Source organism: Rana temporaria, chromosome 2, assembly GCF_905171775.1.
Source record: "Rana temporaria chromosome 2, aRanTem1.1, whole genome shotgun sequence".
NCBI lineage: Eukaryota > Metazoa > Chordata > Amphibia > Anura > Ranidae > Rana > Rana temporaria.
In genome coordinates, this window is record NC_053490.1 from 56,344,940 (window position 1) to 56,417,028 (window position 72,089).

Genomic DNA, 72,089 nt, shown 5'->3' on the forward strand with positions numbered 1-72,089 from the left:
AACAGCGGAAGAGGGGAGAAGATGGAAGAAGCCCCCCGGAGTCCGGAGAAGCCCCCCCCGGAAAGCGGAGAAGACCCCCCCGGAAAGCGGAGAAGACCCCCGGAGAGCGGAAGAAGAAGCCCCCCCTGGTAATTGAGCTAATAACGAAGACAGGGGGGGCATCCGGAGCAGAATAATAAAATATTTTAAAAAGCCTTGTGTTGTGTGTTTACTACATTTTACTTTTTGCCTCCAGGTGAATGGATAGGGGTACGATGTACCCCATATCCATTCACTTAGGGTGGGGGGCCGGTATCTGGGGGCCCCCTTATTAAAGGGGACTCCCAGATTCCGATAAGCCTCCGCCCGCATACCCCGACAACCAATGGCAAGGGTTGTCGGGAAGAGGTCCTGTCCTCATCAACATGGGGACAGGGTGCTCTGGGGTGGGGGGGCCCGCAGTGCGCCCCCCTGCCCCAGAGCACCCAACCCCCCCATGTTGAGGGCATGAGGCCTGGCACGGCTCAGGAGGGGGGGGGGACGCTCGCTCGTCCCCACTCCCATTCCTGGCCGGCCGGGTAGCGTGCTTTGGATACGGGTCTGGTATGGATTGTAGGGGGACCCCCTACGTCAATTTTTCGGCGTGGGGGGGTCTCCTTACAACCCATACCAGACCTAAGGGCCTGGTATTCTCCTGGGGGGGGAACCCATGCCGTTTTTTTCTTTGAAAATTGGCATGGAGTTCTCCCTCTCAGGAATGCATACTGAGTGACGCTGACATTTTTTTTTAGAATTTGTTTTCCCGGCGCGTCTTTTTTTTTCACCCGTCGCAACTTTAGTGTCCCGTCGAAATTCTCAAAGCCGACCGGCGTTAATTACGTTCGCGCGCTGCACGTCGGGAAAATGACGTCACACGCATGCGCAGTGCGGCCGGCGCGGGAGCGCGCCTCATTTAAATTTTAAACGCCCCCAGGAGAGGAGGACCGCCTTACGACGGCGGCACTTAAGTTACACAGCGTGTAATTTCTACCTAAGTGCTTTGACGATCAGGCACTTAGGTAGAAATTTTAAGTCAGTGTAACTTAACTGCTGAAATTTAAGTTACGCAGAGTTTTTGAGAATTTGGCCCGACGTTTCTACAAAGTAAAGAGAAGTTCCGTTGCCATTGCCAGCTGCCTGGTCTGAAGTAATTTCAACACTTAGGAAAAGGGGTGTATGAATGGTGTATCACGATACATGGGCATATCAGGGGCCAAGACACTCTAGTACCAGTGTCCTAACATGTGGTTAAATTAACCTTTTGAGGGTCGGGCTCTTGTTACCAATGAATACAGTACCAGTGTCCATATGTATTTTAGCAGCCAGCAAGTTGGGAAGCTGAGGTGATTTGGCATAGCCATGACTAAGCACTGATCCAGTGTGAAACGTGTCGGCTGTTTTCCCCATTTTTTGCTGCTGTTTGTAGTGCATTTTATCATTTATTTTACAATAAAGACAACTCAAGAGTTTTTTGGAGTGCGGCTGTACATCTGTTTGAAGTTTCCATTATTTGACTTGGCATAGGTGATGGAGGCCCCTGGTAGTAAAGGAGCCTGTGTGCTTGTTTGCCTCCCGTGTGATTGGTACCCCAGCTTGGGTCCAATTGTGGTTTTTTTATCGATTATTTTTATAAAAATGTTGTATAGACTGTAAGGGGTTAGCTCGGTAGCGGGGTGTGTGACCCCCTGGATGGGTTCACTGCACACTGAATTTATACAGACAGGTAGTCGAAGACGCTTGAAAACAAAGATTTTGATTTATTCTTCCATCTTGCTGGAAACAAGTGCAAGCATCCAAACAGCATAAACCCTGGCCACTTGGGGCGTCTATCTTCACCACACAGGAACCTATCTGTGGAGTCTGGCACAGCCTAGTGCTGGGAAGACAGTGCTGGTCATACAGCAGAAAAACAATAGTCTTTTGATTTTTATCACACAGAAAAATCAATCCTCTCCTCGCCTCCTCAGAAGACTTTCAGTACACTGCTTCTTCTTACTCACAAAGCCTCAGGACGCAGCAATTCAGTGGTAATCGTCTGGACTACTTATAGAGGCCTTAATTGCCTCATTCTGAACAGCTGGAGTCTTCCAACGGCCTTTAGCCTTTTCTAGCTACATTTGAAGCCTACACCTAATAACAATTGGTGTATTGTCTAAACAAGGCAGAAATGTATGTCCCGTCTGTGACAACACCCACAGATTTACCTGACTTCCTGTCACAAGACATAAAACATTACATATATTAAAAAACATATATACAAATCATTCAAAAACATAAGAATGAATCACTCCTAGAATATATATCTTGTTTAAAGCTTTCAAAGTTCTTCATAAAAAAAGGGCCCATATTTCCTTAGCTTATTCCCTCAGTTCTCCTCCCTTAATTGTGGTTTTAGGATCAAGTATAGAGCTTATTGGGTTAGAAGTCTAATCAAAAGTAGAGTGAATAGTTAAACATACTGTACGTATTGGTGTCACTGGGAAGAGGTGACAGTTGCTGGGCTGTTGACGAAATGCTGCATGGAGGAAGAGAGAGAGTTACACTACAGGAGTAGATTTACACTACAATAGTTAATTAAATGTCTGCTCAGGAGAAGTGCCACCAATAACAGAGAGTGCTGCCTTAATGCTGTCTTAATGTCAAACCCTGTATTTAGGGCATATGAGCTTTTCTTTTCCAGGTCTCCACGTAAACCCTTCCCACATTTTATTGGGAAGCAGGGAGCACAGTAGGTGCGTGAGCCTGTCCCATGCTTCTAAAAGTAAGACTTTGTAGTAGTCTGCATTTGAAGAGAAAGATTGAGACATTTTCGATCCAGAAAAAAAATGGGGTGGATTATATCAAAGACACAAAAAATATATATTATAGAGACACGCTGCATATCATATTGTAAAGAAAAGGGAGGCTGTATTGGACTATACTGGCATCATATGAGCAACTGATAGACAGTCAAATTTATAATGTAAAATATTTTTATTACAAAGTAAAAATGTCTAAATATTTACAATAGAATATTGATTGTGACAACCATAAATCAGCTTATCATTAACATTGTATTAACAATAATGTATACAAAACATCAAATATTGTGCAGTCTATATAAACTCTGCATGTTGCATGTTTCGCAGTTACTTGGTGTCCGCTTCCTCAGGAGCCATACATGGGCACATAATTTATTAAACCATATATATGGAATATGTCACAAAACTAAAAACAAAGAAATAAACATTAGTATTTTTATACATTGTGGCAAATATATTATTATTTACAGTTATATAGATAAGAGTACATCCATCTGCCAATATATAACCATCATTCAAGACAATCTCACCGTGGATGCTGTGTCAGGTAAGTGGCCAAGAACCCGGTCCAGGGAAGCAACCCACCCCGGGGGACACAAAAATGCAGGATGACCCACATAAATTTGTACAACCTGGGTAAAAATATTTAAATTACACATATGTCCATATATTCATATTCTGGTCCACATAAAGTGGCCAGGTGGTATATATTGAACTATAGATATTATTACTTGTGTGTGTATATATATATATATATATATATATATATATACAAACATGTACCTGATTATAAAGAGACGTCTGTTCTATCCCCACAGTGTCACCTTGGTATATTGTACATGAATAGCCCCTCTGGGTACAGGGAGGTCTGAAAACAACAATTAATGGTAGTAGTAATTATTCATATACTGCGTCCTGATGAAATCATGGATATCATGGAAATCATGGATATTATTATATAGATATGCAATTTATATATTATTGTTGTTATTATAATAATAACAACAATAATATATAAATTGCATATCTATATAATAATATCCATGATTGCATCAGAACGCAGTCAATGAATAATTACTACTACCATTAATTGTTGTTTTCAGACCTCCCTGTACCCAGAGGGGCCAGTGTTGCCAACCTACCAGATTGAAATTTACTGACACGACACTCGAAATTTACTGGAGCAGCCACGTTTTAACTGGCATTTTACAAAAGTAACTAAATTACATTTTTAGGTGCGAATTTCAGTATTTAGGCCACAAACAAGTACGCTAGGCAAATAGCAATGTGATTTAAGGTAGATATTAAGGTAAAAAAAATATTTTTGTTATTTTCGGAAAAATAATAAGGGCAAATTATTTAGTCACATCACCCCCTGCCTCCATCCCGCCCTGCCACCAACACCCCCTGCCTTCACCCCCCTCTGCGGTGCCACAATCTCCCCCTGCCTCCAATCTCCCTCTGCCTCCAATCTCCCTTTGCCTCCTATCTCCCCCTGCCTCCAATCTCCCCCAGGCCCCCTGCCTCCAGTCACTCCCTGCCTCCATCGTCCCCTGCCTCCAACCCCTCTGTGGTGCCACCAACAACCCCTGTCTCCATCCCCCACCCTCTGTGGTGCCACCAACACCCCCTGCCTCCAATCACCCCCTGCCACTAACACCCCCTGCCTCCAATTTCCCCCTGCCTCCATCCCCCTCTGCAGTGCCACCGCAGCCACCATCACCCCCTGCTTTCAATCACCCCCTGCCATTAACACCCCCTGCCTCCAATTTCCCCCAGCCTCTATTGCCCCCTGCCTCCATCCCCCTCTGCAGTGCCACCGCAGCCACCATCGCCCCCTGCCTCCAATCACCCCCTGCCACTAACACCCCCTGCCTCCAATTTCCCCCTGCCTCCATCCCCCTCTGCAGTGCCACCGCAGCCACCATCACCCCCTGCTTTCAATCACCCCCTGCCATTAACACCCCCTGCCTCCAATTTCCCCCAGCCTCTATTGCCCCCTGCCTCCATCCCCCTCTGCAGTGCCACCGCAGCCACCATCGCCCCCTGCCTCCAATCACCCCCTGCCTCCAATCTCCATGCGCAGTTCCAAGATGAACCAATCTCGGCTATTTTTACTGGCACATTCCCGGAACCACTGACATTTACGAACGGGGGAAAAAGTGCCCATTTTTACGGACTGTCCGTAATAATACGAACGGTTGGCAACTCTGAGAGGGGCTATTCATGTACAATATACCAAGGTGACACTGTGAGGATAGAACAGACTTCTCTTTATAATCAGGTAAATTTTTTTTTTATATATATATATATATATATATATATATATATATATATATATACACACAAGTAATAATATCTATTCCTGCTACATGTAACTAAGTAACATACTGTATGACGGAGAAAAAAAAATACAGGGCAATATCAGGTAAAAATAGCTGTTATCACATATAACTGTTAATATTGTATCTGGACATAATCCCAGAGCATTTATACATCTGTTATGCCATCAATGGAGCTGTCAGTGACTCTGATTCGGTTCAGAACAGTTCCAAATGACGTAGACATGGGTTACACTCCCTAATGAAATTTTATACTAAACTGTGAAATACGCCATACTTCACACCCGTAGTATGCACAAGTACACACACTAGTAATACAGCAATTTAATAACATTACAATAAAATAGAGTACAATAGCTTTTAGCATCCAATTATACCTTTGTTTTATTTTTATTTGTTTGTATTTATGTAGCCCACAGAACACCAGATTTAGAGAAAACTACAAAAACTGAGTTTTTAAGAACTTAAGTTACAAAACCTGATGTAATTATAAAATATGATGTATATATGGTAAGTTGTACTAAAATTTTAAAATACACAGAAAGAATTATTAATATATTATTCATATCATTTATTATTTTTATTTTTTAGGATGTCTGTAAGTGGGCAAATAGTAGATCTTCATTCAAAAAGTGCCTACAAATAAAGATGATATACTTGAACAAATGACGCATACAACATAAAATGTATATGGTGTATTCATTTTTTTTAAATCTAAATTAACACAAATTTGTGATCTGAATTTCTTTAAAATGTGGGGGGTGTTTGAAACAGGCAGTTTGTCTGAGGAAACCAAAAGACATCTTGCGACGCAAGGAATTTTGCAAGGATAAGTAATTAAAAAATGATGAGGCAATCTCAGAGACTAGTGGGTGGTTACACAAAATGCCTACAAGGTGTTACTCCTGCTATGGAGGCAGTGCCAGCTTCTGAGGCCATAGGGTGTACTTACTTTAGTACACCATTACATCTAGTAATCATTTTGTTGAACAAAGGCTTGAAAAACAAATTTCCTTTTGTGTTTTATGCAAATATACAAACTTTAACTATAGGCACAGTTTAAATGAAGATCCAGGGCCAGATTCACAAAGGTTAGCGGATCTTTAGATCCGTGTAACCTATGTGTTTTAAGATCCGCCCTCGCAAGTTTGTGAGGAAAGTGTCAAATTCACAACACACTTACCTCCAAACTTGCGACGGCGGATCCTAACTCCCCCGGCGGAATTATAATTCCGCGGCTGGGGGAGTGTACTATTTAAATCAGGCGCGCTCCCGCGCCGATTTAAATACGCATGCGCCGTCCAGGGAATTTCCCGGCGTTCATTGCTCCCACTGACGTCAATAGGACGTCAGTGGTTGCGGCGTGAGCGGGACTTGCGACGCGCGTGTTCGTGAATCGGCGTACGCAAACGACGTAGGAAATTTCAAATTCGACGCGGGAACGACGGCCATACTTAACAATACTTACCCCTGCTTCAGCCCTATCTATGCGTAACTGGTTCTATGAATCAGGCGCATAGATAGGACCAGTAAAAATCAGAGATACGATGGTGTATCTGTAGATACACCGTCGTATCTCTTTGTGAATCTGGCCCCCAGTGTTTGCATGTTCAAATATGTTGTAAATGTCCACAATTTTCATTTGGTGTACATACTTTTTCACATGACTGTATATACTACATCAGTGTTTCTCAACCCTTTTTCATTCAAGGCACCCTTTACAATGAAAGTGGGACTTCACCCAAAAGGGGAAGTTCTGCCATTCTCCTCCACACCCCCTCCTCCTTTACATTTGGCACATACAATTTTTGGAGTTCAGGTGTACAGAGCCAGGTCCATAAAGAATACATTTGACAAGTGTGACGTAGAAGAATTTGGTCTGCACAGATTCCTCACCTCAACTCTACTAAACATCTTTGGGGTAAATTTGAAAGGATGCAAATCTTGGGAAAAGCTTTCCAGGAATGCCCCTTCATAGTCAATCACACCACAAAGTTACTAATGCATTCCGTGGCCTCAACCATTGAAACTCTCTCCTTGTTGGCCTACATTTACAAAGACTATCTCCCCTTCAGTCCATCATAAATACTGCTGCCAGACCCATTCAACTTACCAAGGTTCAATGTCTGCCACCACTCTCTGCCAATTTTCTCTACTGACTTCTGCTCTCTAATCAATTTCAAAATACTAACAGCAACAACCTACAAAGCTATTCACAACTGTGCCCTAGGGTACATCACCAACCTTGTCTTAAAGTACCAACCAAACTGTCCTTTTTGCTTCTCCCAAGTCGTTCTGCTCTTTAGCTACCTTGTCTCCTCCTCCCCTGCTCATTTCCAGGACATCTCCAGAGCCTCTTCCATTCTCTGGAACTTCTCACTCCAATCTGTCCGACTATCTCTTTCTCTGTCCACCTTTAAGCATTTCCTAAAAAAACAATCTTTTCAGGAAGGCTTATACCACCTCTATCAAAAACTGTGGGCCAGATTCACAGAAGAAATACGCCGGAGTATCTACTGATACTCCGGCGTATTTTCAAATTTGCCGCGTCGTATCTTAATTTGTGATTCACAAACAAGATACGACGGCATTTGGCTAAGATCCGACAGGCTTACGGCTTCGTTTGCATCGTTTTCCAGCGTCGGGTATGCAAATGAGCTTTTACGGCGATCCACGAAGGTACTCGCGTGCGTTACGTCGTCGCAAGTCGTTTTTTCCCGTCGCAAAGTTAAGCCTGCTTTTTCATGGCTTAACTTTAGACCAGACATGTTAAAGTATGGCCGTCGTTCCCGCGTCGAATTTCAATTTTTTTTTCCTATGACGTCCGGGAATACGTTACGCACGTTGCCGTTCAAAAAACACGTCGGGGCGCCGTAATTTCGCGCAATGTACGTCGGGAAATTTCCACACGGAGCATGCGCTGAACGTTCGGCACGGGAACGCGCCTAATTTAAATGGTACACGACCCATTTTAATTAGGCGGGCTTGCGCCGGACGGCTTTACGTTACACCGCCGTAAGTTTACACGCAAGTGCTTGGTGAATCAGGCACTTGTGCTGAAAACTTGCGGCGGTGTAACGTAAAGACGATATGTTACGCTGCCGCAAATGTACCTGAATCTGGCCCTGTATTTTTACCTTCCCCATCAGTTAATTCCTAAAGGTTATTACCTTTTGCATCACTTGACCCCCCCCCCCCCAGCCTTTTAAATTGTACGCTCCAACGAGAGGGCCCTCTGATCTCTCTTGTATTGAATTTTATCGTAGCTGTACTGTCTTCCTCCATTTTGTAAAGAGCTGCACAAACCGTTTGAAATACTATATATAGTAAATTTCTAATATTTTACAGAATGACCTGAACAAAATAATGGAGTGAGCTAATACATGGCAAATTAGGTTTAATGTGGGAAATGTAAAGTAATGAACATTTGGGGGAATCAAGGATGGAGAAAGATCTGGGGGTCCTAGTAGATGGCAGATTGAGCAATAGCATGCAATGTCAAGCTGCAGCTACCAAAGCCGGCACAATATTAGCATGCATAAAAAAAAGGGATATACTCCAGAGATAATCCTACCACGTTATAAAACTATGGTTAGACCACATCTGGAGTACTCTGTCCAGTTCTGGTCACCGGTCCTCAGAAGGGATGTGCTGGAACTGGAAAGAGTACAAAGAAGGGGAACAAAACTAATAAGGGGACTGAAAGACCTCAGGCCTCGTACACACGACCGGACATGTCCGCTGAAACTGGTCCGCGGACCAGTTTCAGAGGACAGATCCGATCGTGTGTACAGGCTAGCGGACAGATTTCCAGCGGACAAAAGTTTCTTAGCATAAGAAACTTGTCCGCTGGAGAGCTGTCCGTCAGACATGTCCGCTGGTTAGTACGTCTAACCAGCGGACCGAAATCCCACGCATGCGTCAAATTGATTTGACGCATGCGTGGAAGCATTGAACTTGCGCGATAGAGAACGTCGGTGTCGTCTACGTCACCGCATTCTCTGTCCGCAGGGATTTCGGTTTGATGGTGTGTACAGCCATCAGACCAAAATCTCCGAGCGAACATGTCCGATGAAAACGGTCCACGGACCGTTTTCATCGGACATGTCCTGTGGTGTGTACGAGGCCTCAGATATGAGAAACACTAAATTTAGTCTCGCTGGAAAAATGTTTGAGAGGAGATATGATAGCAATTTACAGCATAGGAAAAATATTACACAGTCTGAAGGAGTGTAAGAGGACACAGGGCCACACAATGAGATTGGAGAAGCGATTTAACCTTAAATTGCGATGGGGTTTTTACACTGTCAGGGCAATAAGATTGTGGAACTCCCTTCCACAATTGGTGGTGGCAGCGGAGAGTATGAATATTTTTGGGAGACTCTTGGATCTGCATCTTAAAGAACACAACATGCAGGGATATGGGAAATAATTATAGACATTGACACACGTACACCAACACAGGTTGAACTGGATGGACTATTGTCTTTATTCAACCTTACCTACTATGTAACTATATGTCCTCTATAATAATATTAATAATAATATAATAATAATAATGCAATGATAATATGTAGGTTCTTACATTAGGTAATCTGTGCCTTGTTCTCTTGCACTGTTGCAAGTTTTAGGTTTCATTTTCAAAATGTCTGAAATAAGGCTTTGCAATAGTCAACTATACATTTAAAAAACATACCATCCTGTCTGATTAATAAATAGTAGAGGCAAGCATTGTGCATCCACAGCTGAATCCACAGATCTTTGTTTGCTTTTGTTGCTTTTAGCAATCAAAGCGTTATATGACAATGGTCTTGGACCATACTCAGAAAACCCAAAAAACAATCTGAATTTTGAAATCAGTAAGATACAACTTCTACTTGAATTTAATACTACTAAATTACAGTTCGGTATAAGAGAATATATATATTTTTTTTTTTCAGAAAGACACAGCAAATTGTTTAATTTTAGACAATTTAAAATAAATTAACCACTTCTCTTGTGCATCTTAAAGCTGCCAACGTAGTTTTGATGGCATACATGATTTCTGAGGTTATAAAAGTTGATTTAATACAACTATGCTATCCATGTTGTGGCTCATAACATAGGACTAAAATTCAAAGACAGACACTCAGGTCGATTCAGTAGCTGCCCAAATTTCCCAGTTATGTAATGTTAAAGTCTAAGTAAACCCCCCTATCGTTTTCAGCAAAGGAAGCTGCCATCTTTGCCTCTGTTTAATCTACAACTGCCATGATGCTGCACATGGGATCAGTGGATTGTTTAGACAGTTTTTTTGAGAGCACAAAAAGTGTTACATTTCCGTCATGTCCCGGAAATGAAACAGTTTTTTGGATGGGTTTACCTCCACTTTAACCAGCCACACTCCACTCTGCCTCCTGCTGCAGTATCCCTACTTGTCTAAGTTCTGGTGTATATTGATGTCAGAGTTTAGACAAGGGGATGACATCATGGCACTACACCAAGTGACAGTGTTCGTGCCAGATAATTGTCCGCTTCTGCAGGGTTACAGATGTGCAGGTACTTGGTAAAGTAGCTGGACTTGGGGTAGGGGCTGTGTAAAAATTTGCACTGAATGGGATAAGTAACCATTTCTCTTTAAAAAAAAAAATTATGAAAGGATGGTAAAACATAAAGTACAATATAAAATAAAAAATTCAAAAGTGGAATACTAATGACATCCAATTTTACATAAATAAAAACATGCACATATTTGCAAAATGGAAGCAATTCACACAATACTGTATGTACGGTAATTTTGATGTATTACAGAAGTTGTGTGTTTAATCTGCTGTTTTAAAATAAAGAGGGCTATAGGAATACTGATGGTCAGCAAAATATTGATATCCAAAATGACTCTGCTATATATATATACTTGATTAACAACAAGTTCTTTAAAACTTTTCCATATTGATTTTTTGTTTCATCCTATAATGTGTTTCCTGTCATATATATATATATATATATATATATATATATATATATATATATATATATATATATATATATATATATATATATAACAGGAAACACATTATATATATATATTGCATAGGCTACTGTGCTAGGTATTTGGAAACAATTGGGTCTTGTTGACAGTTTTATTTATGTTGATGCAATTTTACATCTTTCTTACAATTTCCTATGTTCTGACAAAATACTTTTCGTAATAACTCTTTTGGCTCTGGCTTAATATCCAATCCAGGAGCTGGATTTCACAACATTGACCACATCTTCTATCTCAATGTCATACTTGTATGCATTTTGGGCCTGAGAAGAAGTAAATGTCTCCTTCAAAAGGGGAGACCACAGTCATTAAACTAATATTCACATTTAACAATTAAAAAACAAAAGAATGATAAGGGAAGTTTGGTTTTCCAATTGCAATGCATATTTTTATTGAAAGGTAAAGTTTAGGCATGGACTGTTTTGCATAATTACATTGGTCCAGCTTGGACCAATGTACGTATGTACACTATTAGCCAGATTCAGGTAGACGTGCCTAACTTTAGGCAGGCGTAGCGTATCTCGAATACGCTACGCCACTGTAAGTGAGAGAGGCAAGTACAGTATTCACGAACAACTTGCGTCCCAAGTTACGGCGTCGTAGTGTAAATGTTCCTGGCGTAAGCGCACCTAATTCAAATGTGGAAGAGGTGGGCGTGTTTTATGTAAATTAAGCATGACCCCACGTAAATGACGTTTTGAACGAACGGCGCATGCGCCGTCCGTGGACGTAACCCAGTGCGCATGCTCCAAATTACGCCGCAAAGACTCATTGGTTTTGACGCGAATGTAAATTACGGCCAGCCCCATTCACGGACGACTTACGCAAACGACGTAAAATTTTACGCGGTTTCCGACGTCCATACTTAACATTGGCTGCGCCATCTTTTTGGTGGTTTATCTTTACGTCTGAAAACGCCTTACGTAAACGGCGTATCTTTACTGCGACGGGCAAGCGTACGTTCGTGAATAGGCGTATCTCGCTGATTTACGTCTTCTAGGCGTAAATCAGCGTACACGCCCCTAGCAGCCAGTGTAAATAGACAGCTAAGATACGACGGCACCGGCGGTCGTACCTTAGCAACATTTAAGCGTATCTCAATTTGAGAATACGCTTAAATATACGACGGTGCAGATTCGGAGTTACGACGGCGTATACGCCGTCGTATCTCTACCTGAATCTGGCTATATATTACCAAAATGATAATAAAATGGAAAAAACTGCGCTATGGTAATAATAATAAAATGATATATAAATATGAATATATAATAGGGCTACTGCTAAAGTACAAGGTGAATACCCCAAGAAATGTGAATAATTAATTTAAACTCAGTGCTGCTCCTATAATACAGTAAAGCCTCGTACACACGCTCGGTTTACTCAGCAAGAACCAGCAAGAAAACTGCTGGCAGAGCTTTCTTGCCGAGTATACCGAGCGTGTGTACGAGGCTTTCAGGTTTCTCGTCAAGAAAACGTCCTAAAATCTCAACGAGAAAAATAGAGAACCTGCTGTCTATTTTCTCGTCGTGATTCTCGGCAGGAAAACCCGAGAGTGTGTATACTTACCTGTCGCCGTGGAAACCCGCGCATGCTCGAAATGACTTTGACGCATGCGCGGTAGCTTCCTAGGCATAGGTAGGGTGCAGCAAGATGGCGGCGACTGCATCGAATGTGACGAGCACATGCTCGTCGTACGCAATGACGTCAACGCGTTCTTGCCTTCCAAAAGAACCGTGGTTCTTTTGAAAGGAGTGTCTGTACGAGTGTAAGCGGCAAGAGATTCTGATCCCTCAATTATCCAGACCAGTCACTGGGCTGTCCATGCGTATCAGACCCACCGCCGTACGGTGTTTTGGGTCCACCATATCCGGTAAGGGTATTTAATTGTCTCTCCTGTCGGATGGTGGTCGTGTCTGTGAGGGGGATTCCCTCCACGTTGATACTGGAAGGAACTACACTTCATTTCCTGTGCATACTTTTATGTTTTTCACTGTTACTTACATGGACATTTTTTTGTCTTATGGGACATTTATTTGTGATTATTAGATTCACATATTACTGTTGATGTATATATCACCGATTTTTTTCACCTTAGTGATTCATTTTACCCGATTCACTTTATTTAGCATTCCCATTACAGGGGAGTGCTTCTGATTTCTTTTTTTTTTTTTGCACTTCAGACTTCAACCTCATAGAGTGTGCGTTTTATACGCTCATGTTCCGTTTGCCAGCCCTTAGCGTCTCTAATCAGGTTTCGCATCATTAGTGTGGTTCTTTTTCTTTAGTTGCTTTTCTCTTATCGATATATGTATGTTTTTTTTTTAAATGTTACTCCTTCATTATTTAATTTATAAATAGACTCAGAATTTTTTTTTTTCATTTTTTTCGCCTTATCCCAGTTCCTCCCTCCCCCCCTTCTCCCTCCCCACCCTCCCCCTATCTCACCCTAAACAATCCCAAATGCCTCCTGATGCCTTCATCTCTGTTTTTAATTTGTCTTTAGGTCTCAGCCCTAAGTTTTTCAGCGTAACTACAAGATCTCTTAAAAGCCCTCCAGTTATCCCACTTCTTATCTTGAGCTATGTTATTGCCTTCCACTCCTTCTCTCAGTTCTTCCATTCTATAGGTCTCTTCTACGGAGTCTATCCATTCCCAGGTTGAGAGGCAATCTACCTCCTGCCATTTTCTCGGTATTGTCCTTTTAGCAGCATTTAATAGATGTGGGACTAGGGTTTTCTTATATTTTTTGATTTTTTCCTCTCCCCCGTGGAACAATACTACCCAAGGGTCCAGCTTAATTTTCCCTTTTGTGATCCCAGATTTTTTTTCCAGAATTCCTCGACATTAGGGCATTTCCACCACAGGGACCCACATCCCCTCCAACACTCTCCCGTTTGTCCGTCGTTAAATTTGGATAGTTTGTCCGGGGTCATGTACCATCCAGTCAGACATTTATAGCTCATCTCGGCTGTACGGCTATCTACTGCCGAGGAATGGGCCAGTGTCAGCATTTTTTCTATTGTGGCCCTATCCCGTTTTGATCCAAGTTCCCTCTCCCATTTTTTGACAAAAGGAGGGACCATCCGCTCGTCCACCTTTAGCAAAATCTTATATAATTTTGAGATAGTCCCCTTGACCTTCTCAGATGTACATCGTTTTTCCAATTCGGATAGCTGCTCCCCTGACCTCAGTGGATGCGGCAGTTTTTGTATAAAGTGGGCTAGCTGATGGTGTCTCCATTCGTCAATTTCCAAAAAAAAATGTTTTTCTTTTAATTCTTGTAGTGTTACAATGTGCCCATGTGCTTCTGATTTCTAATCTTAGAGGCGCTTCACTTTGTTTTTCACATTTTCCACATTTATCCTTTTGTTGTGTTGGCAGCCACTGCAGATATTATATATTGGATAAGCGCAGTATTTATATATTATTTTTTCAAAATGGCATATACACCGTGGCAGCACTTTGGAGAGTGAAGCAAGACTCTGTAATAGCAAAAAGAAAAAGAAAAAATGCGCCTACTAAGTGCAGTATGTCTAATAATATGAAATGTATTAATTAATTAACCCTTTCACGCCGAGCGTACGCATATATGCGTCCTCGGCTTTCAGGGGTTATACCGGGATGATACCTGCAGCCGCAGGCATCATCCCGGTACCGTTGTTTAGAGCCGGCGATCGGCTTTCCAAACATAACAACTGATGCGGCTAAAAGCCGCTCGGTTGTTATGCCGGAGGAGCGGGAGGGGACATCCCCCCCCTCCCGCCGCCTCTCGCCGCTCTGACCGGGCCTCCCGTCCCACCGGGAGACCCGATCCACGATCCGGCGCCTCCAGCGTCTCGGCGCGCTCTGAAACAAAGCCGTAAACGGCTTTGATTCAGTGTCCGCATTGAAACCACGGAAGCGGCGTCATGACGTCACTTCCGGGTTTCTCAGATGCCAATGGCGCCGGATTTAAAACAGTATACAGTATTCAGAATCGCCGTTTTCGGCGATCTGAATACTTTGAAGTGCAAAGGAGGGCTCGGGGGTCTTTTAGACCCCCGATCCCTCCATAAAGAGTACCTGTCACCACCTATTGCTGTCACAAGGGATGTTTACATTCCTTGTGACAGCAATAAAAGTGATCAAAATGTAAAAAAAAAAAAAAAAAAAAATTAATATTAGAAAAAATAAATAAATAAATAAGAAAACAAAAAAAAATTTTTTTAAAGCGCCCCCCTCCCCGCGAGCTTGCGCAGCAAAGAAAGCGCATACGGAAGTCGCGCCCGCATATGAAACCGGTGTTCAAATAACACATGTGAGGTATCGCCGCGATCGTAAGAGCGAGAGCAATAATTATAGCACTAGGCCTACTCTGTAACTCTAACCTGGTAACCGTAAAAAAAGTTTAAAGCGTCGCCTATGGAGATTTTTAGTTACCGTAGTTTGTCGCCATTCCACGAGTGCGTGCAATTATAAAGCGTGTCATGCTTGGTATCTATTTACTCGGCATAACATCATCTTTCACATTATGCAAAAAAATTGGGCTAATTTTACTTTTTCATTTTTTTAAAATTCATGAAAGTAAATTTTTCCCAAAAAGTTGTATTTAAAACACCGCCGCACAAATACCGTATGACATAAAATATTGCAACAATCGCCATTTTATTCTCTAGATTCTCTGCTAAAAATATATATATATAATGTTTGGGGGTTCTAAGTAATTTTCTAGCCAAAAATATGGATTTTAACTTGTAAACACCAAATGTCATACATAGGCATAGGCATGAAAGGGTTAAAACAGCCAAATGGCTACTCACTAAAAAGTAGTAAAAATGCGCTCATTCTTATGGAAACCAGGCAAGCTACAAGGTTATAATGAGACACTTCGGTCTCTGGGTTTCGCTACTGTCACATGACCCCAGGGCTAATTCTGCAAATAACCTGTGGAACCCCACCATTGGGGTACCTGCTGTCTTCAGGGACTCAAAGTACTGAATGCTGTACATCTAAGAGGATCTGACCAGCAGAAAACCCAGCCACATTTGAGACCCTTGCGGCGGGGTTCTCACCTTTGGACATTGGCAGTGGGATACTCAGTCGGCTTGCAGACCCCATGGTAGGGCCCTATGGAGAGTCCAGAGGCCGCTCCTCAAGGGGGGGGGGATTTATCAGGATTGAATTCACCTGCTGGTGGCACCTTGGGCTTCTAGGCTGATGGCTGCAGTTCCAGTGTCCACCAGTAGGCTTCTCCCAGAAGACAGCAGGTTCTGATCAGCCACACCTGGCTCCAGCTGCCAGGTGGATATTTCAGGTTGCCTCTCCCTTCCCCCAGCGCATCACTATCCTGTGGATTGCCCCCTTGCTGCCAGATCCTTGTGCTTCCTGTATCCTGATCCATCCTGCACCCCTCTGCCTTTCTCCTGCTCCAGTACCCAGTCGTGATTCCCTTCCTTGCATCCCTGTTACCTTTATCACTTATCAGCTGCTGACAACAGTCACACTCCCATGTGTTGTGTTTAATCAATAAACAAATAAATATTGTGCTGCGCTGTATAAGTAACTTTGGACCAATTCTGCATAATTAATATTCAAACGTGATTCCAATCCAAAAGGTGCAAATGTGAATAAATCCCCCTGAGAAATATACGTGACAAGCCATGTGTCGACGCGCTAGGGGCTAGGACGGTGGAGGAGTCCGCTGAGACGATGATCTCTCAACATAGCTGCTAGAAGCACAGAACCTTTTTGCCTATTAGATTGGGAATCTCGTTTATGTTCATGCTTATTATAGATTGGTGCGCTGGTAGCACCTCTAGCATGTGAATACATTGGCCTATTTTTATACAATAAATTCTGAGTTGGTGCGGTATCACACTATCCAGTCTATGAGCCGGATTCAGGTAGTATATGGTTATAGTTATGCCGGCGTAGCGTATCGAATATACGCTACGCCGACCTATAGCAGAGCGGAGAGCACAGTATTCACAAAGCACTCGCTCCCAACGTTGCACCTGCGTAACGTAAATTCCTGGGCCGGACAAACAGCGCATGCGCTGTCCCGTGGACGCATCCTAGTACGCATGCGTCAGAATCACGTCGTAAATACTCCATAAGATACGTCGAATCACTGCCTATGACGTGACGTAACCTACGCCCAGCCCTATTCACGTACTACTACGTAAACAACGTAAAATACGACGGCTGTTCCCTGGTCCATACCTTAAGGCTGCATTCACACCTGAAGCGCGACGCCCCAAAACGCTAGAGGGGAAAAAATACATTATTCTCTATGGAGATGGTTCACATCTCCACTACACACCGCCGAACGCCTGAAGCCCAAACAAGTTCTGGACCCTTTTTTGTCGCTCGAATTTGGGCGTTTGGGCGTTTTACATTGGTGACCCTAGACCTGTAAAAAAATTGTGGTAAAAAACGCCGCATTTTGTCGCGACAAATCGCGGTAAAACATTGCGTTTTGTCGCGGCAAATCGCGGTAATAAAATGCAGCAAAATGCTACACTCAGGTGTGAATGCAGCCATACATGACTTACCCCTGCTTTATGAGGCTAACATTACGCCGGACGTACGACTTACGTAAACAGCGTATATTAATGCACCGGGCGCAAGTACGTTCGTGAATCGGCGTATCTCACTCATTTGCATATGGGAATAGAATTTCCCATATGCCTCCAGCGTAAATATGTGCCCAAGATAGTTCTATGGGCACAGCGCACAGATACGACGGCGCATCGTTACACTTACGCGGCGTATCTCGAGATACGTCGGCATAAGTGCTATATGAATCCAGGCCATCGTGTTTATGTACATGTATCGAGGACATCAATTTGAAGCATCTGAGGATTTGCAGCGTCCATTAACCTTGATGGACGGTGGTTCTACTGCTTATCTGACCAAACTTAGTTATGCGGTCAAATTCCCTAAGGTGAGCACAATCACACAGGGGGGAGCACATGTGTGAAGTCACTGAGAGTTTTTACTCTGGAGCACCATCACAAGTAACAGAGGAACTTTTTTTGGAGCACTGTATATAGCATTATTTGATCTTTTCAAGGACTGAATATCATATTTATCAACGATGATGTGTTGATTACGTGTCTTATTTAGTGATCATTTGTTCACATTGTTATTTTGCACATTTTGCACCGATATTACTAAATACTATATATTATTCGTTTTTGCGCTAAATGGATTGGAATCATGTTTGAATATTAATTATGCAGAATTGATGCATCGTTACTTACAGCGCAGCACAATATTTATTTACCTTTGTCACTTATATTATAGATATTGTATATAATCAGTAGCTGGGTAGATTTGTTATTTTTGTCTTTGGGGTTTTGCTCTTGTTTGCTGGAGTAGTTTATGTTTTCACTGGTTTCTGTGTATGTTTATTGGTGTGTGTTCACTGTTAATAAATATCACTTTAAGGATATATACTTTGTTTGGTCTGAGTTTATGGGTGTAGCTATGTGCCTGGTTTCCTTGCTGTGATTCCTGACAAGTGTCCTAAACAGCCACACCATTACAGTCACATTAGTGTCCTGATTAGCCATATGTCCCAACTGTCCCTGATTTCGAGTGACTGCCCCTGATTTCGAGCAATGTCCCTCTGTCCCTCATTCTCCTCATTTGTCCCTCATTTTGGTCTGATCTATATAGTTGTATATAAAATGCACTTTTTATCTATCAAAAAGTGTTTTCCAGCCCTAAACTTTTCATCCGATTTCTAAATTGCTGCATTTGTAAATTCCAAAAGCCAATATAAAGGAATAGGCGTGATTAAAAAAAGCACTTGTGGGTTTAACCAATCTTGTTTTTTTGTACAATTCTCCTTTAACAAGGGGTTTGTCCTATGCCTGCATACTTTTGCTGACAGGTGTCCCTCATTCCCATCTCAAAAAGTTGGGAGGTATGTGATTAGCCATGCCAGTGCAGCCACACCAGTGCAGCCTAATCAGTGTCCTGATTAGCCACACCAGTGCAGTCACATCAATGTAGCCTTATCAGTGACCTGATTAGCCATGCCAGTGTATCTACAACAGTGCAGCCTCATCAGAGTCCTGATTAGTCATGCGAGTGCATGCACAGCAGTACATCCTCATCAGTGTCCTGATCAGCCATGTCAGCGCATCCACACCAGTGCATTCTCATCAATGTCCTGATCAGCCACACCAGTGCATACTCATTAGTGTCCTGATCAGCCACACCAGTGCAGCCACATTAATGTCCTGATTAGCCATGCCAGTGCAGCCATGCCAATGCACCATCATTAGTGACTTGATCAGCCATGTCAGTGTCCTGATCAGCCATGCCAGTACAACAGCATCAATGTCCTTATCAGCCACCCGAGTGCAGCCTTATTAGTGTCCTAATCAGCCATGCCAGTGCAGCCTCATTAGTGTCCTGATCAGTCATGCCAGTGCAGTCACACCAGTGCATTGTCATCAGTGTCCTGATCAGCCACACCAGTGTATCTACACCAGTGCATTGTCATCAGTGTCCTGATCAGCCACACCAGTGTATCCACACCAGTGCATTGTCATCAGTGTACTGATCAGCCACACCAGTGCATCCACCCCAGTGCATCCTCATCAGTGTCCTGATCAGCCACGCCAGTGCAGCCACACCAGTTCAGCCTCATCAATGTCCCGATCAAAAAAAAAAAGAATTCTTTCCACATTTTCCAAAAACTTGTGGCAAAAAGAATTACAGTTAAAAATACTCATTATGGCCCATAGAAAATATCTTGGGGTGTTTCCTTTCCAAAATTGGGTGATTTTATGGGTGATTCCACTATCCTGGTGCTCCAGGGCCTTCAAAAATGTGAAAGGTAGTCAGGAAATGAGATCTATAATTTATGCTCCTTGAAAGGCCAAAGCTGCTCCTTGGGTTGGGGACCCCTCTATGCATCTAGACTGTAAAAAAGTCTCATGCATGTGTTATCCCCTTATTCAGGAGGTGTAGTAGAATGTGTTTTGGGGTGTAGTTGTATGCATATGCTATGTGTGAGAAATAACTTGTTAAAATTATGATTTTGTGAAAGAAATACACATCTTATTAAATTTCTTCATTTTCCAAAGAACTGTGTGAGAAAAAATTGTAACTTCAAAAAGTTTACCATGCCTCCTACTAAATACCTTAAGAAGTCTACCTTCCAAAAAATTGGTAATTTGGGGGGTATATGTACTGCTCTGGCATTTTAGGGCTTAAGAAATTAGATAGGCTTCTGCTTACCCATCTGTACTACTTTATGGCCCTTGCATCGTACTTGCCTTGATTTCTGTGACCAATTTATTACTGCAATCTGCGACTGTATACGCACATCTACCTGTCAACTGTCATTGTTTTCTGTTACTTGTTTGTATGTCAATAAAAGAAAACTTTACTGTAAAAAAAAAAAAAAAAGAAATTAGATAGGCAGTCAGTACGTTAGGATTGATAAATTTTCTTTTTTTCCCTCTCAATGTGCCTGCATGTTAGCCTACATGTGCATGCATACATAGGTGCTTAGAGGAGGCTAAAGATAACGGCCTTTGGAGGAATAAATTATTATTCTGGCCAATTAAATGAATTAAAGCGGTTGTAAACCCGCATATACATATTTTTTTTTAACCCTGCAAGGCAAAAGCCATAAAGAGCTAGTATGCACCGCATATTAGCTCATTATGAAATACTTACCTCGGAACGAGGTAGGGAACTTACCTGGTCCACGCCGAGCCGAGCGTGTCTTCTGGGTATCGCCGCTCCAGCGCTGTGATTGGCGCGTGGGAGATTTCAATCCGGCATGGGTCGGCGGGGCCGGCCCTTCAGCCGAGGATCCCCCCTGCGCATGCGGCGCTGCAATCAGCGGTGCATTGCAAGGGGAATATCTCCTAAACCGTACAGGTTTAGGAGATATTCTTTATACCTACAGGTAAGCCTTATTATATGCTTACCTGTAGGCAAAAGTAAAAAAAGTGGGATTACAACAACTTTAATCTCCAAGTGCTTGATGCACCTAAAAGTCTTACACACATTTACAAGCATCAAGTGTTTCTTTTTTGCCAAACCACCACTGCCAGGAGGAAAGGTGCTTGGGAAAGATAGCAAAACATCAAGTGTATGAGGGGCATAAGAGGTAGGTGGTTCAACTAGCATCAGTCTAACAAAAATGAAACATGAGCTATGATTGGACTGACATTTTAGATCCGCTACACATAATACAGCAGGTTCCTATGGTGGTGTACACAATAAAGATTAGATGGTCCTTTCTTGTATTACGAGAGGTATGGACTCCAGAGAGAGAGATATAATGTTTCCCCTGTACAAATCATTAGTAAGACCTCATCTGGAATATGCAGTTCAGTTTTAGGCACCAGTTCTCAAAAAGGATATCGGGGGAACTGGAGAAAGTGCAGAGAAGGGCAACCAAACTGATAAGAGGCATGGAGGAGCTCAGCTATGTGGAAAGACTAGAGGAACTTAATCTATTCCCTCTTGAGAAGAGAAGAATAAGGGGGGATATGATCAACATGTACAAATACATAAGTGGTCCATATCGTGAACTTGGTATTGAGTTATTCACCTTACAGTCATCACATGGGACAAGGAGGCAATCTTTACGTCTGGAGGTTAAAAGATTTAATCTCCAAATATGGAAAGGTTTCTTCACAGTAAGAGCTGTAAAAAATGTGGAATAGACTCCCTCCAGAGGTGGTTCTGGCAAGCTCAGCTGATTGCTTTAAAAAAGGCCTGGATTCTTTCCTAAATGTACATAATATAACTGGGTACTAACATTTATAGATAAAGTTGATCCAGGGAAAATCCAATTGCCTCTCGGAAGGATTTTTTTCAGTTTTTTTGAGAGCACAAAAAGTGTTACATTTCCGTCACGTGCCGGAAATGAAACTTTTTTTATGGATGGGTTTACCTCCGCTTTAACCAGCCACACTCCACTCTGCCTCCTGCTGCAGTATCCCCACCTGTCTAAGTTCTGGTGTATATTGATGTCAGAGTTCAGACAAGGGGGATGACATCGTGGCACCACCCCATTCGATGGACACAACCCCATTCGATGGACACCATAAGCCTTCAATGACAGATTCGACCTTATTCATTCGGATTTTCAGACAAATGCATTTTTTAACAAAACAAAATAAATAAAACTAAATTTCAGGAGTAACTAAATAGTACAAAATATTTCAGTGTGCAGATGTCTATTTAGTATTGCACATAACACAATCTTATTCTCTAAGGCGCTATGAGAAAATTCTATGTTATTTTAGTAAATGTAGACGCCATCAGCTGGCAAACCCTAATGGAAAAACATATTAGAATGTCATGAATATTTTGGCCAGTAGAATACTGTTCCTTGATGTTAGTGCCGCATTGGAGGTGTGCTATGCATATATATGTGCATGACCACATTTTTCCCACTAGATTCAGTAAAACAAGTGGCAATACATGAAATCGGCTAATTTCAAAATGCCTCTAAATTAAAAACAGACGTATCTTCTCTTTGATTAAATCCTTTAATGTAAGCAAGTTTTGAATCAACTAATTGGCTAAACATACATCCAGCCAGTGTAGACAGCTAATTTTTTTGGAAGGTCCACCAGTTCCTAATGTGAATGCTTCCAAAATTAGTTATGATCCTATCAGCAATTATAGAACATTATTCAACTACATTTTTAAAGCAGCAACATTTCACTTAAAAGTGAAGTTTTCATTACATTTCTGCACATTTGTCTGTTATCCAGGATGCCGATTTGTCTTTAGCCAGAGCTGGCTGCCATATTAATAAAGAAACAGCCATGCAGAATAATCTTTAACAATGCAATTATAAAAAATCAGAAATCTGTGCTAGATTTTCAACCTATGTTGTAAAAATAAATGTAAGTAAAATACAGTAAAACCTTGGATTGCCAACATAATGCGTTCCAGAAACATGCTTGTAATCCAAAGCACTCGTATATCAAAGCAAATTTCCCCATAAGAAGTAATGGAAATTCACTTGATTCGTTACACAACCATTTTATTCATAAGGCCTTCAGGTTATAGTCCATATAAAAAGATTATAGCAATTTGACCAGGTTGTGTAACCATAAAACTTTAATCCACAAATGGCAACATCCAGGGGATTAGAAACAAAATCCAGCAGGAGCTCCAGAGTATAAAAGAGAAGAGAGGCACCTCTAAGGCCTCGTACACACGGCCGAGGAACTCGACGTGCCAAACACGTCGAGTTCCTCGGCCAGTTCAGCCCTGAAGCCGCCGAGGACCTCGGCGGGAGGAGAGCTCCCATAGAACAACGAGGAAATAGAGAACATGTTCTCTATTTCCTCGCCGAGGTCCTCGTCGGCTTCCTCGGCCGAAAGTGTACACACGGCCAGTTTCCTCGGCAGAATTCAGCCAGAAACTCGGTCGGAAGCTGAATTCTGCCGAGGAAACTGGTCGTGTGTACGGGGCCTAAGTGTAGTAATATGGTTACATTTAATGAAGGTACAACATTTAGCAACTCACATGGTTGATGATTAAAAGAGGCACATCTAAGTATGCAGGCATCAGTTGTAAAGCTGTCCACAAAGACCATCCTCTGCACCCCCGGCTCTTACCGTTGTCAGTCTGCAATCATGACTGGGAAGACTACCCTTCAGTAGAATGATCTGAAAGTGGAGCGCAGTGTGGAAGGAATGATGTTGATGGCGGTGTAGAGGATGGCCTATGTGGACAGCTTTACCCCGAATTCCTGCATACTTAGATGTGCCTGCTTGTACCATATTGCTACACTTAGGGGCACCTCTCTTCTCTTTTATACTCAGTTGTGATGTGACGCTACTTGTATATAAAGACGGCTAGTATATCAAGTCAAAATTTATGAAAAAATTTTGCTTGTCTTGCAAAACATTTATAAACCAAGTAACTCTCAATCCAAGGATTTACTGTATATGGAAAAGCATGAGAATAAGTAGTACATATATCAGCAATCCTGAAAGCAGGCTTCTTTATCTGGCCTCTTGAGTTATGATGGCCTTCTCCCATACAGTGCCTGGATCCGAGAGACGTCATCTTGCGGCAAGCGGTAACCATCCGTATTGACGTAGCGATAGGTTGGGAACATCAAAGCTGAACGATCGTTGGAGTGTTCCAGTCCCAAAGAATGACCAAATTCATGTGCAGCAACTAGAAACAAGTTGAATGCTGCCAAGAAATCAATTTAAATATTTAATATGATAATTATACAAGTATGTTCTCTCATTCATAAAAAAAAGTAAAACATAGCCCCGATTTATTAAAAACTATGGCCCAGATTCACGCAGAATCGCACCGGCGTAACGTATCGTAGATACGTTACACCGCCGCAAGTTTTCATCGCAAGTGCCTGATTCTCAAAGCAATTGCATGAAAACTTACGCTGGCGGCCTCCGGCGTAAGCCCGCGTAATTCAAAGGGGCTGTGCCATTTAAATTAGGTGCGCTCCCGCGCCGGACCTACTGCGCATGCTCCGTTTTGAAATTCCCGCCGTGCTTTGTGTGAAGTGACGTCATTTTTTCGAACAGCGACGTGCGTAGCGTACTTTCGTATTCCCGGACGTCTTACGCAAGAACAAAAAATTTTCAAATTTCGACGCGGGAACGACGGCCATACTTTATACAGCACATACGTGTGCTGTGTAAAGTTAGGGCAGCAAAAACGACGACAAACTTTGCGTCGGGAAACTAGACTAGCGGCGACGTAGCGAACGCGAAAATCCGTCGTGGATCGCCGTAACTCCTAATTTGCATATCCGATGCTGGTTTACGACGCAAACTCCCCCCAGCGGCGGCCGCGGTACTGCATCCTAAGATCCGACATTGTAAAACAATTACACCTGTCGGATCTTATGGATATCTATGCGTAACTGATTCTGTGAATCAGTTGCATAGATAGAAACAGAGATACGACGGCGTAGCAAGGAGATACGCCGTCGTATCCCTTTTGTGAATCTGGCCCATAGTTAGGAAGACCCTAAAACAGAGATAAGCCGTCGTATCTCTTTTGTGAATCTGGGCCATAGTTTTTATTAGATCGAGCTGCCTTTTATAAGAATTACACGTATTAGACACATTAATGTGATTATTGCGACAACTGTGTGAATGCCTTGGCATTCTTATGGCAAATTATTTTATAAATAGCTCTCAAATTTGTGTTAGCCACTAATCCACTAATAATATAGCTGTGCAAAAAAAACAGAGGGTGATTCTGTTTGGTAGTTATGGTCAGTGCAAACGTCTTTCTTTAAACAAGGATCCTAACTAAAGACAAGTAAGCATATAAATAGGTATATAAGCAAGGGGTTTGCATTATATTTAAAGCCAAAACTTTTTTACATTTTGAATACAGCAGAGAATAGTTCTTTCTTTTTTGTTTGCCATCTCTGACATAATAGAAAGCGTTCCTTTCATTTCTTGTCCTGTAATTACAACAGGGAATTAGAGGAAATCTCTAAAAGGCCTGGTTCACACCTATGCATTTTTTAGCGTGTTTTCCAGTTTTGTAGAAACGCACTACAGTCCATTTAACATGGTTTCCTATGGGCCACGTTCACATCTGTGTATTTTATGGAAAGGGCCAGGGACCAGCAGGTTATGTTTTTGGTTCCATAGACTTCAATGGATCAAAAACGTGTATTGAAATATGCAAAATGCACCTGGAATATGCTTCATCTGTAACTTGCATAGGTGTGAACCAGACCATAGTGAAGCAAATTAGTTGTCACAGGAACCAGCTTCTTCATAGGAAAAAAATCCCTTAACAGTTTTAAAGATACTTTAGATTTTCCCTCTTTTTGAGTGCATGTTAAAATGGTAACCATAAGAAATAGAGAGTCAATCTCCCCAGCTGGGAGTCAGCGAAAGACCTTGACATGGTTTCTAACCCTTCCCTAAAAATGTTTGGCTTTTGACACTCTTTTGTTGCTATACTTAACTCTCCAAAGAAATGCGCATTTCCCTGAATTTGACTGGGAAACGAACACTTCTGGAAGTGTCGATCTCCTTGCCCCCCCCAACATTACTTGGTTTCTTCCCTTGGCCTTAACACATTAAAGTTGACAGTAATGATATGGAGGTTGGCAGGAGGAGCCAGTGAATGCTGCGAAGGACCCAGGAATTTGGGGAAGATTTGTATTGAATGGAGTTGTGTTCAGTGGCACAGGTAGAAAGTATTTACTGTCTTCTTTTACAGGTATGTCTCACCTTGCAAAGTTTAGCAAAACAATAGCGTTGCTTTAAAGAAAATGGCCCCTATGCATTTTCTTTTAAATCATGTCTCCCCCCACCCTGAGTGCTGCTTCTGTTCCAGCGATCTTCGTAGTGCAGCCCTGCCCAGAGGTGTACAGGCTTACTGCCAAAAGCCCCCTTTCTAAGTTCTCTTACTCCTACCAACGTGTGTCACAGCCCCATTCATTCCTAGTAGAAGAACCAAACAAGTCAAATAGAGGCCACCATGAGTACAGGTCCCCATAACAATGAATGTGACCTTGGCACACACATGCACAGGATGATGAAAATCCAGTGGAGGCACTTTAGATAGAGAGACTGTGCAAGTCCAAACATGGTTGCACTGTGAATACAGCTAGAACAGGGAGAAAGGCAAGTATTGGACAAGGTGGGCTGAACTCAGGGGGTGGGGGGGGGGTGCCTTGAAGGTCTAGTTTTTCTTAAAAACGCACATTACATATTCCCCCCAGTAGTAATGCATGCCTTCCAGAGTTCATCAATATTCTTTGGTTTCGTCTTCCATACTTCCTCTTTCATCCTACACCACATATGCTCAATGATGTTCTTGTCTGTTGACTGGGCTGGCCAATCCTGGAGCATCTTGATCTTCTTCGCCTTAAGGAACTTTGATGTGGAGATGGAAGTATGCAATGGAGCACCATCCTGCTGCAAAATGTGGCCTTTTTTATGGTTGGGAATATAAGAGGTAGCTAAGATTTCTTGGTATTTTAGACTATTGATGTTGCCTTCCACCCTGCAGATCCCTCGCACACCCCCATACTGGATGTAACCCCAGACCATGATTTTGCCTCCACCAAACGTCACTGTTTTCTGGGTAAATCTCGGCTCCATGCGGGTTCCAGTAGGTCTCCTGCAATATTTGCGGCGACTGTGGTGTAATTCAACAGAAGATTCATCTGAAAAATCCACCTTCTGCCACTTTTCCAGAGTCCATCCTTTTAGCAGGCTGTGGGCCTTGGCAAATGCCACACGGTTTTTCAATTGTCTTTTGTTTAGTGCTGGCTTATGGGCACTGATTCGACCATGGAGGCCATTTCGAGACAGAATCCGACAAACTGTTCTGGTTGACACGGGGACTTCAGGTGACCAGGTCTGCAGCAGTGGAAAATGGGCTAGCCTTGGATTTTCGAGCCAACAAACGGTCCTCTCGAGCAGTTGTCTTGCAGGGTCGGCCTGACCTGGCCTTGTCCAAAACGTCTCCAGTCTCTTCAAATTTTCTTTTTTTATCCTCTGAATTTGATGCTGAGACACATTGAAGGTGTCTGCCACATCAGCAGTGGATCTGGTCTTCAGCCTCTTGATAATCAACACTTTAGTCTCCGGGTGAATCTTAGGCATGTTTGCAGAGGTCTAGTTGCAGTTGAGAAGGTCTAGTGTACTGGGGTTCTTTTTATACACACCTGAGACCAAATTGATCCAGTATTAGTCACAAGTGAAGCTCATAAGGCAACAACACTTATGTCTTGGCAAAAATTTACTTAATGGGCTTTACCAAGCTGTGAATATTAGAATACTTTTTGTCAGTTTCGTTTTGCACTGAAACATTATTACAAAAGCTGTTGGGATTAAAATGACCCATTTCTTGTAACAAAATTTTGATTAGAAATATATTTTAGCGGCGCTTCAGGTCAATTTGTACACAAGCGACAATACTTTTGTCAGGGACTGTATAAAAACCTCCTAAAGATTACATAACATACCTGCTCTGTTAATTGTCCATGTTTCATCTTCATCAAAGTGAGCATCACCACCGATTCCTAAGCCTGGAAAGTAGGCATGTGCCAGCACCCCATTACGACCATCAAAAGCCGACCCATCATTGTGACCTTTAAAACAATATTTTTTTCACATTATAAAATAATAAATAATAGTACGTTGTAAAATACATTATGCCATATTTGTTATTTTCCTTAAACAAGAATAGTTTTTCAGTTATAAAAAATTAGCCTAGTGGTTTCCCTGTTTAAAAGGGTAAACAAGAGATACAACGTCATTTATAAATGAATGGATTTGTGTATAATATTTAACAAAAAGTCCTCTATGTGATGATTTTTTTGGTGATAGATTCTCTTTAATGAGACATCCAGGGTCTAAAAGACCCTGCATATCTCCCCCTGTGCTCCCCTGAATGTAATGCAATACATAATGCATTGCATTACATCCTTGACTAATGGATGTGCAGATACTGAGGCTCCCGTTTTTCCCCACAAGGCTAACAACCACTCGTATTCCTCAACCCCTATGATTGACCAGACGACACATTCTTTTTTGGAGTCGAATGGCCATAGCAGCCTTTTTATTACAACAATGAAATACAAAAAAACTCTCAATATACATTGTAATGCATATAATACATTTTACATGACCAATTAAACCAAATAAAACTCAGCTTAAACCTGCCCGGTCTAGAGATCTTTGAAGGGCATTTTTTTCAACCCACTAGTTGTATCTGTACACCCAAAAAAGGCCCCACGCCGCATATTAAGCCAGCTCAGGGACAATTACCAGTTACCTCCTTCCAGATACAACCAACTACCAAAAAAACATTGTTACCATTGCCTTGTTAGTAAGGGAAGGGACACCCATACCTCCAGATGGGCCCAACCCCCCTAAACCTCCATTATTTTTCCAGCACCACCTTCAAAGTCCTCATTGACCTCCCGCTGCTACGACTATTGAAAAGAAAATTAAAGAACCACTAACGTTAATGAGCAAGGAAAAAAAAACACACTACCGTAAGACCCCTCCCACCTGGTGAAACCAAACTTCTGCCTCATGCATACCCAGAAACGGACAAAAATATGACCCCCGACAAGCTACCAACCCAAAAAAGGAGGAGGGTGGGTGGGAAATTCCTTCCTATTCCTGTGGCAACAAGCTCCGACTGAGGGCTGGTGGACAGCACGCCCCTCTATCTCCTTGCAACCACCCCCACACTCTGGACCACCCAATCCTGGTAAGTGCAAGTTAACTCCCCCTACTTCCAGCTCTTCCTCTGCCTCACTGCCCACCCCAGTCATGCAGGCCCTCCTCCCAGTTGCACTTCTGCTCCGGGCCATTACTTTCCGGCCTTTAAACTGTCAATGGGGACCTGGAAATTATGTTGCACATCCCTTCCGGATCAACTAGAAGGGGAGGAGAGCAGATATGTGTCTGCTGTCCCCAACCCCCTCTACCCGGCAGCACCCACTATGCTGGTCCCGGTCCCACAGAAAGGCAAGCAGAGCCCAAGATACATAAGGGGGGGTGCGCAGGGTGTGGGCTGCAGCCCAGGCGCCAGGTCAAAACTTCTGCTCGCAATGGTAACCTGGCGCCTGGGGTTTGTCGAGCCCTGATCTTGACTATGGCTTTGCTTCCTGCACCTGCTCCAGTCTCTGAGTTCCAACAACATTACAACTGTTGTATGATATAACGCAGGCACTTGTACCATTCCTCGTCTTGCTACATCCTGTGATGGAGGTTACTAATTAATATTTTGTGTCTATGCTACTTTGTGCTAAAATTACTCAAAGGTTGTTTTTCTTTCATTATATTGTTTTATTTCTTGATCTATATACAGTACAGATCAAAAGTTTGGACACACCTTCTCATTCAAAGAGTTTTCTTTATTTTCATGACTATGAAAATTTGTAGATTTACACTGAAGGCATCAAAACTATGAATTAACACATGTGGAATTATACATAACAAAAAAGTGTGAAACAACTGAAAATATATTTCATATTCTAGGTTCTTCAAAGTAGCCACCTTTTGCAGCAGACACATCTCTAGAACTGTTAAGAGGAGACTGTGTGAATCAGGCCTTCATGGTAGAATATCTGCTAGGAAACCACTGCTAAAGAAAGGCAACAAGCAGAAGACTTGTTTGGGCTAAAGAACACAAGGAATGGACATTAGACCAGTGGAAATCTGTGCTTTGGTCTGATGAGTCCAAACTTGAGATCTTTGGTTCCAACCCCCGTGTCTTTGTGCGACGCAGAAAAGGTGAATGGATGAACTCTACATGCCTGGTTCCCACCGTGAAGCATGGAGGAGGAGGTGTGATGGTGTGGGGGTGCTTTGCTGGTGACACTGTTGGGGATTTATTCAAAATTAAAGGCATACTGAACCAGCATGGCTACCACAGTATCTTGCAGCGGCATGCTATTCCATCCGGTTTGCGTTTAGTTGGACTATCATTTATTTTTCAACAGGACAATGACCCCAAACACACCTCCAGGCTGTGTAAGGGCTATTTGACCAAGAAGGAGAGTGATGGGGTGCTGTGCCAGGTGACTACCTCTTGAAGCTCATCAAGAGAATGCCAAGAGCATGCCATGCAGTAATCAAAGCAAAAGGTGGCTACTTTGAAGAACCTAGAATATGAAATCAATTTTCAGTTGTTTCACACTTTTTTGTTATGTATAATTCCACATGTGTTAATTCATAGTTTTGATGCCTTCAGTGTGAATCTACAATTTTCATAGTCATCAAAATAAAGAAAACTCTTTGAATGAGAAGGTGTGTCCAAACTTTTGGTCTGTACTGTATATATATATAGATATATATAGACGTGTGTGTGTGTGTGTATGAGTATATACTTCATTTAAGGATAACACTTGTAGTAACAGATTATAGAGTTACAGTAACATCTCAGCCTGAAGAAAAACTGAAGACAGATGGTATAACTATTAAGTGAAGACAGCTGTTACCCCTCCTCCCTTCTTCCACTGAAGAAGCAAATAATGCTCTGAGTGAAGCCCCTGTGAGCTTGAGTGGTGGACCCTGTGCGTCTGAGTATGCCACGAGGACTTTTGTGCTATGAAGAACATATAACAGGAAAAGACCCTTTATATGGACTAAGCCAATCACATGTGCTCATGTGTATGATGTAATTTTGTCTATAAATCTGCAGTAGCAATGAAAGCTCCTCCTCTTTGACATTGAACAGTGGAGGATGTAGACTATCTTCCCTCGTGTCTGCATGTTTCACTATTATGAATTCGGATCAACGGCAGAATGGGTTATGCCCTAAGGTTGTGTCAGGGGCTATCTATTTCAATCCTGTCACAAACTTCACTGCGTATTGGACTGGAGGTGTAAGGGAAGCTCTCTTGTTAGATCAGCCCCTACCAGGTATGTGACAATAAATGTAATGCATGGCTAATAATCTAGCCCAAAATGTAACATGTGTCAAGGGATAAGCAAAAAGTTAGGAAAAGTTAGGAAAAGTTTAAAGTGGTTGTAAGGGCAGAAGGTCTTTTATCTTAATACATTATATGCATTAAAGTGGAGGTTCACCCAAAAACTAAATTTTTAACATTAGATTGAGGCTCATTTTGGGCAGCAGAATCGGGTGTTTTTTTAAAAAAACGAAGCAGTACTTACCGTTTTAGAGAGCGATGATCTCTAAAACGGTAAGTAGGAGGGGAGTCCCAGACAGCCAAGACATTCCTGAAACATCACTGCATCTAGAGGAACCTAAGGTAAGTATTAGGGGGCTGAGTGGGGCTACTGCACAAGGAAGGCTTTTTATCTTAAAGCGGGAGTTCACCAGAATTTTTTTTTTAAGATAAAAAGCCATCCTTGTGCAGTAGCCCCACTCAGCCCCCTAATACTTACCTTAGGTTCCTCTAGATCGGGGATATGCAATTAGCAGACCTCCAGCTGTTGCAGCAGAACTACAATTCCCATGAGGCATAGCAAGACTCTGACATTCACAAGCATGACACCCAGAGTCCGAGACATGATGGGACTTGTAGTTTTGCAACAGCTGGAGGTCCGCTAATTGCAGATCACTGCTCTAGATGCAGTGATGTTTCAGGAATGTCTTGGCTGTCTGGGACTCCCCTCCTCATTGGCTGAGGCAGCAGTGCAGCGCCATTGACTCCAGCTGCTGTGAATCAAAGTCAGTGAGCCAATGAGGAGAAAAAGGGGGTGGGGCCAGCTTGCGGCTCCATGTCTGAATGGACACAGGGAGCTGTGACTCAGCTTGGGTGCCCCCATAGGGGGCACTCAACAGGAAGGAGGGGCTAGGAGAGCCGAAGAGGAACCCAGGAAGAGGATAATCTGGACTGCTGTGTACAAATCCACTGCACAGGGCAGGTAAGTATAACATGTTTATTATTTTTAACAAAGCAAACTATTACCTTTACTTATTGCTGCAGCTGCTATCAGCACTGTATAAACTGTATACTGTATGTACTGCATCATCTACAGTATACCAGCAGCAGTGCGGGGACTTACGCCTTCTACCCAGAACAATTTTGGATGAGCAAACAAAACTTGGAGTTAGGCTTTAAGAGATACCTCCATCACCTACACCTCTCTTACTCCATGATCTACCCAGGTAAACTATGGGAGGTCGCTGGAGGGGATAAACATTTTTGTTGACACTGGTGACTATTGCCATTAAAGATGGTTTTGTTTGACAAAGTTGGAATACAGAGGCCAATCCAATATGGTAAATGTATGTAGCACCCTATACCAGAGTTAGGTGCTAGAGTGAGGATTTTTGTAAGGAAAGCTGCCAGTACAGGTAAATTGGGGCAGGCCTATTGTTTTGTTTTGATCTGGGGGTAGGGAGTGGTTAGTGTAGCAGTGGGTGTGACCACCTTTGCTTTAGTTCTGAGGCACCTCCCCTGCTTCCAGGGAGATTGTTCTGGAAGAGGGGCAGGGCCTAGGACTGGAGTGGCAGGCAGCTCATGTGAGGAGCCCTGACCAATCTCCAACTGGCATTGGCAGGGGGTAGGCCTCCCATATAAGCTGAGGTCACAGGCCACTGGGGAGGAGTTGTCGGCCGTGAGAAGTGGAGAATGGCATACTAGGCAGTAGCGGGGGCCCCATCCCCATCTGGAGGGGTACAAGGCCTAGGGGAGGAGCACGGGAGAGCTGGGAGGGAGCTTCATCTTTACACGGTCATGGATGAAGCGTTCTGGAACAGAGGGGCTGGAGAAGCTTCCGGAACATATGTCCAGTTAAAGTTCTCCATCATGGACTTGGGGCAGGAAAAGGTCGGTGAGTGGACTACAGTGGAGTTCTGGATGAGGCATGCCAGGGGATCTAGATGGGAGGCCAGAGGAGAGACTGTGGGGAGTGTGTCAAGTCACTGCGGCCTGCGATTGCAGGATTTTACAAACCGTGAAAGCTGTAAGTGAAAAATTATGAAAAGGAGAAAAAACTGCAAAATTGGTCTGGCCACCTGAAGTTAAAAGTGGAGTGCAGGACCTGGCAGTGAAAGAGTTAATGGCCCAGATTCAAGAAGCACTTGCGCGGCGCAAGTGCTTACTTGCTCCGGTGTAACGAGTGCTCCTGATTCAGGAACCTCGTTACACCGACTGCAGCCTAGGATATGACAGACATAAGCCTCCTTATGCCTTCATATCTCAGGCTGCATTCTTGCGTTGGCCGCTAGGGGGCGCGGCCATTGTGATCGGCGTATAGTATGCAAATTGCATACTACCACCGATTCACAAAAGTTGCGCGGGCCCTGGGCACGCAAGGTACGGAGTTTCCGTACGGCAACTTTAGCGCAAGGTTGCTCCTGCTAATAGCAGGGGCAGCCAATGCTAAAGTATAGCTGCGCTTCCCGCTCGTGAAATTTAAATTTCACGTCGTTTACGTAAGTGATTCGTGAATGGCGCTGGACGCCATTCACGTTCACTTAGAAGCAAATGACGTCCTTGCGACATCATTTGCCGCAATGCACGTCGGGAAAGTTTCCCGACGGAGCATGCGCTGTTCGCTCGGCGCGGGAGCGCGCCTAATTTAAATGATTCCCGCCCCCGGCGGGATCATTTACATTAGGCGCCCTTACGCAGGGCTAATTAGCATAGCTCCCGCGCAATTTACGGAGCTACTGCTCCGTGAATCGCGGGCAAATCGAAATATTTGCGTGGGCGCAGAGAAAAATCTTTGCTCTTTGCCCACGCAAATATTGCACGGATCTACTTGAATCTGGGCCAATGATTTTTACAGAGCTGCATTCATTTGTGTTTTTTATATCTACCTAGAGTTCATGTAATTGGTTAGGTACTGTATCACTGAATAAAACAGTACAGGTCACCTTTGGTAAAGCAGCCAAATGACAGACGTTCCAGGTGAAGATACCTGCCACCAATCGGCAACGGGAGACACAAATTATTTTTGTTTTTTTGTTTTTGTTTTTTCTAAGATTTACTTACTTACCTGAACTGGAGAACTGAATAAGTATATCAGCTTGACCATTTCCAACTTGATTAAATGTAAGTGGTGTGACTTGGCTCCAAACATCAAAAGCTCGCTTTATTGAATCATTCACCAAATTCTGGGGCAGGTCAGGAGTGAAATTCAGGATTCTGCATAAAAAAGCAATGCAACAATAGAAATAACTAGGCAGTACATATTCAGGAACCTAAGGTAAAATGACACATACAGTATATCTATAACTGGGACATGTCTTATGTGTACTAGAAAACAGTAGCTAAGAGTTGATTGCTAAGGCAACATTTCTGCTTCTCTTTTCTTCTAATGCAGGGGTCTCCATACTTTTCCAGCAAAGAACCAGTTAACTGTCTTTCAGACTTAAGGGGGGGCCGGATTCTGACCAGTGGGAGTATAAAATACCCCAGGGCCATGCATCAGTGAGATAAAACATGGCCCCAGTGCTGGTGGGCAGTTGGAGGAGGAATAGTGCTCCATCATTGCTATTAGTGGAATAAATAGTGCCCCATTGTTGATAGAATAGTGCCTCATATCATTGGGAGCAATACTGCCCCAAGGGCCGTATGAAGGCTAGCAAAGGGCCACATCTGGCCCTCGGGCCACAGTTTGGAGACCCCTGCTCTAATGCAACAGAATACTTTCTCTATTAGAGGTGGGCTAAGGTGTCCTCCAAACTCATCTCTAACCCAAACTCTAAACTCCTTCTTTTTAGTCCTCCAATGAGATGTGGGCTGGCTGTGGTTGACTTGGCAAACAGCTTATTGGGGTATATAAAAGGGGTTTGGAGTTTGGATTAGAGTTCAGTTTAGAGGACACCCAAGTTTATCTCTACACTATTAGCAGTTATATTAAACATGGGTGTTGTAATCATCAGGAGACACAAGGGAAATAAGTAGAATATCTTGGTATTTGATTTATTTTTAAAAAAAAAATTTCTTCTTCTCTATCTATGTTTCATGTGTTAGGTTGCTGGTTATATTTTAAAAAAGAAAAACGATAAAAGGGTACTGTTGTTCTGCTGTCAGATAGTGTGTACATGCTGTAAAACTATGTTTCTGAGTTTGTTTGCAATTCTTTTTGACCCATAAGAGGTGAAAATGTTTACTGTATTATGTTGCTTTATTATACTATGGACATGTACAATAAAATTTGGACTTTAAAAAAAAAAAAAAAAAAATGGGTCTTGGCTAAATGAAACAGTGGCTCCAGGCAGTGGAGATATACTGACCCACTTAGCTAAAACTGTGATCATAAGTATGTGCTGCTGTCTGTGCTCATTCATGCACAGTAGGAGCACTCCTATACAGGAGGTCTCTTACCAGGGCTGGTGCAACGATTTTTGACACCCTAGGCGAAACCTAATTTTGCCACCCACCCCATGACCCCATCCCCTTTTTCCTGCCCATGTATGCCCCATCTTTTTAATGAAGTGCCCATCAATGCAGCCTACCAGGGCCCATCAATGCAGCCTACCAGGGCCCATCAATGCAGCCTACCAGGGCCCATCAATGAATGTTTGTTGCTTCCATTCATTCGGGAGCCAGGACACAGACAGTCTTCCGCTGCCTCTGACACTATGTGAGAATGGAGCGGTGGTTGCCTGCTGATGCTGAGACTTGGGGCCCTTTTACACGCACGGACAAACGGTCTGTTTATTACAAGTCCGTTTACGGACTTGTAATGTATCCCTATGGGGATAACGTCCGCAACCATCCGCGTCCGCAAAGATCCGCTTTTGCGGACGGAAGAAAACCCTAATTTTCTTTCTGTCCGGCAGAACGGATTGGATGAATACGGACACACGGTCCGTATTCATCCGATTTCCCATAGGGGAGAGCGGAGGAAAGACAGGGCGGTCTCTGCACTGTGTGCGGGGACTGCCCTGTCCGCCGACAGCTCAGTGGGGATTAACGGAGGAATCCCAGCTGAGCCAAACGGGCTAACGGAGCGGATCAATACGGATCCACTCCGTGTGAAAGAGCCCTAAGTTGCTTGCTGCAGAGAGTAGGAACACCAGTGGCCAGGCACCCTAGACAACAGTGCGCCCTAGGCGGCTGCCTAGTTTGCCTAGTGGTAGCACCGTCCCTGTCTCTTACTGACCAGATCACCAGATGAAAACAGAGGGGGAAAAAACAGAAAAAAGGAAAGTAATGCAGCCCCCTAATGATTGGTAAACTGCAATGAATTACATTTTCATTTTTGGATTTAAAGCGGTGGTTCACCCTGCAGAACAACATTTTAGCATACAATTCGGCATTGTAGCGCGAGCTACAGTATGCCGGTCTTAATTTTTTTATCGCCGTACTCACAGTGTAATCGTACATAGTAGATTCTGACTGCCCGCGGGGAATGGGCGTTCCTTTCAAGAGGGAGGGTGATTGACGGCCGGCTCTGGCACGTCACGCTCCCCGAAGACAGCCGGAGTAGGTCTCGGCTCTTCACGGCGCCTGCGCACAGACTATGCGCAGGCGCCGTGAAGAGCCAAGCCTATTTCGGCTATTTCCGGAGAAGCGTGACGCGCCAGAGCCGGCCGTCAATCACCTTCCGTCTGGATTGGAACGCCCATTCCCCGTGGGCAGTCGGAATCTACTATGTACCATTACACTGTGAGTACGGCGATAAAAAAATTAAGACCGGCATACTGTAGCTCGCGCTACAATGCCGAATTTTAGGCTAGAAGAAAAAAAAAGTTTATTTTTTTATTTTATAGGGTGAACCCCCGCTTTAACACTTGTTGTAACTGCTATGACCCATATTAATCCTGTTAATTTGTCAATACCATTTTCATTACTTAAAGCGGAGTTACACCCATATAAAAGCCAGCAGCTACAAAAAGTGTAGCTGCTGACTTTTAATAATCGCACACTCACCTGTCCCAGGGTCCAGCGATGCGGGCATATGAAGCCCTGCTCCTCTTCCGATCCTCTCTGCGGCGCCGGCATTGTCACTGTGGGCGCCGGCTGTGGTTTCACAGCCGAGCATGCACTGCGTTTGGCATGGGCGAGCCACGCTGCACACTGTGACTGGCCGGGTAATCATCTGGGACCTGTAAAGTGTCCCAGATGATTGCTGAGAGGGGGGGGGGAGAGGTAATCTTCCTTTCAGCGCTATGGTGTCCCTGAAGGAAGTGGGAGCTGCATCCCTCTAAAAGGAGGGTGTCCGCTCCCCCCCCCCAAAAAAAATGACATGCCAAATGTGGCATGTCAGGGGGTCACCTGCACTTAAAGCAGAAGTTTAATTTATGCATATGTACATTTTTTTTAGGACAAAGAATGCTTTTTTGGTAATATTATCTTGCAAAACTTTTTTATGCAATTAATAGACAACAAACAAAAAAATAAAAAATTCACTTTTTTCTACTTTGTTCAGTGTATAGTCTTAAAAATTAGAGTTACTGTAGATACAAAGGGCCAGATTCAGATAGATCAGCGGATCTTTAGATCCGCGTAATCTATCTGATTTAAGATCCGCCGCCGCAAGTTTTAGTGGCAAGTGGGTAATTCACTAAACACTTACCTCCAAACTTGCGGCGGCGTATCTTAAATCCCCCGGCGGAATTCAAATTCCACGGCTAGGGGGAGTGTAGCATTTAAATCAGACGCGTCCCCGCGCCGATTTAACTGCGCATGCGCCGTCCGCAAATTTTCCCGGCGTGCATTGCTCCCAATGACGTCGCTAGGACGTCATTGGTTTCGGCGTGAGCGTAACTTGCGACGAGCAGGTTTGTGAATCGACGTACACAAATTACATTAAAAAAAAAAAATTTTTACGCGGGAACGACGGCCATACTTAACATTGGCTGCGCCTCATAGAAGCAGGGGTAAGTATACGCCGGGAAAACGGTTAGGTAAACGACGTAAAGTGACTGCGTCGGGCCCACATACGTTCGTGAATTGGCCCCCAGCGGCCATTTTTAAATTGCAGTTAAGATCCAACGGTGTAACACAGTTACACCTGTCGGATCTTAGGCATATCTATGCGTAACTGATTCTATGAATCAGTCGCATAGATACGACTGGCCTAACTCAGAGATACGATGGTGTATCAGGAGATACACTATCGTATCTCTTTGAGAATCTGGCCCAAAGTATACATTTTATGTAAAGTGTAAACATGCATCTCGCCGTTCTGCCTAGTGACACTGTCACTGATTGTATGTTCCCTGTGATCGGGAACAGCGATCAGTGATGTGTCACATGTAGCCACGCCCCCTAACAGTAAGAATCACTCCCTAGGGCACACTTAACCCCTTCAGCGCCACTTAGTGGTTAACCCCTTCACTGACAGTGTAATTTTCACAGTAATCAGTGCATATTTATATGAAAAAATGTGTCCGATGTGTCCGCCATATTGTCGCAGTCATGATAAAAATCGCTGATGGCTGCTATTACTAGTAAAAAAAAATATTAATAAAAATGCCATAAAACTATCCCCTATTTGTGAGTGAGTGAAAAACTTATATAGCGCAACACATGCGAACTGAATCGCCTCTGGGCGCTGTATCCATTCCATGGGTAAAAACCCTTTGACCTCAGAAGAGATGGGTTTTAATCTTTCTCCTGAAGGCCAAGTGGTCTAACTCCAATCGGATGGTGGTTGGGAGCGCGTTCCACAGTCGAGGTACCTGGACTGCAAATCTTCGATCTCTTTTGGACTTGTATCTGGCTTTGGGTATCTGGAGTAGGTTTTGATTGGTGGATCGCAGAATGCGATTGGGGTTGTGGGCTTTTATTTTTTCGCATAGATATTGGGGGGCCTTTCCTTGAATACACTTATGCATTAGGCAGAGTGCCTTAAAAGTGATTCTGTCTTTTACTGGCAACCAATGAGGGGATCTCAGTGAAGGTGAGATTGATTCCCATGTTTTTTTGCCGATCACTAATCGAGCGGCTGTATTTTGAACGACTTGCAGATGAGTGATTTGGTATTTGGGGAGTCCAAGATAGAGGGCATTTGCGTAGTCAAGTCTGGAATTGATGATTGTTCCCACCACGACTGCAATGTCCTCTTTCGGGATAAAGGGCGTGAGTCTGCGTAGTAGGCGCAGCAGATGGTGCGATCCGCTGACTACTGACCCTATTTGTGCATCCATTGTCATGTTGGTGTCGAAAATGACTCAGAGACTTTTGACTTTGGTGCTAGGGGTGATAGTTTTACCCAGAATGGGCGGGGGTGTCCATATTGTCGCGGGGTGATTTTTTTGGTTGGCGTGAAACAAGAGAAGTTCTGTTTTCGAACCTTTGAGTTTAAGATAACTGTTTGTCATCCAGTTTTCTATCAAAGTAAGGCATTTCTCTAGTCCGAGATAATGATCCTTTTTGTTGCAGATGCGGAAATATAGTTGTGTGTCATCTGCATAAGAGTGATAAAGTAACTTCTGGTTAATGATGATTTCAAAGAGAGGGCGGAGATAGATATTGAACAGTACGGGCGACAAAGGGGATCCCTGAGGGACTCCGTATAATACCGTGCGTTTTTCAGAAGTGAAGACCCCAGTTTCACTATTTGTGATCGGTTTTCCAAGAAGGAGGAAAACCAGGGTAAATCACATTCCGCGACTCTGGCTACTTCAGCTAGCCGAGTCAGTAGTAGTCCATGGTCTACAGTGTCAAAAGCCGCGCTAAGGTCCAACAGTATCAGGAGACAAGATTCTCTTTCGTCTGCGGCCTCTAGAGCCTCATCCCATATTTTGATCAGCGCCGTTTCTGTTCCGTGACCAGGACGGAAACCTGATTGAAACGGATCGAGTAATTTATGGGTGTCTAAATGATGTTGCAGCTGTTGTACAACTTCTTTCTCCATTACCTTGGAGAAGACATTTAGGCCTGTTATGGGTCTACGGTGGTTTGGATCTTTGAGGTCGAGGGTAGTTTTTTTTTAATTGGTTTTATTGTACCTTGTTTCAGCAAGGTGGGCACCATGCCCTCCTTGAATGATTGGTTTATGAGCTGCGTGATAGCTGGTGCCAATATATCAGCGCATTCTTTCAGCAGTTTAGTTGGGATGATGTCATTGGGCGCTGTGCTGTTTCGCAGAGTACCGATGATGTTTTTAGTGGCATCGATGGAAATGGGTTTTAGAGTGAAATTCGATGATTGCGGCGGATTTATGTGAGTATTAGGTTTGTGGTTAGGGGAGGGGTTGGTAACGGTTCTATTTTGCTGAATACTTTCACAGATTTTTTCAATTTTATTAATGAAATTATCCGATAATTCGTTGCAAAATTCTTGTGAATCAGAATTGGGGGGCTCTAAACAAGCGGGATTCATAGTCTGAGTGACCAGCTTGAAGAGTTTGCGGGGGCGGTTTAGGGCATTTGCGATGATGTTGGAAAAAATTTATTTTTTGGCCATAAAGATTTCTTTGTGGTATTTCTTGGTTATTATCTTATAAATGGTGTGGTTTTCCTCTGAAAAACTCCTTTTCCAAGCAGCTTCTGCTCTTCTACGCTCTTGCTTTAGCAACGACAGCTAGTCATTAAACCAGCTGGAGTTGTTTTTCCGGATGCAAGTTTTGCATTTTGGTGCTACTAAGTCAGCTGACTGTAGTAGCGCCTTGTTGATGGCGTAAAGTGTTTCTGTGGCTGTTTGTTGTTGTTGGATTGTTTTTATTTTTTTTCCCTAGTGTTGTTTTGAGGAGTTCCGAGTGGAGCTTCTTCTGAGATCTAGTCCAGTGAGTTGTCACCAGTTTTATCGTATTTTTTTGCGGGGGCGTTTTTGGTAATTGTGATACGGATAGGCGGTACTGTTGGGCACTGATGGGTAGCAATAATGGGCATTAATGGGTGGCACTAAAAAGCAGAACAGATTGGTGTCATTTGCTGGGCACTGTTGGGGCTGCACTGTAATCAGTGCCCTAATTATTTGTACAGTGTCCCCTGTGAGGAGATGCCCCTAATCGGCTCTCCTCACAGGCTGTCATTTACATGTGATTGGCTGTTATTGGACACAGCCAATCACATGGGTAAAGAGTCATCGGCTATTTACCAAGATCAGGGTCATCCTGTCATTGCTGTGTCATATTTGTCTTGCTTCATAACATCAATATCCGTTATAAAACCCGGAGAGCATGGATGGTGAGATGATTTGGTGGCACAATGGGCCACCCGACACGACTTGCCCCCCAGGCTTAAGGCTGCCAGCCCTCCCCTGCGTACCACTGTGTTAACCGGTGGGAGCCAAATTCTAGCAATCGGGCTATGGACGGGAAGTGGGGGTGAGTGATAGTGGTGTTTTTCAATTACTTGGGAGTAGTAAGATGGCCGCCGACCGGGACTAGGCCCGAGCCGGGGGCTGGAGTACTGGGGCACCGAGGGGGGGGGGCAGTGGATATCAAGGTGCACCGCGGGGAGACCTAGGGGGCTGGGGGGTTTTAGTAGTGTTATGAGCGGGGAAGGTTTAGCTGGGCAACCGCGAGTGTGCCGCTAGGCCGCGGCTGAAGCCGCGAACTTTCCTGGAAGCAGCCGCCGCGACCCAGTAGTGGGATTGTCCGGTCCCCAATGGTTGAGGATGGCGGAGGGCGGTAGCGGGGAGATGGCGGGGAGATGCTTGGACGCGATGGGGGTGTAGGGGGGGTATCGGTCGGCCGTTACCCCGGGGCTAAGCTGCGGCTTATCCTGAAAAGGACGGCCGCACCCTGTCCCCGGGTAGGAGGATGGACCGGAGGCCAGAAGGTCCTGGGCCTTACCTGTAAGGAGCTGCCTATGGGGCGGCAGAAAGAGGGAGGCCAAAAGGGGATGGAGGATCGGTTGTCCTGGGTGCGATAGCGGGTGCTGCTGCCGCAGGGGGCTAGGAGAGACCTGCCTGCCTGTCTGACTAGCCCTAGGTGAGAGCAGACTCGTCGGGAAGCATCCTACTCCACCGCTGACTAGCACTGTTGTAGATTAGAGAAAAGGTGTCATAGGTTCTGGTTTGTAGACGCTATAACTTTTGCGAAAACCAATCAATAAACGCTTATTGCGATTGTTTTTACCAAAAATATGTAGAAGAATACGTATCGGCCTAAGCTGAGCAAAAAAATAAAAATTATATATATTTTTTGGGGATATTTATTATAGCAAAAAGAAACAAATATTGATTTTTTTTCAAAATACTATTTTTGTTATAGCGCAAAAAATTAAAGCTGCAGAGGTGATCAGAAGAAGATTTTCACCGCTCCAGGTGAGCCCTATAGACAATCAGGGACAGTCGGATTACCAAGGTGCTGGCAATGCACGTAGCAGTAGCAATAGGAGGAAGGAGATGGACAGCCGCAAGTTGTCTTTTATTTTCAAGCAGGAACATGCATAATCACCACAACCATAAACCAGGACAGCCGACTAGTTTCGCACTCTTGCTAGTGCTTAATCATGGCTCAGAGGTGATCAAATACCACCAAAAGAAAGCTGGGGAAAAAAAGGATGTACATTTTGTTTGGGAGCCATGTCGCACGACCGCGCAATTGTCAGTTAAAGTGACGCAGTGCCGAATAGCAAAAAGTGCTCTGGTCTTTGGCCAGCGAAATGGCCCGGGGCTGAAGTGGTTAAGTTAATTAGATAAAGGGAACAGGGTAATTACAAAAGTAACAATGTTACTTTGTATCTCTCTATCCTGCCTTTGAACAGCATTTATAAACATTCTGCCAGAAGGTTTGTTTTTTACTGCTGCCGCAGGTTTCCTGTTTCAGGGTAACTCCCTTCTCCAGCAGCGTCCCGTCCCTTGCATGCAGGGAATAGAGTTAAGTCTCTCTACACTGTGTGTATCAATAGAAACACTCAACTATATAGGCACTCCCCTGCTCCTCCCTCCCCCTCTCCCTACCTTCGGACTGGCTTGAGACTGCTCTGTCCACTGTTAACTCTTTCCTGTGAAGATTAGAAGTTCAGGGAAGCAACCCTTAAAGAGTCAGAGCCAGCACCAATGAAAGTTGTAAACAGTGAGGCCTCGCACACGCAGGTTTCTCGGCAAAAAGCAGCAAGAAAACTGATTCTTGCCGAGATTCCCGTTCGTGTGTACGAGGCATTCAGGTTTCTCGTCAGGAAATCTGGCCAGAATCTCGACGAGAAAAAAAAGAGAACCTGCTCTCTTTTTTCTCGTCGAGATTCTTGTCGGCCTGTTTCCTGACGAGAAACCCGAGCGTGTGTATACTTGTCGCCGTGGAAACCCGCGCATGCTCGAAATGACTTCGATGAATGCGCGGAAGCATCCATGGCATAGGTAGGGTGAAGCAAGATGGTGGCGATGGCGATGGCATTGAATGTGACGAGTGCATGCTAGTCACACGCGATGATGTCACCGCGTTCTTTCCTTTCAAGAGAACCGCGGTTCTTTTGAAATGACAATCAGTACACTCCGGCGGCAAGAGTTTCTTGCCAAGAATTTCGTCAGGGAAAACGATGGGTTTTTCCTGACGAGATTCTCAGTCGTGTGTACTAGGCCTAAGTGCTGGGGAAGGAATTTTAACAAATAGTTTACTGGGGAATGTTTATTTTATTGTGCTCATTGTGTTAAGCAGTGGTGGCTGGTGGTAATTTGGGGTGGGGGAGTGGGGGTGGAAAAAAGTGCATCCACCCCTCCCCAATTGTCACGGGTTGGGTTGGTCGGTCAGTGCACATACCTCATCCATGGTGGGCAATCTGGGCTTCCCCGGCTCTCCTCCACGGGCATCACAATCAGCTTCTTCTTCTCCTGCATGGTGGCTTTCGTCTCCTCCCTCATCCTAGGTGGCCAATCACAACGCTTCTCATTTCGGCTAATCGGGAAATGGGTCTCAGACCTGCGCTTCCTGATTCATTCGCTATTCTAACACACCTGGGTTGGCTCCGTTCGCAATCAGTGCTTCCAAATATCACCCCCGACACTGTAATTCATGCGCCCAGCGTCTTGAAAGGGGCCGGACAATTGGATAGGGGGTGGTGGCGGCGATGGATAGGGAAGGTGGCGCCCGTTAATGGACAGGCTGCCCCTGGTGTTAAGCTAAAAAATACAGGCTGTTTAATACTACTTTAAAGGGTCACTAAAAAATTTTTTTTCTCAATCTGGAAATAATTTTTCATCTTTTAAATAATGTTGTGATTATGAAATGTTTATGCTTTGAACTAATGTATTAAAATTTATATTTTTATGACCTAGTTGTCACAATCATTTTTTGGTTGCCCGAAAAATCTCACCTCACTTAGAGGTATTCATCTTTTTCAATTGATACAGAGATGTTGGCAACCTCATGCCTCCATACATGAGCCAAATCCCTTCATTAAAGGGTCACTAAAGGAAAAAATTTTTTTAGCTGAAATGACTGTTTACAGGGCATAGAGACATAATCGTTAACTGATTCCTTTTAAAAATGATTAAAAATAGATAAAAAAACAATCATATAATGTGCCTGCAGTGTAGTTTCGTTTTTGCTGTTGTTTGCTGGTTCTCTGATGTACAGAGAGCCACTAGAGGGCAGTCAGCCAATAGAGAGCAGTGATACTGTGTCTAAAACTCCTCAGCACCAATCCAGTTTCGTTTTACATACACCTCCTTGATTAGTGACCACCGTGAGAAATCTCCCAGTACTGTGGTTATCAGGAAACAGGCAACCAGGAAGTGTCCAAAACAGAGAGGATTTACAGCAACATGAAAGCAAAAACGAACAATGAGCACATGAAACCAGGACTGCAGCAAGGTAAAGGAAGCTATTTAGCTGAAAAAAAAAATTCCTTTAGTGACCCTTTAACCAATCAGATTCCATCTTGATCTGATATGACTTCAGCAGAGAGGATTCTTACTATGTGATATCAGTTACATGCTTGAAAATAAGAACTTTGTATTGAATAAGAGATTTTTGACGGAATAATAATATACCTGCACTGTTGAACTCTGTCCCCAGATTTGTGAATGGAATTTTGTACAGTGGTATTATGGGAGCAGGAACCCTACAGCTGTGTGAGCCCTAATTCTCATACATCCGGGTGAAACCTACCTGTAGGTCAGAGACGTTTGTCTCCATCTTGGTCTTCCAGGAACAGCTCTGACCTCTGCCATATCAGGCATGCCACATCGTGGAGCTTTCATCATAGTCATTGTACCGTTGTCCAGCCTCCCTGTTACCCTCATTCCAAAGAATCTTTGCATTTCTCTGAGCCTCTCCTCAAATGTGTTTCTTGTTTTATTTGCAAATGTGTAGAAATTTTTTAGGTAAACCTTGACAAAGAAAGACATTTTGGTTTTATTGGTATATTGACAAATGGTGTTAGCTTGTATCCCATTTAAAAAGTATAAAATCTGTAACATACAGTATGGCATAGACAGACAATTTTAAAAATATAATTAAATTACTATTATATATACATTAAATGGGATGAAAGCTCTAAATTAACATCACGTAAGGAAAATTAATGTGTGCACATATGTGAGGGCCTTCTGTACCCACTCATGATTGCACCGGGGTTCCATGCATCCGTGTGCAGGCAGTCCCATTCACATCAATTAGGATGTAGCGGCTGTACAGACACAACTACTGTTCCCAATTTGAGATCCCTGCAGTTGAGGTTGCATATCTCTGAATACAGAAAGTGTGAATTCAGGGGCACGCATGGATGTCAGATTGGGACCAACAGCTGCTTCCCAATTGGGGAGAATAGGATTGCCTGTGCACAGATGCATGGAACATCCTACATTTTTTAAATGTAGGGATGAGCTTCAGGCTCAGGTCAACCTTTGCTCATCAATATTAAATGCTTTGGGTTAAGTCCTAGGTTTAGGCAAAACATTTTTATTTAACACCTTCCCGCCCGATCTATAATAAAATGACGACCAGGTGGAAGAACTGTTTTTTCGGGAGGATGTCATATGACGCTCTCCCAGAACGCGGGTCACGTGTGGCCTGCTGGGCTGCACAGCAGCGCGATCTGTGACGGACAGTGTCCACCGAACACAGCAGATGAGTGATCACTACACCGGCCCGCTGCCAGTCTCATGTGATCGCTATGACCAAATACAGCAGATTACATGACAATTGTATACAATGAATGGCTTCCTTTCATGCCATCCAGTTGCTAGATCATAGTAAACACATGGTACAGCCAATCACAGCCTAATTGTACCATGTGAATCACAACAAAATACACTGAATGAACTAGTGTCATTTAGTAAAAAATAGTTGCTTATACCAATGAAATTCATTGGTATATGTAATTATGTGTTTAAAAAAAAACAAAAAAACCCCGATCACTCTTCCAGAGTAGTACAGTGTTACTATGGTAACTGTATTGCTCTGGTCACAGTGTGTTAGACAAAAATCATAAAAATGAAAATGAAAAAATGTAATAAAAAATAAAACAAATGTGATTTCGGTCACCAGTCAGTGTGCCTGATCACTGCCACACCAGTTGTATGATGACTCTGTACTGCACTGGTGTTCACTAAATTGTAAAATATTTCTTAATTTTTTTAAATAATTGTGACAAAAAATTACGACTTCAAAAAACTCGACATGCCTCTTACTAAATACATTGGACTGTCTAAGGGTTCATTTGGGAAGTATTTGTACTGTCCTGCCATTTTCGGGCCTCAAGAACTATGACGTGATGTCAGTACATCAAGATTAAACAATTTGGACTCTATAACTTTCCTACAGACTAAATAATATACACTGATTTAAGTTATTTTTACCAAAGAAATCATTCAAAGTTTGACAGTACTGAAAGCTCAAAATTGGCCTGGGCAGGAAGGGGGTAAAAGTGCCTGGTTATGAAGTGGTTAAAAACAGCAGAAGTGACGTTTCTTACATTTAATGTGTCCCCTTTTGCTGGTGCCAGCTGTCCTAACTAAAATTCGTAGTCCTCTGCCCCTCCCTTTTCCCCACAGCTGTAATCTTCCGTTGCCGTGGTGGTTAATATAAGCAGTGGACCTGTCTAGGCACTTGTCAAGAGTGCCAACTATGCTCACCCTTTCTGCCCCCTCCATCCATTCATTAAGACTATACTATTGCTTCCATAAATGTAAAGCGCTATATGAATGTAGGAGGCAGGACTTTCATTTATCCATCTGTCCCCCATTCATTGATTACTTTTGATTCTTTTTTTTCATTCAGAGTTATATTTGTATAATCCTTTATAACAGTAAAAAGGATTTGAATCTCCATCCCTCCAAGCTTGCATGCAGAAGCGAACGCATACATAAGTCACACCCGCATATGTAAACAGTGTTCAAACCACACATGTTAGGTCAATGTAGTTTGACGGACACAAGGTGGCTCTAGAATACCGGGAGGACGTCTATTGACATCCTTGGCTCCTCCAGCCACTGGGGGGCGCCCAAGCTCCGCCAGCGGCGCACGCGTGCCCAACGCGTCACTGGGGTGCCGATGCGGGTGCCTGGCAGCCGCGATGTCTGCCAGGTACCCACGATCGGCCGGTACACAGCCAAGGACGTGGATCTGTGTGTGTAAACACACAGATCCACCCTCTGTCAGGGAGAGAAGACAGATGGTGTGTCCCTTGTACATAGGGACACAGATCGGTCACCTACCCCAGTCAGTCCCCTCCCCCCACAGTAAGAATCACTCCTAGGGAACACATTTAACCACTTCCTTGCCCCCTAGTGTTAACCCCTTCCCTGCCAGTCACATTTATACAGAAATCAGTGCATATTTATAGCACTGTTTGCTGTATAAATGTGGTCCCAAAAATGTGTCAAAAGTGTCCGATGTGTCCGCCATAATGTCACAGTCCCAATAAAAATCACAGATCGCCACCATTACTAGTAAAAATAAAAAATAATAAAAAATAAATCATAATTCTATTCCCTATTTTGTAGGCGCTATAACTTTTGCGTAAACCAATCACTATACGCTTATTGTGATTTTTTTACCAAAAATATGTAGAAGAATACGTATCGGACTAAACTGATAAAAAAAATAGTTTTTTTAAAAAAAATATTGGGATATTTATTATAGCAATAAGTAAAAAATATTGGGCCAGATCCACAGCCCCGCATCGCAACGTAACTTAACAGATTTAAGTTACACTGCCGCAAATTTCCTAAGTTAGGTATCGATCCACAACACACTTACCTGGAAATTTGCGGCGGTGTAACTCAAATCCGTCCGGCGCAAGGCGTTCCTAATCTAATGGGGCGAGTCCCATTTAAATTAGGCGCGCTCCCGCGCCGGATGTACTGTGCATGCTTGTGACGCAAATTTCCCGACGTGCTTTGCGCGACGTGACGTCATTTTTTGATCGGCGCCTAGCGTATTTCCGTATTCCCGTACGGCTTACGCAATCGACGTAAAATTTTTAAATTCGACGCGGGAAGAACGGCAATACTTTACACAGCAGTACGCCTGCTGTGTAAAAGTAGGGCTGCTTTACAAAAGTGTAACTAAGCGACGGGAAACTAACGTAGCGGCGACGTAGCGAACGCGAAAAAGCTTTGAGGATCGACGTAACTCCTCATTAGCATACCCGACGCGTAATTTCGACGATGAATGCCCCCAGCGGCGGTCGCGGTACTGCATCTTAAGATCCGGCAGTGTAAAACTATTACACCTGCCGGATCTTCTGTCTATCTCTTGGAAACTGATTCTGTGGATCAGTTCCAAAGATAGAAACAGGGATACGCAGGCGGAACAGCAGATCCGCCTGCGTATCTCTTTTGAGGATCTGGCCCATTGTGTTTTTTTTTCAAAATTGTCACTCTTTTTTTGTTTATAGCGCAAAAAAATAAAATCCTACAGAGATGATCAAATACCACCAAAAGAAAGCTCTATTTGTGGTGAAAAAAAGGATTTAGTTTGGGAGCCACGTCGCAAGACCGCGCTATTTTCATTCAAAGCGTGACAGTGCCGAAAGCTGAAATTTCACCTGGGCAGGAAGTGGGTATATGTGCCCAGTAAGCAAGTGGTTAAATAAACCTGCCAATAAAAGCTGTACTTGTAAAGTAGATTGTAAATGTATTTCTCTGCATTACTTTATTGAAGGGAAATCCTCTGCCGAAATCTCTTCTCAAACTGACCATTTTGGGAATGCCAATCTGCTGTGCCTGAGCTCAGTGGTTTCTCATATCTTTCTGTAGTGATTAAAGGTTTGGAGGTAGATACCACAGTGCACAGTGTGTGTGTGTGTGTGTTTGTGTGGGGGGGGGGGGGGGGGGTTGACAACAGTTGACACTTCTGAATGTGTTAATTAATGTAATAAACAAAATCACTTTAAGGTATCCTAAATAAAACAAGATATATTCACCTAACTATATTTTGTTAAACATACACTGTGAACATACCTCTGCAGCCTTGCGATCCTCTGGAGTAATGCCTCCTTCACTTTCCTTTGGTGGCATCGGCATTGCCAGTATGCCATAGCACAGCGCACACAGCATCAAGATTTTCACTTGGAGTTTCTGCATTGTGGCAGTCAGAGTACACAGCCTGTGCTGCCTATCACAGCATCTTCTTTTATAGTTGGCAGTTAGTCGGGCAAGGGACACATTTCACAATTCACCTGTCCCCTGACCATCCTTCCTTATATTACATTTATTATCACATATTAGCTTAGATTGACCCATCTTGTTTGATTTCATGTGTCATCTTGTCAATAGAAAACTTCCTTTTTTTTTTTACGTAATTCTGTTGTTTTGCTGCCAGGCCCTGCTTTCCACTTTTAATCTCAGAGGTACAATTTTTGTTTTACTTTTTGACTTTTATTTAATAATTTTTGACTTACAACTTCAAGAGTTTTTAAAACCATACCTTTTCTAAAATCTCAGGGGAAATAGAATAAAAATGGGTGCTATTGATTTTGTAGATCCCATGATAGTTGTGCAAATGTTCATCAAAACGATCATTTAGGAAACAAAACAAAAACAAAAAAACTAAAATCATTGTAAGCACAAAAAAAACAACAACATAACTTACAAAATTCCATCCAAAGTAAAAATTCCTTGGCTTACATAAAGCACCCCAATCTGATGAATTGTAACTTAACAAATCTATTTTTAAGTAGTGTTTGCGGCAACACTAGGTTTTATTATCTAGCAGTAATAGACCAGAACTGTACTATTGAATTTGTGGATGGAACAGATCTAAAATCTGTCAGAAGGTTTACATTTCCAAAGAAAATAAAGATATACCATTTGTAACAATTGCAATACAATGGAAAAATGTTGTCTATAAAGTTTAATAAAATGTTAACAGAGAACATTTAAAACATTAAAAACCTCACAAACCCCAACCCCACATTCTAGAAATGAGGCAATTGTTATCAAGAAATCCAATTTATAGAGCCTTATTTCAGAGGCAACAGTCAGCCATATAGCATAGTGGCTGGAGAGTATGTAAGCAACTTGATTTGGCATCAGTGTGAGAAGGCATGTTTACAGTTCTTTTTAAGTTGTGGCTAAATTAGTCAACCTGCATTTTTTATTGGTACAGTCGATTTTGTCACAGGCAAGAGGCACAAGTATTTCAGAGACATATTGCACATCATGTAAGAATTTTAGTAGGCTGCATTTGAAGAGGGAAAGGTGAGGTGTTTTCAAGAAATGAAAATGACAATGGCTGAAATAAAATGGAGACATTGTTAGTAGGCCACTTTTGAACAGGTAGAGATAAGGATTTTTTAGAAATAAAAATGGAAGTGGAATATGTCAGAGATGCAAAGCAGAAATATCCCAGAGACATATGCAAGAGACTGAGTGTAGGTAAGAGAAAACAGGAGTATCTGGCATGGGTCATAAAACAGCAACAGAGTATCTGTAATAAATCCCTGAGGCTGGTGGTGGCCAGGGCAGATGAGAGATGGTTAGCATTATTCAGGGATAATCTGCAGTAAGGGCAGGCAGTAGGTGCAGTATTATCCAGAAACAGTCTGAGGTCAGGGCAGGCAGTTAAAAAAGCATAATCCAGAAACAAAAAGAAGTAAAAGGCAGGAAGCAATCCAAAAGAGTAGTTTGTATTCCAGGCAGGGGCTCAGTAACAGGAGACTCCAGTGAGTGGGCTAGGCTTGCAAAAACAGCAAGGCAAAGTAGGGTAGGAAACCAGGTAGCAAGACACTATCACAAGCCCTGGGCCCTAGGCCTGTGATGTTCAAATAGGAAAGGGAGAGGTCAGCACTGCAGCCACCCACCACATCAAGCCTGAGGGGATGCAGCCCCACACTGCTGCCTAGCAATTGTGATGCTGTGTGGGAGGTGCACCACTGCAGATCAATATGAGTGAAGGCATCTCTTAAGCAGGGCCAAATATCAATAGGGAAACTGGCTGGGCGGAAGATGGCAGTCACCCTCTGATAATAAAAATAAATAGGGTGTCATTTATGTTACCTGTCAATGAAAACACAGTCTGGGTGTAGGCAGGGGCCTAAAATTATTGTATTGTATTGTGTATTTTTGTTGATGCTTTGTATTGCTTTGACTGCTATACTATGTCTTAACTGGTGCATCAAGGACAGAAAGAGTTAGGTGTGCTGTCCAGTTTAATGGGTGTTTATTGTAACGCCCCCTAGGGGTAGTAAATAAATACAAGGGAAGAGGAGCTCCTAAAGGAGTGTTGCTCCGTGTATGGGAACCAGAGAGGAAATTATGTTGCAATGTGATTTAGCTTTCCCTCTGCAGGAAACCAGCCGGGTTCCCAGAACATAGACATTATGGTCTTAAGGTTTCTTTCTTCGTTACTGAGGTACGAGCAATTGTTTGGCAAGGGCTAGCAGGAGTTAGAGAGTTTGATCTAGTCTGTGAACCATGTTGTAAGAGTTGTAATATGCTGTGAGCTGTAATGAATGACGTTTCTACAAGTAAGGTACCATTGCCATGGCAAGTGCCATTACCAACTGCCTGGTCTGAAGTCATTTCAACACTTAGGAAAAGGGGTGCATGCATTGTGTACCACGATACATGGGCATATCAGGGGCCAACACAGTCCAAACATGTAGTTAAATTAACCCTTTCAGGGTGGGGCTATGGTTACCAATGAGTCCAGTACTAGTGTCTATGTGCATTATAGCTTCCAACTAGCTGGGAAGCTGAGGTGACTTGGCATAGGTGATGGAGGTCCATGGTAGTGAAGGAGCCGGTGTGCTTGTTTCCCTCCCTTGTGATCGGTACCCCAGATTGGGTCCAATTGTTGTTCTAGGATCCAGTATAGAGCTTTCTGGGATACAAGTCTAATCAAAAGTAGAGTAAAGATTTAAACATACAAATCAGTGTCACTGGGAAGAGGTAACAGTTGCTGGGCTGTTGGTGAAATGCTGCATGTAGAAAGAGACTGAGTTACACTACAGGAGCAGATTTACACTATACACGTTATTTATGCTCAGGAGAAGTGCCGCCAATAACAGAGAGTGGTGCCTTAATGCTGTTTTAATGCCAAACCCTGTGTTTAGGGCATGTGAGATTCAGTTTTCCAGGTCCCCATGTAAACCCTGCCCACATCTGAATGGGAAGAAGGGAGCACAGTAGGTGCATAAGCCTTTGTAGTAGTCTGCATTTGATGAGAGAGATATGAGACATTTTAGATCCAGAAAATAAAATGGGGTGGATTATGTCAGAGACACTCTGCATATCATGTAAGCCTGTGTATTAGGTCACATCTGAAGATAATGCGATAATGCACTTTTTAACTCGGGAAATAAAAATGACAGTGGTTTATGTCAGAAACGTAAAACAGAAATAATACAGAGACATGCAGCACGTCATGTAAACGTTTGAAATAGGCTACATCTAAACAGCGTGAGATAAGACACTTTTTTAAACACAAAGCAGAAATTATGCCTTTGTAGTAGGCCGCATTTATGGAGAGAGATATCAAAAGATCAAAATTACATGGATTATGTTAGAGACACAAAGCAGACATTATACAGAGACATGCTGCACACCATGCAAGCCTTTTATTAGACCGCATTTGAACAGGGAGAGACAAGGCATTATTTTATCCAAAAATAAAAATTGCATTGGATTATATCAGAGACACAATACAGACATATTAAAGAGACACACTGCACATTAGGTAATCTTTTGTAGTGAGTTGTACTTCAACAGGGAGAGATAAAGTCATGTTTTCATTCAGAAATAAAAATTGCACTGAATTATATTAGATACACAAACCAGAAGGATTACAGAGATGCTGCACATCATTTAAATCTTTGTAGCATGCCTCATTTGAGCACAGAGCGATTATGCACTTTTTTATTCAGAAATAAAAAATACATTGGATTGAGACAAAGCAGAAATAGTTCAGAGACACATCGCACATCAAGTAAGCCTTTGCAGTAGGCCACATTTGAAAAGAAAGAGATGAGACATTTTTTTTATCCAGAAATAAAAATTACAGTGGAAGTATATCAGAGACACAATATAAAAAAAATCTAACATACATGTTGCATATCATGTAAGACTTTGTAGTAGGCAAATTTTGAAAAGGGAGAGGCAATGCAGTTTTTAATTTTTAATACAAATGACTGTGAATTATGCCAGAGAGTGACACACAAAGCAGAAATATTACAGAGACACCCTGTTTGCAATTTCAGTAGGTTGCATTTGAACAGGGACAATTTTTCATCCAGAAATGAAAATTGCATTGAATAATGTCAGACATGTGGCAAACATTTTACAGAGACACTGCATATCATTGAAATGAAGTAGCAGGTGGTGGCGCCAACTTAGGTGTAGAATGTGAATAATAATAACTATCAATTAAGTATGTCCACCTGAGTGGTATTAAATGGTGTGCAACATTCAGTGATTAACAAATAAATAAATATAATGAAGAAATAAATAAATAAATTAAATATATTAAATTAATATAAGTTTGTGCAATAAAGTGCTAGTGATATTCTTCAAATATGAATAGTGTATATCAAACAAAGTCCGATTTCCAATATTGCTTCATGCAAAAATAAATAAAGTGCTGCGTGCTTCTTGCAGATGCAGAAAATGCTGCAAGCCTTCCGTGAATCACTCTGTGCTCTCTCCCAATGGTCCCGCACTCACCGGATCCTAAAACCCCTACAGGGGTAACGGGCTCTCACAATAAATATCTGTACTGCCAGGACTTTCCATGCATGAGTATACCAGCCGCTCAGAAGAGGAGACAAATGAAAGCGCCCAATAGCGTGATACCGTTTTACAAGTGAAACACAATCCTTTAATTCACATAAAACAGGGTACTCACATTTGACACATAGATAAAAAGCGTTGAGATCAAAGTGCTGTAGCTTAGAGATGCGATCCCTCTACCGGTTTCATCCTCCTGATGTCATCTGGAGCGCCTGCATATCATGTAAGGTTTTGTAGTAGGCTACATTTGAATACTGAGAGATGAGACATCATTTTTTTTTATGCAGAAATAAAAATTGTATTAGATCATGTCAGAGACACAAAACAGAAATATAGAGATGATTTGCATATCATCCAAGCCTTTGTAATAGGCCTCATTTGAAATGGGAGGAATAAGGAATTTTTGATCCAAAAATAACAATTACAGTGGATTATGTCAGAGATACAGAGCAAACATATTTTGCAGTCAGAATCAAATCAATACAATAGAGAATATTTTTTACACTATATAAAGGAAGAATATTGTGCACACAGCATGTGTATTATTTCTACAATTTCTGATAGACTTTATTGTCAAAACCACATACCAGTTTAGCATTGGAGCAACAAAAATAATTTAAATGTTTGGTTTAGACAATTACCTCATTGGCAAAACCACACCTACATTTATTTTGTGAGGGTCCAAAGAAGAATATATTTCTCTTATCCAAATAGAAGTAATATGCCACACACAACATACATAATAGATCTACAATATTTTGTGAACCACATTGGCTAAACCACATTCCTATTTATGGTAGCAAAAGGGTTATAAGGATTATAGCGGTGCCACATATACCAAAATAAATTATACAAAGCTGATAAAAATATATACAGTACATTTATTTTATTACATAGAAAAAAATATGCATACAATATAAAAAATAAATAAAAACAAGCAGAGTAACTACATAGCGTATTGTACTGCCCAGAGTATCCTTGTATGGAGAATAGTCACTGATGAGTATCACATTCCTACATGTTTCGCCAACAATGGCTTCCTCAGGGAATTATGCAAATCACCAGTGTTCAAGGCGGCTCTAATAACAAAAGATACACAGAAAGAGATTTATTCATGTAAATGATTCATTCAATCTATTGTTATAAGAGCCACCTTGAACACTGGTGAGTTGCACAATCCTCTGATTTTCCCACCTGCGACCTGTGGTCGCCAATGCCATCGATTCTCTCCCTCTCCTCTCCCCAACGTTGGAATTAAGACTGTGGGCACAAAGCTGTGACAGCTTGCGGCTTCACACTTCCTCATCGAGGAAGAAATGAATGGCACCGCTCACTGCTCGCCGCCTGCTGTCAGGTGCATTATCCAACCTCCCACCTGCTCCTGCTCTCATCCTTCCAAGCCTGCCGCTCCAGACAATCAGGTGACCGGTAACCAGACCGGTGAACCTGATTGGCTGAGTGGCGGAAAGCGATTGCCTAACACAGCACTGTTTAACCAGGGAACGCACAGCCTGTGCGCCCTCTGGTTAACAAATTGGAAGCCGATTAGAGCCCACAGGCTCCTGATCAAGGACTTTATCAAAACATAAATAAATGATAGAATGGTTGTTAATCCCTGTAAAATTAGTAATATATTCATAGATGGAATGTTAGCAATTATGTCTACGATGACATAACTAATATTTCAGAGCTGTTTAAAAGTATATATCTATTCCTGCTACATGTAACTAAGTAACATACTGTATGAAGAAAAAAAAATACAGGGCAATATCAGGTAAATAGCTGTTATCACATATAGCTGTTAATATTGTACCTGGAAATAACCCCAGAGCATTTATACATCTATGTTATGCCATGCATCTGCTTCATCCTAAGCTTTGTGCTCATGCAGTGCAACCTCTAAACTTAGAGTCATCGCTTCTATTATTTAGCCCCAGTTTTTCTGTATGCCTTCCTTACTTGCTGGGTAAGACCGCCACTACTGGCCCTTTGAATCACTCCCTAATGCCGCGTACACACGATCGGTCAATTCGATGAGAACGGTCTGATGGACCGTTTTCATCAGACCAAACCGATCGTGTGTGGGCCCCATCGGTTATTTATCCATCGGTTAAAAAATTTTAAACTTCTTTTAAAATTAACCGATAGATACCTAACCAATAGAAAAAAAAACGATCGTTTGTAAGCACGTCCATCGGTTAAAAATCCACGCATGCTCAGAATCAAGTTGATGCATGCTTCGAAGCATTGAACTTTGTTTTTTTCAGCACGTCGTTGTGTTTTACGTCACCGCGTTCTGACATGATCGTTTTTTTAACTAATGGTGTGTAGGCACGACTGACCATCAGTCAGCTTCATCGGTTAACTGATGGAAAAATCCATCAGACCGTTCTCATCGGATTGACCGATCGTGTGTACAGGGCATTAGAGAGAGCACTAAACCACTTAAGATCTCTGCACCGAGGCACACTGCCATTTCTCTATTGGTTTCAACTAAGATAGTATCCTGGAATTTTCTTCTGTTAACACCAGCACAACGTATATGTACACCTATGTCCTATAAAGAACACTCCTGAAGAAAAAGTTTAATTGAAATGCGTCGGATGAAGGACTACATCTGTTCATGTGCTTGAATTTTTGGTGTCTCAGTGGAGGTAAGTATGACATGTTTGTTATTTAAAAAATAAAAAAATCCTTTACAAACCCTTTAATGTCTTTAAAGTCCGTTCGGGGTATTCCTCTCTTGTGTAATTCATATTGGATGAGGCATTATAATTCTTAATTTTTTCTGCCATCATTGCAGCTGTCAGTGACTCTGATTCGGTTCAGAACAGTTTCGAAAGACGTAGACATGGGTTACACTCCTCAATGAAATTTCGTACTAAACTGTGAAATATGTCATACTTTACACAGACCAGATAACTCTTAGTATGCACAAGTACGCACACTAGTAATACAGCAGTTTAATAACATTACAATAAAACAGAGTACAATAACTTTTAGCATCCAATTATACTTTAGTTTTATTTATTTTTTGCATTTATGTAGCCCACAGAACACCAGATTTAGAGAAAACTACAAAAACTACATTTTTAAGAACTTAAATCACAAAACCTGATTTAATTACAAAATATGGTGTATACACATTGTGCTAAAATGTAAAATTACACAGAAATAATTTATTATTAACAAATATATTATTTACATAATTTATTATTTTTATTTTTTAGGATTAAAGGGCATAATTTCATTTTAACAAATACATTTCCCAACTCTTTTTCAGGATGTCTGTTAAAGGGCAAATAGTAGATTTCATTCAAAAAGTGCCTACAAATAAAGATGATGGCCCGGATTCACAGACAGCGGCGCACATTTATGCTGCTGTAGCGTATCTCCTGTAAGCTACGCCGACGCAGCGCAGAGAGACAAGCATTGAATTCACAAAGCCAATGCTCCCAAAACTGCGCTGGGTTTCCTAGGCGTAAGTCGGCGTAAGTCGGCGTATGTGGAAGTGGGCGTGAGCCATGCAAATGAGGCGTGACCCCATGCAAATGATGGGCTGAGCGCCAGACAGATACGTATAACGAACGGCGCATGCGCAGTCCCTTGGACGCATCCCAGTGCGCATGCTCACAATCACGTCGGAACAACTGCCTAAGATACGCCGGATTACTGCCTACGGCATGAACGTAACCTACGCCTAGTCATATTCACGTCCAACGTAAACTACGTAAAATACGCCGGCTTGAGTTCCCTGGTGCAGACCTTTGCATGTCTGATGCTGAGTTACACCTCCTTTATGGGGCTTAACTTTACGCCGGACGTACAACTTACACGCACTGCGTCGGGCGCATATACGATCGTGAATCGCCGTATTTTCCTCATTTGCATATTTGAATAGAAAATCAATGGGAGCGCCACATGCGTCCAGCGTAAATATGCGCCCACTCTACGCCAGCGTAGGCAAGTTACGTTGGTGGAATGAAGACCTGTTTTTAGGCGTATCTTAGTTTTGTGGGCCCGGCGCACAGATACGACAGCGCATATTTGCACTTACGCGGCGTATCTGGAGATACGTCGGTGCAAGTGCTTTGTGAATCCGGGCCTATATACTTGAACAAATGACACATTAAATTGATATGGTGTATTCATTCAAAACAAATCTAAATTAACACAAATTTGTGATTTGAATTTCTTTAAAATGTGTGGGGTGTTTGTCCTAGGAAACCAAAAGACATCCTGCAACGCAGGGAATTTTGCATGGAGGAGTGATCAAAAAACTTACAAGCCAATCTCAGAGACTAGTGGGTGGTTACACAAAATGCCTACAATATGTAATATTCCTGCTATGGAGGCAGTGCCAGTTTTTTTGTGTACAAATGATTTTTATTATGAAAAAGTCAAGGTATAGCAGTGCCAGTTTTTGAGGCCCTAGGATGCACTTTAGTACATCATTACATCTAGTAATAATTTTGTTTCAGTCCTTCACTCAGCTAATGCTACCCTAGTGCTGATGCAGAGGGACAAACAAGGATGCTATGCAGGCGCCTGACGTCCTCTTCATCAGCCGATGATGTCATAGAAGATTGTAATTTCTCACAATGAAAACCTGTGCCTTTGTGAAACTAAAAGGCAGGCGTGATCCACCCACAGGCTTGTATACAATTTTTGGGCACCCCTGAGGAAACCTAAAGGCACCCCAGGGTGATGAAAATGGCTGTACTATATCAACAAATGTAAGTGGATACCCTTCCAAATCATTGAGTTTAGATGTGATGTACAGAGCCAGGTCCATGAAGAATAAGCTTGAAGTAGAAGAACTTGGTCTGCACAGATTCCTCACCTCAACTCTACTAAACATCTTTGTGATAAATTTTAAATTCCCACAGACAAACTCCAAAATCTTGTGGAAAGCATTCTAGGAATGCCCCTTCCTAGCCAATGACACTACAAAGTTACTAATTCATTCTCTGGCCTCAACTATTGTAACTCTCTCCTTGTTGGCCTACATTTACAGAGACTATCCCCCCTTCGGTCCATCATGAATGCTGCTGCCAGACTCATCCAATTTACCAAGATTCAATGTCTGCCACCACTCTCTGCCAATTTTCTCTACTTACGTCTGCTCCCTAATAAATTTAAAAATACTAACAGCAACAACCTACAAATTCATTCACCACTCTGCCCCGTGGTACATCGCCAACCTTTTCTCAAAGTACCAACCAAACTATTCTCTTTTCTTCTCTCAAGACCTCCTGCTCTTTAGCTACCTTGTCTCCTCCTCCCGTGCTCATTTCCAGGACATCTTTTTATAACCTCCCTCATCCTCTGGAACTTCTCACTTCAACCTGCCAGACTATCTCCTACTTGCCCTACTGCCCATCTTTAAGCATTTCCTAAAAAATCCTCTTTTCAGGAAGGCCTACCTATCTATCTTAAACTGTATTTTTACCTTCTCCATCAGTTCATCCCTAAATGTTATAACCTTGTGTAGCACTTGACCCCCCCCCCCCCCCGCCTTTTAAATTGTAAGCTCTAAGGAGAGGGCACTCTGATCTCTTTTTGTATTGAATTGTATTGTAGCTGTAATGTCTTCCTCCATTTTATAAAGAACTGCACAAACTGTTGCCACTATATATGGCAACAGTTTGAAATACTATATATAGTAAATTTCTAATATAGAAATGTTATAGAAAGAACTGAACAAAATAATGGAGTGAACTAATACATGGCAAATGGGGTTTAAAATGTAAAGTAATGCACTTGGGAATCAAAAAACATAAATGCAAACTTTTCACTAGGGGAGAACCTTTGGGGGAATCAAGGATGGAGAAAGATCTGGGGGTCCTAGTAGATGAAAGATTGAGCAAAAGCATGCAATGTCAAGCTGCAACTACCAAAGCCGGCAGAATATTGGCATGCATAAAAAAAGGATAACCCTACCAATTTATAAAACTCTGGTTAGACCACATCTGCAGTACTCTGTCCAGTTCTGGTCACCAGTCCTCAGAAGGGATGTGCTGGAATTGGAGAGAGTACAAAGAAGGGCAACCAAACTAATAAGGGGTCTGAAAGACCTCAAATATGAGGACCACCTGCAAGCACTAAATTTATTCTCGCTGTAAAAACAATGCTTGAGAGGAGATATGATAGCGATTCACAAATATCTCAAAAAACGATTCAGTCTCAAGGAGTGTGAGACGAAAAGGGTTCACACAATAGGGTTGTAGGAGAAGCGGTTTAACCCTAAATTGCATAGGGGGTTTTCCCCTGTCAGGGCAATAAGTACTTCCACAAGTGGTGGTGTCAACAGGGAGTATGGATATTTTTAAGAGATTCTTGGATCTGCATCTTAAATAACACAACATACAGGGATATGGGAAACAATTATAGACATAGGGCCAGATTCTGGTAGAATACGCGGCGGCGTAGCGTAAGGCATTTACACTATGCCCCCGCAAATTACTTGATCAAGTGCCGTATTCTCCAAGCACTTGCTCCGTAATTTGCGGCAGCGTAGTATAAATGGCCCGGCGTATGGCCGTGTAATTCAAAGTGGGCGGCTTGTATTTAAATTAAGCGTGCCCCCGTGACGATCGATCTGCGCATGCGCCGGGCATAAAAATAGCCCAGTGCGCATGCTCCAGCTCACGACGGAAAACGTCAATGACGCAGACGTGAGCGCCATTGACGTAAAGTCGTATTCGCGAACGACTTGCGAAAACGACGTAAACGACGGAAAAAGACGACGCTGACCCAACGCCATACTTAACATGGCATACGACGGACCTACGTAAACTTGCCCCTCATATAGCAGGGGCAAGTTTACGCTTACGGAAACGTCGTAAATTCACTGCGTCGTCTGCGCGTACGTTCGGGAATCGGCGTAAATAGCTAGTTTGCATAGACGACGGGGAAAAAGACGAGGTGACACCTAGCGGCGGGGAAAAAAATTGCATTTAAGATCTGACAGCGTAAGAGCCTTACGCTTGTCAGATCTAAGGGATATCTATGCGTAACTGATTCTAAGAATCAGTCGCATAGATAGGCCGGGCCAGATTAGGACTTACGACGGCGCAAATGGCGTTGCGCCGTCGTAAGCCTTTTAAGAATCTGGCCCATAGGTTATATATTAAGCATAGTATGCAGCCTGTCCATTAAATGTATCCTGCACCTATTTTTAGAGAAAAAATGGCCTGCTTAGACCTGAAGCAGTCTTGTAAGGACAAGTTGAGGAGGAGCCACTTCCAGATTCTCCAGCCATCCCTGCCAGATTTTGGTAAATTTTCCAGGTGCTTTTCATTACTGATAAGCAATCTTTTCTCTAACAAGTATGGTTTTCACCTGTTGTATCCATTGGGTGGCTGTGGGGGCTCAGGAGGAGAGCCAATACCGTGTGATCAATTTTCTAGCTAAATGGAACAGTCTATTCAAGGCAAGATATGTAGAAGAGGGGTACAGCTCCTCCACCAGGCCACCCAGCAGACAAGTGACTGACTGGGTCTGACTGCAATTGATAAACTTTATTAACAGTTGTAACAATCTTCTGCCAGTAACGTACCAGCTTCGGGCACTTCCGGAGAAGGTAAATCAAAGTACATGGATGCAGTTGACATTTCAGGCACAAGGGGCAGTCCCTCCTTCTCCATTTATGTAATTGTATGGGGGTTCTGTGGTACCCTACGGAGGATGAACAGGAGTGACAGTTCCTGCACCGCAGACAATGACACAAGTGGGCCTGCAGCTAAGATCTGCTCCCACCTATCTCCATCAAGTTCCTACTTCTCCCTACAGTGCAGCAGGTCTGGTGCTTGGATGTGTGTAAGCAAGCAGGTATATAGTCGAGAGATAGTGCCCTTTTTATCTGGATTGCTAAATATAGAGGGGAGAAAGTTAGAGTGTTCTAGTCGCACAATGGATTGCCTACTCTGCATTCTCATGGCATTTCTCAGCTGCAAGTACATATAGTAGTGTTTATGTGTTAGGGGGAATTCACTACCGTACCATTGAACAACTGGGACATGTATTTAACCCCAACCGCTTTCCAAAAAGAATGGTCTAATAGCTTCTCTAATTCAGGATAGGATCTGTTGCTCCAAATGGGAGTACAGTCCAGGAAGCCCTCAATGCCCAAGCGTTGTTTTCAATTCCCTCCAGAGTCTCCAGAGTAAATGAACAATTGGGCACCCCGGAGGAACCTCTGGAAGTCCCATTTCCATTCGGGACATTGCAGCGTACTCCACTAGAGAGTGAATCATCAAGGTCCTGGAGGGGTCTGCAACCACTGAAGTCCTATCCCGTAAGGTGCTGCAGCTGTGCAGCTAAAAAGTTAGTAAAGGAGTGTGGAACAGCCATACCCCCCTAATATTTAGGGTCTTCCACAGCAACGCTCTATATTGGGAATGTGTCCAAGAAAACCAGTAGCTAGGTATCCAGACAGGTGCATTGCCAGGGCAAAGAGCAGGGGTGAAAGAGGACACCCCTATCTAGTACCTCTGTGCAAGGGAAATGCCCCCGACAGAACCCATTAAATCGAATCCTGGTCTGAGGAGCCGAATATAGGAGTTACACCCAGGAAAGAAAGGATTTACCCACTCTGAACTTTCTTAAAACCACCCAGAATTACCTCCACTCGATGCTGTCCAAGGCCTGGGCAGCATCGAGGGAGAACACCGCTCTGTTTCCGGGGGTAAATGAAGATAGCAGGATAAAATCCAGGAGAATCGACAAAGAGGGTCCTCAGCACGTTCCTACTCCATGCACCGCAAGCCACGCCAGCTTAAAAATATTTTAATGAAAGGATGGTAAAAAATAAAATACAATATAACATTTAAAATTAAAAAGTGGAATACTAATGACATCCAATATTACATAAATAAAAACATGCACATATTTGCATAAATGGAAGCAATTCACACAATATTTAATTTTGATGTGTTACAGAAGTTGTGTGTTTTATCAGCTGTTTTAGAATAAAGAGGTCGATGGGAATACTGATGGTCAGCAAAATATTGGCACTGCTATATATACTCAGTTAACAAGTTCTCAAAACTTTTACATATTTATTTTTTGTTTCATCCTATAATGTGTTTCCTGCCATATATACTGTATATATTGCATAGGCCACTGTGCCAGGTATTTGGAAACAATTGGGTCTTGTGGAAAGGTTTGTTTATGTTGATGCAATTTTACATCTTTCACACAATTTCCTATGTTCTCTCAAAACACTTTTCGTAATATCTCTTTTGGCTCTGACTCAATATCCAATCCAGGAGCTGGATTCCACAACATTGACCACATCTCCTATCTCAATGTCATAATTGTATGCGTTTTGGGCCTGAGAAGAAGTAAATGTATCCTGCAAAAGGGGAGACCACAGTTATTAAACAAATGTTCACATTTAACAATTAAAAAAACAGAAGAATGCTAAGGGAAGTTTGGTTTTTCAATTGCAATGCATATTTGTATTGAGAGGTAAAGTTTAGGCATGGACTGTTTTACATAATTACATTGGTCCAGCTTGGACCAATGTAAGTATGTGCACTATATTACCAAAATTATTGGGACACCTGCCTTTACACACACATGAACTTTAATGGTCTGTAAACTTAAATATTGAGTTGGCCCACCCTTTTCAGCTATAACAGCTTTAACTCTTCTGGGAAGACTGTCCACAAGGTTTAGGAGTGTGTCTATGGGTGTAGTTGACCATTCTTCCAGAAGTGCATTTGTGAGGTGAGGCTGAGAAGGCCTGGCTCCCAGTCTCTGCTCTAATTTATCCCAAAAGTGTTCTATCGGGTTGAGGTCAGGACTTTATGCAGTCCAGTCAAGTTCCTCCACCCCAAACTCGCTCATCCATGTCTTTATGGACCTTGCTCTGTGCACTGGTCCAAATCATTTGGAAGAGGGGGGATACACCTAAATCCCTTCAAATCTCCAATCTCCAGACCCTGATCCTGAATTGTGCCCCCCTTATTGGTGTTATTGGGCCCCATTGTTGGAATTGTGCCCGATGGTTGGCGTCATTGGGAGGAATTGTGCCCCATCGTTGGAGTCATTGGGAGAAATTGTGCCCCATCATTGGTGTCATTGGGAGGAATTATGCCCCAATGTTGGTGTCACTGGGAGGCATTGTGCCCCAATGTTGATGTCATTGGGCCTCATTGTTGGTGTCATTGGGAGGAACTTTGCCCCTTAGTTGGTGTCAGTAAATAAAATAGTGTCTATAGGCTCCCGGGTCCCAGTCTGGAGACCACTTCTTACCCACCTCCCCCTTTTTACCCCTTCTTCGTTCTCCTCTATCCCATTGTTTCCAGACCCATAAACACCCCCCATTTTTTTCAGGGAGGAAGAACTCCGAAGTGAAGCATCTTATTACTGCTGCTACTTGTGTGGGTGGAATGTGTACTGCACCAATCCCTGCTGACCCCCCTTCTCCTGTTCATCCCATGTGATTGGCACAGTACACATCCCACCCACACAAGCAGCAGCAGTAATAAGATGCTCCACTTCGGAGTTCTTCCTTAACCCCTGCAAAGTGCCAGAAGAGAGCCAGAAACTCTGCAGGGATAGGTAGAGGGAGGAGATGTCATTCCAGTTCTGATTTAGCCCAGTGACAGCCTGCCAGAATAGGTAGGATCTGTAACAGCAACTTCCCTATGCAGCGCTGCTTAAGGAGACCATATCTGTATAATACATTACTGCCCTTTACTAAACTCTCCTGCCCCCTGTACTGTGTCTGCTTACCCTCCCACTGTACTGTATAATTTCTAGTCTCTTACCATCTCCTGTACTATGTCTGCAGTCTCTGACCATCTCCTGTATCAAGTCTGCAGTCTCTGACCATCTCCTGTATCAAGTCTGCAGTCTCTGACCATCTCTTGTATCATGTCTGCAGTCTCTGACCATCTCTTGTATCATGTCTGCAGTCTCTGACCATCTCTTGTATCATGTCTGCAGTCTCTGACCATCTCCTGTATCATGTCTGTAGTCCTAGGATCGGCACTGTGTGTAGGAGGTTTCCACCACCATTGTAAATCTTGCCAGATACACTAACTAGCCAAAAGTATTGAGACACCTGCCTTTACACACACATGAACTTTAATGGTAGCCCAGTCTTAGTCCGTAGGGTTAAAATTTGATTTGGCCCACCCTTTGCAGCTATAGCAGCTTCTGGGAAGGCTGTCCACAAGGTTTAGTGTGTTTATGGGAATGTTTGACCATTTTCCAGAAGCGCATTTGTGAGGCCAGGCACTGATGTTGGATGAGAATGCCTGGCTCGCAGTCTCTGCTCTAATTCAGCCAAAAGATGTTCTATCGGGTTGGGGTCAGGACTCTGTGCAGACCAGTCAAGTTCCTCCACCCCAAACTCTCTCATCCATGTCTTTATGGACCTTGATTTGTGCAATTCTGAGCAGTCATGTTGAAACAGAAAGGGGCCACCCCTAAACTGTTCACACAAAGTTGGGAGCATGAAATTGTCCAAAATGTCTTGGTATGCTGACATCTTAAGCGTTCCTTTCACTGAAACTAAGTGTTAAAGAACAACCCCTGAAAAACAACCCCACATCATAATCCTCCCTCCACCAAATGATTTGGACCAGTGCACAAAGCAAGGTCCATTAACACAATGATGAGCAAGTTTGGGATGGAGGAACTTGACTGGCCTCAACCCAATAGAACACATTGGGGATGAATTAGAGTGGAGACTGTAAGCCAGGCCTTTTTGTCCAACATCAGTGCCTGACCTCACAAATGCGCTTCTGGAAGAATGGTCAAACATTCCCAGAGACATACTCCTAAACCTTGTGGACAGCCTTCCCAGAGTTGAAGCTGTTATAGCTGCAAAGGTTGGGCCACCTCAATATTGAACCCTACGGACTAATGGCCAGATTCAGAAAGAGATACGTCGGCGTAACTCTGAATCTGCGCCATTGTAAATTTAAGTGTATTCTCAAACTGAGATACACTTAAACCTAGCTAAGATACGACAGCCTGCGCCGTCGTATCTTAGGGTGCAATATTTAGTCTAGCCACTAGGTGGCGCTTCTGTTGAGTTCTGCGTAGAATATGTAAATGCCTAGATACGCCGATTCACGAACATACGTGCGCCCGTCGCAGTAAAGATACGCCGTTTACGTAAGGCGTTTTCCGGCGTAAAGTTATTCCATCAAATAGCTGGCCTAGTCAATGTTAAGTATGGCTGTCGTTCCCGCGTCGAAATTTGAAAATTTTACATCGTTTGCGTAAGTCGTCCGTGAATAGGGCTGGACGTAATTTACGTTCACGTCGAAACCAATACGGCGTACTTTGGAGCAATGCACACTGGGATATGTATCCGGATGGCACATGCGCCGTTTGTAAAAAACGTCAATCACGTCGGGTCACCAAACATTAACATAAAACATGCCCCCCCCCATCCTCATTTGAATTAGGCACGCTTACGCCGGCCACATTTACGCTAGGCCGCCGTAAGTTAGGAGGCAAGTACTTTGTGAATACAGTACTTGCCTCTCTGACTTAAGGCGGCGTAGCGTAAATACGATACGCTACGCCGCCTTAAAGATGCGGCGCTCTCTCTTAATCCAGCTATAAGACTGGGATGCCATTATTACAGTCCATGTGCGTATAAAGGCAGGTTTCCCAGGACAATATATTGTATATTGCTTGTGACACTGGGCATGGCTATGGACTTAGGGCTGGTTCACACCACAGAGATGCAGATATGTGAGGCTGCCCACTGGTAAGTGGGCAGCAATTCCATCCAGCAGCACTGGGGTTGCTGGTTCAAATCCCCAACATGCTAATGCTTGTGTTGAAGCTAATATGTTCTCCCTGTTTGGGTTTCTCACCACAATCCTAAGGCCTAGTACACACGAGAGGATTCATCCGCGGATACGGTCCAACGGACCGTTTCCGCGCTTAAATCCTCTCGAGGATTTCCGCGGATTTGGATCCGATGGAGTGTACTCACCATAGGATCGAAATCCGCGCCGAAATCCCATCGCGATGACGTGTCGCGCCGTCGCCGCGGCGACGTGCGCGACGCGGTCATATAAGGAATTCCACGCATGCGTCGAATCATTACGACGCATGCGGGGGATCCATTCGGACGGATTGATCCGGTAAATCTGTACAGACCAGCGGATCAATCCGTTGGGATGGATTCAAGCGGATAGATTTGAAAGCATGTCTTTAAATTTTTATCCGCTTGAAATCCATCCCAGGGGAAAAAAATCCGCGGAAACAGATCCGCTGGGTTGTACATACCAGGGGATCTATCCGCTGGAACTGATCCGCAGATCAATTCCAGCGGATAGATCCTCTCGTGTGTACGGGGCCTAAGACATGCTGGCATTTTATTTGTCTCCTGTCGAAATAGTCTCTAATGTAAGAAAGTTAGTTTTGGTCTTTAGATTGGAAGCTCATTGCAGCCAGGGACTGATGTTAATGTTTGTTAATACTAATAATGCCCAGGGACTTGGACAATTAAAATTGTAGGGTTTACACTGCACAGGTACATATGCTTCGAAAACTGTTACTTTGTTTATGTGCATGCATACATTTCTTCCTCAGTTTAGGCTGATATATATTCTTCATATTCTACATATTTTTCGTAAAAAAAATTGCAACAAGCGTATATTGATAAGTTTGCGCAAACGTTATATCGTCTACAAAATAAGGGATAGATTTGTGGCATTTTTATAATTGTTTTATTTTTTTTACTAGTAATGGTGGCGATCTGCGATTTTTATTGTTACTGTGACATTGCTGCGGACAGATCGGACACTTGCAACAGTTTTTTGGGACCATTGAAATTTATACAGCTATCAGAGCTAAAAATAGCCACTAATTCTTGTATTAATGTCACTGGCAGGGGGGAGTTAACACTAGGGGGCGATCAAGGGGTTAAATGTGTTCCTTCAGTGTGTTCTAACTGTAGAGGGGATGGGACTGCCTGGGGCAGAAGACCGATCGTTGTTCCTATATACTAGGAACACACGATCTGTCTCCTCTCTCATGCCAGAACAGGGATGCCAGTATGAGTGCCCGGTGGACATTGCGGCTGCCGGGCACACGCATCGGCTACTCAGTGACGTCGATCGCACGCGCCCCCTATACCACTTAAAGCTGGTGATTTGTGCAGGGGACCCATTCTGCCGCCGTTAATAGTGATTTACTTACAGTATATACTAATGGTGTTTCATGTTGTTATTACCATATTTTTTACATTCGTTCGATTACCACATTTATTATTAATTTATATTCGCATTCAACTCAGTGCCTCTGAAGAGCGATTCACACGCTCAGAAGTGCGATTCACTTACGCTATTGATCAACTACAGTATTTGTTTTGGTCTCCTGTTATTAGTGCAGCTTTTTTTAGACCTCTGTCACTTTAATGTATATATCTTGCATCTTCAATGCTACTGTTTAGTTTAAATTTAGAGCGGTTTGCCCTCTTTTTTCAAATAGTATTATGTGTTCCTGCTCATCAGGTGCAATCACTTTAGCTCAGTGTTTCTCAATTCCAGTCCTCAGGCCCCCCCAACAGGTCAGGTTTTCAGGATTTCCCTCAGATGAAAAGGCTGTGGTGATTACTAAGGCAGTGAAACTGATCAAATCACCTGTGCAAAATAATGGAAATCCTGAAAACCTGACCTGTTGGGGGGGCCTGAGGACTGGAATTGAGAAACACTGCTTAGCTATACATGAAGAGACAGATTGAAAGATACTGGTGGGCGTGTACTTCTATTGGGCATGTGTCAGTGTGCAAACAACACAACCTAGCTTATATAAAGGACTGCAGTAGAGGGGGATTGGTTTGTGGGGGAGAAAGAATGATATTGTGCATAATGGCAAACGCCCCACTAGGGCTGTTTGGATGTTTGTTTGCTTAAATTCTTGTGCATTTTGTCATTCAAAAGTGATTTTATGTGGCCATTCTGTCAATGTTGTGTGTGTATTGTTCCTGGCTGACCATGCATTCATGGTTTAGGAGCATGTGCTGGCCTTCTACTTTTTTTTTTAAACAAAATGTTCCTTTATTGAAAAATTTGAGCATGGTACGCAGATAAAAATGCACATGTAAAATAACAAAGTCACTTGATATACAGACAAAAAAGCGTAGATCACATAGCTAGCCTTAAAGATCAATAACAATTGCAAATACCCTGCCATCAATACCCATTCACAGTATCCAATACAGAGTGTGCCAAAAGAGGGGCTCAACCGTGTACCACACAGAGGGAGGAAACAAAGGCCATCTCTCCCTATGCCATCCACGACAGCCACACCCATTTTACATTTTTTAGGGTAATTGCTGCTGATGTATGTTATTTTAAATAGGAAGTGCTGCATTTATAGCCTTTTCCCACAAGACTACTGGGGGGGGGGGGTTCCACTTAAGGACTAGGGATGAGCCGAACACCCCCCTGTTCGGTTTGCACCAGAACTTGCGAACACACCAAATGTTCGTGTGAACTTTAGAACCCCGTTAAAGTCTATGGGGCTTGAACATTTGAAATCTAATGTGCTAATTTTAAAGGCTAATATGCAAGTTATTGTCCTAAAAAGTGTTTGGGGACCTGGGTCCTGTCCTAGGTGACATGTATCAATGCAAAAAAAAGTTTTAAAAACTGCCGTTTTTTTCGGGAGCAGTGAATTTAATAATGCTAAAAGTGAAACAATAAAAGTGTAATATTACTTTAAATTTCGTACCTAGGGGGGGTGTAAAGTTAGCATGTGAAATAGCACATGTTTCCCGTACATAGAACTGTCCCTGCACAAAGTGTAATTTCTGAAAGGAAAAAAAGTCATTTAAAACCGGACTTGCGGCTATAATGAATTGTCGGTTCCGGCAATTCAGAGAGAATTCATTCATTAAAAAAGCGTGGGGGTCCCCCCAAATTCAATTACCAGGCCCTTCAGGTCTGGTATGGATTTTAAGGGGAACCCCGCCGTCAATTTTAAAAAAAATGATGTGGGGTTCCACCCAAATATCCATGTCTGGTGTGGATTTTAAGGGGAACTCCACCCCAATTTTTTTTTTAAATGGCGTGGAGTTCCCCCAAAAATCCACACCAGACCCCTTATCCGAGCACGTTAACCTGGCCGGCCGCAAAAAAAGAGGGGGGGACCGAGTGCGGCCCCCCCCTTCTCCTGAACCGTACCAGGCCACATGCCCTCAACATGGGGAGGATGTCCCCATGTTGATGGGGAGGATGTCCCTATGTTGATGGGGACAAGGGCCTCATCCCCACAACCCTTGGCCAGTGGTTGTGGGGGTCTGCGGGCGGGGGGCTTATCAGAATCTGGAAGACCTCTTTAACAAAGGGAACCCCCAGATCCTGCCCCCCCCCTATGTGAATTGGTAATGGGGTACATTGTACCCCTACCATTTCACAAAGGAAGTGTAAATAGTTGTAAAAATCACACACACACCGTAGAAAAAAGTCCCCGCCCCCTCTGACGCAAGGGGGAAGCCTGGACTTCCCCAGTGACGTAGCAGAGGATGCGTCAGAGGGGGACGGTGTCACGTGACGGTGGCCCCCGCCTCACAAATATAAGAAATGTCAAAGCTCCAGCCTCTCATTCGCCGGGCGGTTTCCGGCAGAGAGAGAAGGCCGGCGATGGTGCTCTGGATCCCAGACGATCTTCTCATCGCTGGACCAGAGAGGAGATCACCCGTCGCTGGATACAGACAACGTTGGAGCGGGGAGCCGGACCGAGTGAATTACCATCGCTGGATTTTTTTTTTTTTTATTAATAAAGGACTTTTTTCTATGGTGTGTGTGTGTTTTTTACAACTATTTACACTTCCTTCGTGAAATGGTAGGGGTACAATGTACCCCATTACCAATTCACATAGGGGGGGCCAGGATCTAGGGGTCCCCTTTGTTAAAGGGGTCTTCCAGATTCTGATACGCCCCCCGCCCACAGACCCCCACAACCACTGGGCAAGGGTTGTGGGGATGAGGCCCTTGTCCCCATCAACATGGGGACATCCTCCCCATGTTGAGGGCATGTGGCCTGGCACGGTTCAGGAGAGGGGGGGCACACTCTGTCCCCCCTCTTTTCTGCGGCCGGCCAGGTTAATATGCTCGGATAAGGGGTCTGGTGTGGATTTTTGGGGGAACTCCATGCCATTTAAAAAAAAAAAATTGGGGTGGAGTTCCCCTAAAATCCACACCAGACCTGAAGGGTCTGGAATGGATATTTGAGGGGAACCCCACGTCATTTTTTTTTAAATTGACGGCAGGGTTCCCCTTAATATCCATACCAGACCTGAAGGGCCTGGTAATTGAATTTGGGGGGACCCCCATGCTTTTTTTTTTTATGAATGAATTCTCTATTAATTGCCGGAGCCGACAATTCATTATAGCTGCAAGTCCGGTTTTAAATGACTTTTTTTCCTTTCAGAAATTACACTTTGTGCAGGGACAGTTCTA

At 43.1% G+C, this 72,089-nt stretch overlaps 1 protein-coding gene across 1 annotated transcript; it reads right to left on the reverse strand.

Annotated features, from left to right (window-relative positions):
* Positions 1–23,997: 23,997 nt before the first annotated feature.
* Positions 23,998–50,047, reverse strand: LOC120929030 (matrix metalloproteinase-18-like). Its single transcript, XM_040340216.1, has 5 exons — positions 49,873–50,047; positions 45,575–45,795; positions 34,616–34,764; positions 28,150–28,275; positions 23,998–24,368 (listed from the first exon to the last, which is right to left on the reverse strand). The coding sequence occupies exons 1-5, from the start codon at positions 49,993–49,995 to the stop codon at positions 24,190–24,192; spliced, it is 798 nt and encodes a 265-aa protein (XP_040196150.1). The 5' UTR covers positions 49,996–50,047; the 3' UTR covers positions 23,998–24,189.
* Between the last annotated feature and the right edge of the window lie 22,042 nt (positions 50,048–72,089).

Coding starts and splice junctions, on each gene's coding strand:
- LOC120929030 (XM_040340216.1), bottom strand. CDS start 49,995: ATGCAGAAACTCCAAGTGAAAATCTTGATGCTGTGTGCGCTGTGCTAT. Junction 45,796..49,872: donor AGGATCGCAAGGCTGCAGAG/GTATGTTCACAG, acceptor TTCTTTGTCAAG/GTTTACCTAAAAAATTTCTA. Junction 24,369..28,149: donor ATGGACAATTAACAGAGCAG/GTATGTTATGTA, acceptor ATTTCTTGGCAG/CATTCAACTTGTTTCTAGTT.